Source organism: Aulonocara stuartgranti (assembly GCF_965226115.1).
Source record: "Aulonocara stuartgranti genome assembly, chromosome: 9".
Classification (NCBI taxonomy): Eukaryota; Metazoa; Chordata; class Actinopteri; order Cichliformes; family Cichlidae; genus Aulonocara; species Aulonocara stuartgranti.
In genome coordinates, this window is record NC_138960.1 from 17701824 (window position 1) to 17762771 (window position 60948).

The window sequence follows — 60948 nt, forward strand, 5'->3', positions numbered from 1 at the left end:
TCCGCGAACACAGAGCCTGCAGGCAATGAGAACAATGTGTTATGAAGAATATATTCAAATATGCGATGTTTGAAAAGGACTATCTGCCACCGCGTCACATACCACTGCTATTGGTGCCATAACTGACAACAGAGGAGCTTCGAGAAGTGAACTTTGGATCCAAGGTGATTGCACTGGAGCAAGAGATATTCTTCTTGTTTTGTGTGAATGTTCGACTCCAATCTGTAGAATACATGACTGTTTAACCAAAAATAGGCTGAAAATTGACACGTTTGTTTGCTTTCAAACTATCTGCTTTTTTAAAAGGCAGGGTAATACGACAAGATTTCACTTTGATTTTCCTGTCACATTCTTTAAAATCTCTGCCAAATCTCTTGTTAGGTCAAAGCAACCCAGCAACACTTTTAAGCCATTCATATTTATGCTTATCTAAAGGCTTAAATCTAGAACATTAGCACTAATTAGCAGTTATCTATCAGGTATGTAGCTAATATTTAACAAATGTTTTTTGGCTTTAAAGCAGTCAATCCTCAAAAAATCTGAAAGCCTTCCCAGAAAACAAGAAAACAAACCAAGTAGTGCGAAGTACTGTAGGAGTGGTCTACTAGTTTTATGTCAATTCTAGAGTTCAGCAGTTGGTGAGAGGCAAGTTCAACCCATTAGTCGGGGCATTAGTTTCAGAAAGATAGAGAATTCAACTGTAATTAGCTAGTTTATGATAAGCAGTAAACTATGTGGATTTAACAAGTTTAGCTTTGGATTTAAACCTGAGCTCTCCTCACACATGGATGTGAATGACATACTACATCCATATATCATATCTTTATTTAGATTACTTTAAGTTTTTATTTAAATGAGTTCTTATTTTGGTGGGAATTAAGAACAAAATTTGAAGACAAAGGTTCTAAAGCAACCACTGTTTACTCTGTTGTAACCAACTGAACTACTATAAAGTGCTTCTAAAGAAATCTTCGGGAACATTTAGTAATTTCACCTGAGTTCTCAGCCAGTCGCAGTTTTCCACAGCAAAGGTAAGTTCTCCACTGCCTGCGGACATTCTCTTTTATGGCGCAGTGGAAAACAAAGACAAAGAAACCTACACAGGAACAGTAAGGAAGTAGCTTATAGTATACATCCATGCATTTTATAGTGTTATTATTGTGTTATTATATATTTGTGTTATTATGATAAAAAATAATCAATCCTATTTAGAAATTCAAGGTGTTTATACATATGTCACCTTGCAGAGAGTTGAATATAGAAAAAAGGTAAACAAAGGGTAAGTAGAGGGGTCCCCATGCAAACAGAGCAAACCCCCAGGTAAGGCCGAGGATGATGACGAGGCCGGTGACACTGCGCAGATCAGTCATAACACTTCTTTTGGGAGACTGGTTGTGGGGGTTCTGCTTCTTGATACGTGAAAGCTGTCCCATAACAACGATGAAGGCCAGCAGGCACAGGATAAAGATCAGGAGGAAATAGGCCACCACACCCACATAGAAGGCTATGTTATTACTCAGCCAGCAGCTACAGAAATAAAACAAAGGAGAAATGACCAAGGGAACATTTTAGCTTCAAAACAGTGATAACTTGTTTTCTTTCTCTTCACTTAGGTTGCTTCAAAATTATTAGATGCTGTGGCGACACAACTAAAGCAGTGTGATTAATCAAAGGTTAAGTTCTTTGCTAAGGTGGCTGGACCGTCTAATTTGTTGATGTGTATGGCAAAATCCATTTACAGTAGTTGAACAGACCTTTCCCACAGGGATATTTTGACTCCTCACTTGGAAAAATCACTCTAAAATTCATAATGGCTCTGTTTCAATATGTGCATCAGAATCAATAATCCATGCCATAAAGCAGCCTCATGGAATGTGAGAATCCTGGCAGTTGCATAGTGTTTTTAAATCATCATCTCTGATCAGTGTTGGGAGAATCAAGTTAGGACATTTTTCCACAGTTGCCACTCCTGGGAAATACTTTGGTTTAGGAATGGTGACATTAGTTCAACTGGTTATTGCACAGTTTCATACTCAGAAGCTGAAAAATGGAAATGGCTGATTTCCTGACATTGCACTACACTCTTACGGTCCCACCAGAGCATCTCAGTGGGGATGAGGACTGGACTTTCACTGGGCCAGTTCAGCACCTTAATTCTTTCCTTTGCTACTGTTTTTGGGATCTTTGGGATTTTCATCAAGGTTTAGCTGTGGGACTGATGGACACATATTTGCCTTTAGAATACTAGTATGTATAGGTCCTATGGTTTAAAAACAAGCCTAAATCATCAGCCTTTAATCATTGTGCTTGACAGTTTGTATGCAGTGTTTATGCTGATAAACTGTTTTTTGCCAAAAATAGAGCTGTGCATTTTGTCCAAAGATCTCTGCCTTGGTCTCCTCTATCCAAAGGGAATTGTTCTAAAATTATTGTGTTTTTTCAGTTGTAATTTTGCAAATATAAGCCATGCTGCCATGTCCCTTTGAAGAGAACAGGTTTTCTCCTGGCAGCCCTTCCAAATAAGCTATATTTTCTCTGTCTTTTTCTAATTGTACTTTAATGAACCTAAACATTTAATATGTTACCGCTGACTTCTCTATGATTGCTGCTGATGTCTTTTCTGCTTGGCATTGTGTTAACACACACCTGAATGCTCCAGAGCAGCAAACTGCCAACACTTGCTGATGATTAGTTAATTCAGTGTATTTTATTAAGAGAACCAGGCTGCTGTTTACCCTCTTAATTCTAATGGAAGCAGTAATGGTATACTTAGTTTTTCACATGGTGCTTGTACATTTTGGCTTATTTCTGGTTAAATAATGCCACTGTGTAAAATCGTGTGGTATTTAAATAGATAACCTTTATTATATTTTTTCAAGAAATATGTTTAACCAACATTATGGGAATGCTGCTTACTCTCAAATGCCGTTTAGGAAAAGCACAGACTGCACTTTCCAAAATGTTATTAACCATTCAAAATATTTTACACTACAAGCCTTATTCATCTCATTTACTATTCACATACACGATCAGAATTCAGTATCTTGCCCAAGTAAGTGTTCTATCTACAGTACTTAGCCATAGCTTCTTGGTGAGTTTAATCAAGAAAATGGATCTAAAGCTTTGACATACAAAACAAAATATTAAAAAATAACTCACAAGTTATCTGAAGTGTCATTTGTGTGTTTTCCATAATTAATCAAACCATAGTTGTTTTTGTCCACGGATATCACAATAATTACAATGACAAGAGGAATACCTGCAAAAAACCCAAGGTTAATCAAAGGAAATTTATGAACATATTTAAAATATTGATATAATGAAAAATTAATAATTGATCATCTAGTAAAAGTTTGAAGATTCCTACCCCAACCCGTCAAAGTGAACTTCAGCATGTACTGGCTCAGGTAGGGTGTAAAAACTCGCACAATGCTGAGATACATATGCAGGGCCTCAAGCCCCGCCCATGTAAATGATGTCAGCAGGAAGTAGTGCAGGAAGAAGGCAGTACAAATACAGAGGCCTGTATTGTTGTGGCTCGCCAGCCAGCTGTCCAGCAGGAACACCAAGTTCAGGAAGAGCAGAGATAAACAGAGTTGGACCAAGATCTTGGCTGGTATATCCCTTAGCAATTTTCTACAAAGACAGAGTTTAATAAAGAACGTTAAGAAATTTATAAGACTAAACAGTAATGATTGATGTGCACCAAAATAGATCCTTACGGAAAAGAAAGATACGTCAGCAATGTGATAGCAAGAAAAATAGCAGAGATTCCACAGCCAATGTAGGTGATGAAAGTAAGAATTTGTGTGTTCTTCTGGTCAGGAAGTTCCTGTCTGGACAAATCCTGCATGGAGAAGTGGCATACACAACAAACAGAGAGTGAACACAAACTGAGGCAATTTGTTTCCGTTGCTGGTTGTTATAAATTATACATGAAACAGAAACAGGTGCACAAATTCACACTAACCAGCAGTACTGCAAAGGATGTAAGATGGCTGCAGCTGCAGATTGTATATTCAGGGGTGCTGTTGACCACAAAGCAGCCAACAGAGCTCCAGCCTCCTCCACCACCTGAAAAATAACATCAAGGGCAGGAATATTTACACCTGGGGCTTTCTGGCTCTTCACAGACACTGTTTGAAATGTGCAAACTCACTATTCAGCGTGAAATCCCAAAATGCACATTTGGCTGTGTAGTTTTCCTACAAACCAAAAACAATTTGTTATTACAGTTTATCTTTTTGTGAGCCTATATTGTTTATAATTGCAGTGATATAATGTTATGATCATAAGTGAACAATACAAAACTACTAACGTGCTGCACATGACACTCACATGAACCGGGTTTCTGTTTCGGATGGTGAACTTAATGTTTTCACTCAGGTTGCTAATTGACAGATTAGCCACACTTGAGCCTAGAACTGCGCTGACAAGAGTTTTGTTATCTAATGATGCATCCTGCAAAAATGAAGAAATATACAGAGGTCAGTTACAGGAGAATGAGATTCGCTTTAAATTTAACCCCTTTCATATAGATCATAATCAATTAGATAAATCAAAACAGAAAATAAATAAATACATTCTGATATGACAGTGAGAAAGCACCTTAAAGAATGAATTTTTTGCATAGAAAGTAAACTGGACGCTCTTGGCCTGCTTCTGCTCTTCAGGTCTGATACCAGATGTGAGGGAGGCAGGCAAGTATACAGACGCCAAAGCAGGCTCTGAACTTTTCATGGTCCTTTTTGGGCCACTGAACTGAAAACACGCAATAAATAAATAATTAAGTGGTAGGTTTGGGTTTAGGTGTGGTTGAGCCCTTAAATATGTTTATTTAAAAAAAGGCTCTCATGTGAGGACCAATGTCTCTTGATGAGCAGATGACTACCTGGACATGATCAGTGTTAAAAACATCAAAAAGGATTGTTGTGAAGTTGCTCCCATTCACTGTTTTCACAGCAACAACTAAGGAACTGGTTGACAGAATTCCATCGCCACCAGTGACAGCCAGTTTAACACCCAGATCATCCACCAAGTGAATCAGCCTGTCGCCAAGAAATACAACACAAACATCAGGGGGAAAAAATCACATTTGCATGTGTATATGTTATTTTCTTTGTTTGTTTTAAGACAGACGTGTGTGTTGAACCTGTTTGCAGATTTAGAGAGTGCCTCAGGGTTACTGTCCATCAAGTTACTGACAACTTTGATTACCACTGATGGTGAAACAGAGGGACTGCCCAGATGCTTCTCCAGCGTCTCAACCAACACTGACACCTTAAAATTCCCAAATGAGACATTAAAATAAACAAACACAGTCGTTATCCATTTAAATGTTAGTTGCACAACAGAGCAGCAGAGTGACATTTACTTGAGAGGCGTTGAGCAGAGATATAGCCTGTGTTTGATTCAACAGGTAGACTGCTTCATCAGTTGTTTGTACATCAGTTGTGGAAGTTCCTGTGTTCTCTACAGGAACAAATCATCAAATCAGTAGATCTATTTTTTTGTTCTGTAGCTTAAAACTCGATAGTAATAACTTTTTAAAAAGGTTAAACTGCAGTATCTACATACCAGCCACTGTGGTGGTTGTAGTAGTTTTGGTGAGCGGTGTTGTATAAGTCAAAGGAACCTCAGCAGTTGTGCCATTTAAATCTTGTGGACCATGACCTGTTATAGTAGTTGCAGTGGTTGCGGGTGAGATAATAACAACAGATGCATTTTCTGTTGTTGTTGTCGTTGTTGTCGTTGTTGTCGTTAAACCGGCCTCTGGTCTGTCATCTGTTTGGACGGTGCTAGCAGCTGTGGTGGACATGGTTTCATTTTTGCTTATTGTTGTGACATGAGTCAAACTCACTGTGGTGAAATTTGCAGTCTGGTTCTTCAGTGGAGCTGAAGTAGGTTTAGTACTGTGAGACACTGCAGCATTTGTGCTTTTCTCTGTGGTTCCAATAATTGCAGTTGTTTTATTTTGAGATAGAATAGTCGGAGTAATGATCACTGGTGTTGTGTAATTGTTAGAGGCTGTAGTTGTGCTCTTTATCATTGTGTAGTTGGGAGATATTGTTGTTGTACTAACTGTTGTGTTACTGGTTGTCGCCACACCATTGTGTAAAGTTGTGCCAGCTGTTGTTACATTGTACATTGCTGTGTAATTGTTGTCAGCTGTGGTTGCAGCATACACAAGGGTGTAATTACTACCAGATCCAGTTGCATTATAAACTATTGTGTAGTTGTTGTTAGTTGCAGTTACATTAAAATTGTTGCCAGATGTAATTGCATTATACACTACTGTGTAATTGATGACAGCTGTGGATGCATTATACATTGCTGTATAATTATTACCAGGTGTAGTTGCTGTGGAACTATTCATAGTTGTAGCTGTACTAAAGTTGCTGGACACTAATGTGGAATTACTGCCAGGTGTAGTTGCATAATTAAGTGTTGTGTAATTTTGGTTAGTTGTATTTTCATTCAAATTGGTCCCAGATGTAGTGGCATTATGAACTACTGTGTCATTGTTGTTCACTGTGGTTGCATCGTAAACCTTTGTGTAACTGTGCCCACCTGTAGTTGTATAATTATTGCTACCTGAAGTTGTATTTTGTGGGATTATGTAATTGTTACCAGCTGTGGTTGTGCCATCGACTGTTGTATAATTGTTTCTCTCTATAGTAGCACTGTGAACTGTTGTAGAATTATTGTTGGCTGTGGTTGCATTGTAGCTGTTGCCAGGTTGTCTGTCATTGTTTCTGGCCGTAGTTGCATTGTACGCTGTTGTAAAATTATTGCTGGACATAGCTGTATTGTAAAATGTTGTAGAATTATTGCTGGCTGTAGTTGTGTTGTAATTGTTTTCTGACATAGCTGAATTGTAGGTTGTTGCGTAAATGTTGCTGGCTGTAGAATTATTGTTGGCTGTAGTTGTATTATAACTGTTGCTAGTTTGTCTGTCATTATTGCCAGAAGTAAATGAATTGTACAGTGATGTATTGTTCAAAGTTGTTAGAAATGGGCTCACTGTTGTGTAATTGTTGTTTGCAGTTGTTGTATTGTAAATATTGCCAGTTTCTATGTAACTGTTACCAGCCGTGGTTTCACTGTACATTGTTGTGTAATTGCTACCATCTATAGTTGTATTATACACTGTACTGTCATTTTTGCTTGTTGTAGTTTGAGTGTATACTGTTGGATAACTGTCGGCAGCTATAGTTGTATTGTATGTTGTGTAATTGTCATCAGTTGTTGTTGCACTGTTGACTGTTGTATAATTGTTTCTGACTGTAGCTGCATTGTGTGCTGTTGTAAGATTATTGCTTGACATATCTGTATTGTACAATGTTGTAGAATTATTGATGGCTGTAGTTGTGTTGTAATTGTTGTCTGACATAGTTGCATTGTACGCTGTTGTATAATTGTTGTTGGACACAGCTGTATTATACACTGTTGTAGAAGAAATGTTGGTTGTAGTTGTGTTGTAATTGTTGTCAGTTTCTCTGTCATTGTTGCCAGATGTAATTGAATTGTACACTGTTGTACTGTTCGGAGTTGTTAAAAATGGGCTCACTGTTGTGTAATTGTTGCTGGCTGTTGTTGTATTGTAAATATTGCCAGTTTCTATGTAACTGTTACCAGCTGTGGTTTCACTGTACACTGTTGTGTAATTTCTACCAGCTACAGTTGCATTATACACTATACTGTCATTTTTGCTTGATGTAGTTTGAGTGTATGCTGTTGGATGACTGTCGGCAGCTATAGTTGTATTGTATGTTGTGTAAGTGTCACCAGTTGTTGTTGCGCTGTTGACTGTCGTATAATTGTTTCTGGCTGTAGTTGCATTGTATGCTGTTGTAAAATTATTGCTCAACATAGCTGTATTGTACAGTGTTGTAGAATTATTGTTGGCTGTAGTTGTATTGTAACTGTTGCCAGTTTGTCTGTCATTATTGCCAGAAGTAATTGAATTGTACAGTGACAGTGTTGTTGCGCTGTTGACTGTTGTATAATTGTTTCTGACTGTAATTGCATTATTGTCAGAAGTAACTGAATTGTACACTGTTGTACTGTTCAGAGTTGTTAGAAATGGGCTCACTGTTGTAGAATTATTGATGGCTGTAGTTGTGTTATAATTGTTGTCCGACATAGCTGAATTGTAAGTTGTTGCGTAAATGTTGCTGGCAGTAGTTGCATTGTGTGCTGTTGTATAATTATTGCTATCTGTAGTTGGTGGTATTTTGTAATTGTTACCAGCTGTGGTTGTGCCATCGACTGTTGTATAATTGTTTCTCTCTGTAGTTGCACTGTGAACTGTTGTAGAATTATTGTTGGCTGTGGCTGTGTTGTAACTGTTTCCAGGTTGTCTGTCATTGGTGCCAGATGTAAATGAATTGTACACTGTTGTATTGTTTAGAGTTGTTAGAAATGGGCTCACTGTTGTGTTATTGTTGTTTGCTGTAGTTGTATTGTATGCTGTTGTTGAATTTTTGGCACTTGTATTTGCACTGAGCACTGTTGTGTAATTGTCTGTAGTGTAATTGTTGCTGGCTGTAGTTGTATTGTAAATATTACCAGTTTCTATGTAACTGTTACCAGCTGTGGTTTCACTGTACACTGTTGTGTAATTTCTACCATCTATAGTTGCATTATACACTGTAGTGTCATTTTTGCTTGTTGTAGTTTGAGTGTATGCTGTTGGGTGACTGTCGGCAGCTATAGTTGTATTGTATGTTGTGTAATTGTCATCAGTTGTTGTTGCACTGTTGACTGTTGTATAATTGTTTCTGGCTGTAGTTGCATTGTATGCTGTTGTAAAATTATTGCTCAACATAGCTGTATTGTACAGTGTTGTAGAATTATTGTTGGCTGTAGTTGTATTGTAACTGTTGCCAGTTTGTCTGTCATTATTGCCAGAAGTAATTGAATTGTACAGTGACAGTGTTGTTGCGCTGTTGACTGTTGTATAATTGTTTCTGACTGTAATTGCATTATTGTCAGAAGTAACTGAATTGTACACTGTTGTACTGTTCAGAGTTGTTAGAAATGGGCTCACTGTTGTAGAATTATTGATGGCTGTAGTTGTGTTATAATTGTTGTCCGACATAGCTGAATTGTAAGTTGTTGCGTAAATGTTGCTGGCTGTAGTTGCATTGTGTGCTGTTGTATAATTATTGCTATCTGTAGTTGGTGGTATTTTGTAATTGTTACCAGCTGTGGTTGTGCCATTGACTGTTGTATAATTGTTTCTCTCTGTAGTTGCACTGTGAACTGTTGTAGAATTATTGTTGGCTGTGGCTGTGTTGTAACTGTTTCCAGGTTGTCTGTCATTGGTGCCAGATGTAAATGAATTGTACACTGTTGTATTGTTTAGAGTTGTTAGAAATGGGTTCATTGTTGTGTTATTGTTGTTTGCTGTAGTTCCATTGTATGCTGTTGTAAAATTATTGCTCAACATAGCTGTATTGTACAGTGTTGTAGAATTATTGTTGGCTGTAGTTGTATTGTAACTGTTGCCAGTTTGTCTGTCATTATTGCCAGAAGTAATTGAATTGTACAGTGACGTATTGCTCAAAGTTGTTAGAAATGGGCTCACTGTTGTGTTATTGTTGTTTGCTGTAGTTGTATTGTATGCTGTTGTTGAATTTTTGGCACTTGTATTTGCACTGAGCACTGTTGTGTAATTGTCTGTAGTGTAATTGTTGCTGGCTGTAGTTGTATTGTAAATATTACCAGTTTCTATGTAACTGTTACCAGCTGTGGTTTCACTGTACACTGTTGTGTAATCGCTACCAGCTACAGTTGCATTATACACTGTACTGTCATTTTTGCTTGTTGTAGTTTGAGTGTATGCTGTTGGATAACTGTCGGCAGCTATAGTTGTATTGTATGTTGTGTAATTGTCACCAGTTGTTGTTGCGCTGTTGACTGTTGTATAATTGTTTCTGACTGTAATTGCATTATTGTCAGAAGTAACTGAATTGTACACTGTTGTACTGTTTAGAGTTGTTAGAAATGGGCTCACTGTTGGGTAATTGTTGTTTGTTGTAGTTGTATTGTATGCTGTTGTTGAATTTTTGGCACTTGTATTTGCACTGTGCACTGTGTAACTGTTATCAGCTGTGGTTTCACTGTACACTGTTGTGTAATTGCTACCAGCTATAGTTGCATTATACGCTGTACTGCCATTTTTGCTTGTTGTAGTTTGATTGTATGCTGTTGAATAACTATCGCCAGCTGTAGTTGTATTGTATGTTGTGTGACTGTCACCTGTTAGGGTTGCGCTGTTGACTGTTGTATAATTGTTTCTGGCCGTAGTTGCATTGTACGCTGTTGTAAAATTATTGTTGGACATAGCTGTATTGTACAATGTTGTAGAATTATTGCTGGCTGTGGTTGTGTTGTAATTGTTGTCTGACATAGCTGAATTGTAGGTTGTTGCGTAAATGTTGCTGGCTGTAGTTGCGTTGTAACTGTTGCCAGTTTCTCTGTCACTGGTGCCAGATGTAATTGAATTGTATGGTGTTCTATTGTTCAGAGATGTTAAAAATGGGCTCACTGTTGTGTAATTATTGTTTACTGTAGTTGTATTGTTTGCTTTTGTTACATTTTCTCTGTAACTGTAACCAGCTGTAGTTTCACTGTACACTGTTGTAGAATTATTTTTAGCTGTAGTTGTATTGTAATTATTACCTGATACAACTGAATTGTAGGCTGTTGTGTTAATGTTGCTGGTTTCAGTTTTATTGTAAGCAACTGCATTTGAAATGTACATTGTAGTACTGCTAACTGAACTTTCTGAACTATTATATACTGCCTTGTTTTTGCTTTCTGTGGTTACATTATACACATTGTTTAGAGTCCCTGTTGTGTCATTACTGTCAGATGCTGTTACATTGCTAACAAATGTGTGTTTGCCAGTGGGAGTAAATGCTCCAGTTGTGGTTACATTGTACACTGTTGTGCCACTGGGAGATGGTGTAACCGTTGCAAGACCTGGAGATGTTACATTGTCAGTGGGAAATGGTGTAACTGCAACTACATTGTTCTTTGTTGTATAATCTTTGGCATATGCTGTGGCTGTAGTTACATTGTATATTGTTGTAAGATCTGGAGATGTTGCTGTTGTAGTTGCTTTGTGTACAGTTTGATTAGGAGATGGTGTAGATGCATTTGTTATTTTAGAGAGTGTAGTACTCTTAAGCACTGAATCAGGCATAACAGTTGTGGTGTTGTGTACTGCTATGAAAGTGCTGGTTATGGTGTTGGTTAGTTGGGTTTCATTAGGTAAAGTATTTTGCACTGTTGTTTTATTAAACACAGTTGAAGGAACTATTTGTGAGCTATTCTGAAGAATAGGTTGTGCTAATGGGGACTTTGCACTGGCAGTTGTTTGAAAAAATGTTGTGTTTTCTTTTTTTTGCACTGTATTTTCAATTGTTGCATAAACATCTCCACTTGTATTGGTCAACGATTTGGTGGTATCAGTCAAAGATTGCATAGCTGCAGTAATGCCGTTGGCCAGAGTTGAAAGTTCTGTTGTGGTTGGAACAGCTGAAGTGTCTGAAGGGCAGCTGTCAGTCAGAAGAACAGCAAGTGTCTCACTTGCTTCACTGTGGAAAAAAAATATGATAAATAGGTTAGAAATTATATCCTATTAGAGTCTACTGGACATAAAACATATCTCCTCTAACAGATTGTATACAATTTTGGGAAAAATGAACAACTTTCACAATATAGTAAGTGACATCAACATATGTATAAAAACACTTTCTTACACAGAGCTCTTCTGTCTTAAACAAAAAATAAATAAATAAAAAATAATAAAAAATAATAGTAGATAGGAAAGTAATCTAATATTGAAGGAGAGTAATAAAAATAATTCAGCAAAACTTGTAAATGAAGAATGACAAAATAAAAAACTCATGTAAAAGTGTAAATGATGTTGAAACAAAAAATGTAGTACTTCCTATTATTATCATAAACATACAATGGTTTGGTTATGTTGTATTTGTTATGTCATGTTGAAGAAACAGAGTACATCCCCAATAACCTTGCACTTTTTTGTGTATTTACAGAAAATATGAAAAAAAAACACTCTTAAATTTCCTACTTACAGTTAATGTACATGACTATGAAGCCATGTGGGCATAATTTTCAAAGGCTGCATTTTATATAAGCCTATATTTTATACTCTTGTTACCATGCAAGTCGTGTAGGATCAGGTTGACAAACATCTGAGCTCCGCAGGTCACTGGCAACCCAGGTCAGGTTGGATTCCAACAGTCTCTGGACAGGCAAATCAGGAGCACCACACACCACTGACAAAGCACAGAGTACCATGAGTAACAGTGACAAATTATTATATCATGTAAAGCAGTTGGTAGGAAAATAACAAAATAAGCATGCAAACTAACTCAGGCGAGTAAGGGAACTTTCAGCTGTAAATAAATTGTTGCTCGCAATGATCTGTTGCAAAAGTTTTTTTAAGGAGCAAACATTGATGGGTCCAGACATCTCCAATATCACCATACAGCTGTACAACCTAGAGACCAAAAGACAACAGGGCAAAGAGGAAAAAGTTGGATTGACATTACACTCTGTCAGTGGAATTTCTTTTTTCTTTCTACCATTAGCATACGTGCAGGTAAAATGCAAAAACAAAAACCCAAAACAAAACATGATTACCTCTGGTTTGTCCCATGACATTCTATATGAGCACCCTGAGTAATGAAAGTCAAAACATGATTCACATTATAGAAGTATGATCAATAATTATAGACCTACACAAGAAATCATTATACAAGTTTACAGTAAGGTTTACCTGATATTGCTTTGTAATATTATAATTACTGCACCTGGTAAGAAAGAATTTTTAATATGTGTAAATTATTAACAGATTTTGTTAAAAGCAATCACATTTAACATCCTGGAGACCTTTAAATGACAATTCTTATTCTCTCTATTGTAAAAACAGACAGACAAACCCAGAACCATGTTCCCAGGTAGGCCTTAGTTACACAGGCCCAAAGACCAACGCCATGGCAACAACCGGTTGTCAAAATGTGTATTTCCCAAATGGTTGGTGAGTGGCTTCTTGAGGTGACTGACAGTCACTAGGACTGTCAACCGCTGGTTGGGCAATATAGATTTTTCCCTAACAACCAGAGGTTTGCAGGGGGTCTCTAAGCCTGCATGACTGAGGCAGAAAACCAGGACAGTTTAGTTTAACAGCAGAACTTTTTACTGCTCACTGTTGCTTTGTCTGCTGTTGTGACCAACATACTGATACTAACAAATGCATAGTAAATATCTTTTTTTTTTTTTTTTTTTTTTTTTTTTAAATGACATCAGAAACAGCAGTATGCGACATTACGTGATGGCAGAGCTTCAGTTCATCCTTTGTCATTTTTTTTTTTTTAAATAAATAGGACAGGGGGAATGAATGAGAGAAAGAGGGGGAGAGAAAGAAAGAAAACCAAAGGGGAGAAGAGACGGTGAGAAGGGGGGGGAGAGAGAGAAAAAAAAAAAAAGAACTCCTGGGTCACCTGTATGGAGAAAAAAAAACAAACAAACAAAGAAAACAAACAGAGGAGACAGCAAACAACAAAGAGCAACATAATAATAGAGAAAACAAAGCACCATCACAATAAACTAGCTAGCCATAGATATCAATATTTACTAAGTAATAAACGATATTGTGCAGCACGCAAGATAGACAGCGCACAGTGTGCTTTGAGGCAGCAGCCAAGAAAGCTTTAGTCCGCGTCTGTGAATACCCATGTGTGCATACCTGTGTGGATCAGCATGCTTGCATTCCAAAGGTTTCTCCATGTAATGATCTGCTAGGGAGTGTGGGGGGGCCACAGCCCCGTCCTCCAGGGTGTGAAGCGGGTATGGAGGAGATCAAAACTCCAGACATCCAGAGGCCCCCAGAACACAAGAGACCATGGAAGACCAACAGAGGGGCAGCCGCGCCACTGTTCCAGTAAGAGCTGAGGAGAGTCCCAGATGAGGGCTCGCCCAGCAGCCGCGGAGCAGAAGTCAGGGGGAGTTGCAGTGACGCGCCCGTGAGCTCCGCCGGCAGCCAGCTGCGCCTGAGTGACCGAGCCCCAGGCCGAGAGGCCGGGGGCACCCCACCTCCGAAGTGGCCCGAGCGAGCCCCAGGCTCCAGGCCCCGATAAGCGGCCGCCAAGGAGTGAGCCGGTGTGTACCTGGACGCCCATCCCCGGACACAAAGAACCACCAACGCACCGATGTCTGAGGGGGTCCGCCACTGGCAGGGGAAGTGGTGGTAGGGGGAGATAGGCCTCCAAACCTTGGAGGGCCTGAGGTGTCCCCAGAGAGGTGGCGTCTGATACCCAACCTGACATATAGACACAGACATACAGGCACACACAGACACAAACATCCATTCCCACCCTCATGCTCTCATATGCACTCACTCCACACTCAACCAACGTGGAGACAGACATAAAGAGACGCTGTACACACAATCACACTCCCCAAGCGTACTCTACAAACCGGGTCTAGGTACCCTTGCCCCTGGAGGGGGGAATTGCACCCAGACCCAGGTGGTGTTACCCTTTTCCCTGCGGTGGGGAGAGGCAGACCACCCCGACTCCGCAGCAGCAGGGAGGCCCCACACCCCAGACCGCAGTCGGACGGCCAACTCCTCCTACTAGCCCTCCTGCTCCAGCAGGCCGCAGAGAATGGGGGTGGGAGAAGACTCCAAACCTCCCTCCACCCGCTCATTGTAGTGTTGATGCATATGTGTTCTAAGGTGCAATTAAAACCCAGGAGGGCATGGAGCTACCTGCCAAGGAGCAGCAGGTAAGCGCATAGTCCCTCCTGCTAGCCCTCAATGACTAAGTGTATTTAAAATTGAGAGGTGGGCAACGACGTCAGGGGTGAGGTATACACCCTGATGGTAAATTGGACTCCGTGATTATGCCCACCCCCAAGATCCTATATGTATGTGTAATGAGAGTGTGAATAATGTGAATGTCTAAGTTGTGGGATAAAATTGAGGCAGAGGCAGCCAGAAGGGGACGGGGGGGGGGGGGGGGGGGTAGCCTCCTCTGCACCCTGGTGACATACCCCTACTCCAAGGCCCTGCATGTGTGGGTGGTTGTGGAGGAGCGGGAAGAGGGAGGCAGCTGGAGATGGGGAGGGAAGGAAGGGAGGGGCAGGTAACCCCTCCCTGGGGCCAGCTCCCCCGCTGACCCCAGTAGGCACTCCCACCCTCCGCGACCCGCCAGGGAAGGGGGGCCCAGGCCCATCAGACCGGGGCCCAGTGCAGTAGCGCCCTCCGGCTCCACAGAGCCCTGGACAGTCCACCCAACCCCACCACAGAGAAAACTGCACCCACCCCACCATCCACACATCTTCCAGACTACATAAGACGGTAAACGCCCAGGCTGAGATCTTCCTCCACCTCTCCTGTATCTCCCCCTCCTGCAGAGAGTTCCTGAAGAGAAGAAAGCTCCTGCAAGATGTGACCATCCCCCCCACCAGATGAAGAGCCCCCCAGGCGGCTCGACGCACCGGCGGCACCCTGCTCCAGGGCCGGGCCCCCATGCACTCACCCGCCCACAACCCCGGCAACACACCAACCAGGACCCAAGCCCCCGAGGCCCGGCCCGGGCCCCAGCCCAGAGACGGAGCGCCCCCAGAACCTCACGCCCATCCCGGACCCACCCAGGGGCAGTCAGGTTGCCAGGTCAGTAACCCACGTCCGTCAGCACAGACCCTCCCCTAGCCCCGCTGCACGCAGCCGCGAGGAAACAGTCACCTGAGAGCCAACAGAGCCCCCAACCGGACGTGACCGCTACCCCGGTTTGAGCCCCCCAAGGAAGATGCCTCCGGGGAACCCCCCGACGCCCTAAGCCTGTCCCTACCCCCTCACCAATCACAACAGTGAAGGCGGGACCAAACTATGACCCCCCACCCCCACTAGGTGATGGAGCTGATAAAAGGGGCCCAGAGCAATTGATCTAATGTGGTGGCAGAGGCTGTGTCAAGACTAATGTAATCTAATAGATAATTTCTATATTGGTTAGAATTAAGATTATTTTTATTTTTCCAGTTCATGAGGACTGTTTTCTTGGCTATGCATAGGGCAGTGAAGATCATATGCATAGTAAATATCAACACAATCTACACTTACTGTATGTAATGTAATTGGATCAAGACTTACTGTTGCTTTGTGGGACATGTGAGGAGTGCAGCAGGACTTAGTAACTGTCAAATAGGGTTACAAAGTTACAAAGTTGCATTATATATATATATAGTAATTATATATTAATGAAGCATACTATAAGCATACAGTGTGGTACATACCAAGCTTTTTAGGTACTGAATGTTAACAGCTTCACTAGTAACATTGATTCTAAAAGCATAAAATTGGCCTGAGAAAGCGATAAAGAAAAGGGATGGTTAGCATGTGGGTGAAGTTTCTGAGACGCCATAAAAATACTTATTAACTGAGAAGTTCTCTTCTCAGATAGCTTGCTTCATAGAAGCAACGTTCTGTTTTCCAAAAGCCTAAATATTTTCTTTAAATTTGAATAACAATGGTGCATTCACTCATCACATATTGCAGCAGCAGCCTGGATTCTAAAAATGTCAATGCAATATTGTGATTATTTTTCTTACGTGTAGAATTACAGAAAGCTGTGCAATCACAGAAGCGAGGCATTTCCCCTGAGGATCAGACAAACATGGTTACAGCAGCAAAACCCTTGATAAACAGGGGTGAATATAAAAAGCATCTGTGTTTGTGATACTCACTGCTACAAGAGTCTGTCTTCAATTTAGGAGCCGGGTTGGAGTTGGGCTCTAAGAGGAAGCTGTAGATTAAACATGTATAAGTTACAGGGTGTACAGACACACATCCAGTGGACATAAAAAAAAGTGTGTTGCTCACCATGTTAGTGGGGAGGATTTATTTAACTGACATATATCGTCAAGAGAAGACGTGGAATTGCATCTCACAAAACCGCCACTAGAGGGCTCTGCATCCTTACACAGATTTCGACCTGATGTGGAGAAAATCCAAAGAGAGTATTGGATCTGTCAATGTCTGATTTTGCACTTATTTTGGTTATTTAATATACTTTTTTCAAGAAAGAGCTGAAAATATCACACACGTACACAATGCAAATTTTCTATGACAGGCACAGATATTATCAGAAATCCTATTTACTGATATACCTGTTAGGTTCATCTGCTTGTTAACAACAAGATCTAAACAGCCAATAGCACGGCAGAAACCCAACAAAGTAAAGCACGTAGCCATGATCAAGACAACCTGCTGGAGTTCAATCTGAGCATCAGAATGGGGAAGAAAGTTTATTTAGGCCTCTGTGATGGGGCTAGATGGCTAGTGTGAGTATTTGAGAAATGACTAATCTAATGGGATTTTCACTCACAGATCATTTCAATTTGAAAAAAAAAAAAAAGAAAACATCCATTGAGCCAGACTATTTCAAGCTGATAAGAAGGCAAGACCAATCGCAATGTCTTGGAACAGGAGATTCACATAGTTGCTGAGTGATGTTGTATGATGGCATCATGCCAATTTGGATCAAAATCTCTGAAGAATGTTTGCAGCACCTTGTTGAATCTGTGCCACAAAGAATTAAGGCTGTTCTGAGCCAAAAAGGGCTCCGACCAAGTGCTAGGTGTACCTATCAAAGTGGACACTGAGTGTAAAAATCTAAAGCAATCTCCAACTCCAAGCTGATGTTCAGCCCATTCCATTGCATTATATCAGAAACTAGTCAGTTCAGAGTTGTTATGAGGAACTCTAATCCAATCTTCTAATCCATCTCCTGTGGTTATAACAATTCTGTTAATCTTGATAAATATCGGTAAGTAAAGTTGAACAGGTATGCCTGAATAGATATGAAAACACAGAGATGAAGATAAATGTATATTTGGTGGGTGAGTGAACAGTGTGAGTCAAAAAGTCCAGTGACGATTAGTGGATTCTGAGAGGTCTGTCAGCCTACTCCTGTTTGCTGTAATATCACTGGTTAAGTTGACTGATTACAACAGGTCTAATATTTCCATGTGTACACTTAATTCAAAAATGAATGCAGGTTGCATGTTTGTAAAAAAAAACTTAGTTAGAAACTTGGAAAAAAATAGTTATATTATTGGGTGTGATTCTTAGGATGGTTCACATGATTCCATTTAATGAGTTAAATATTTGTTTTGATATGATTAATCATCTAGCTGATGATTCACAGCTAGAAGGTCCTGGACTTTAAGCCTTGAAACTGGAGCCTTTCTGTGTGGAATTTGCATGTGCAAATAGTTTAAATGGTGATTCTAAACTGGTCGTAGGTCTGAATGTGAGTGTGAATGTCTGTCACATGGCTAACATGTGACAGACATTCACACTCCACAGTGTACCACACCTCTCAACTTGTTAGGTGGGAAGCACTCCTTTACCATAATTCACTTTTCATTAGCTAGGTCTATTGCTGTATTTTCAGCCTCAAGTATTATCAAGCATAAATTTTACTTAAGTCACACAAGTATTAACAAGAGATCATCTCTTTAACGGGGAGAGAAAATTAGAGCACATATCTCAATGTGTCACCCCTTTGATTTGATACTATTTATTGATTTTCAGTAATGAACTTATACATATTAACTTAAGTCACCACCTGGATTTACCTAAGTAAATAGTGTAAGAGCATTTATTTTAAAATTTGTATTTTTTTAAACTTTTTCTTTTTTTTTTTTTGCTTGGCCGTATATTTTTAACTGGTTGTTCTCTTTGGCATGATACAACTTTGTAAGAAGACACTGGGCAAAGCATCTAAGATGAGCTTTTTATAATCCATCTTCAGGACACTGCGGTTTTCAACACAACAAAGCCACATCAGCAACATTATCAGGAGCTTTGTGCAAGTACTGAATAAGTGCAATCCGATACCCTGGGTACTGTGGTCCTCTTTTCCTTTTAAATCCACACTTTTCCTTGACACCATTGTGTTTTCTATCAAGAAGATAGGAAGTCATATTTTGAACTATTTTACTGCAGTTGGGAACAGGGAAGGAAGCAGCACACAAGAAAGAGCAGTTGCCAAAGTAAAACGGGAAGATGGACAAAGAAGACCGGGAAACTAATTCACAGACAAAACAGAGTGAAGCAAATGCAAGGAAACAAGTGCTCACCCACTCTCTCCATCTCTCCTATGATTCTCGCTTGCATTGGTGCTCCAGCTTGCTGCAGTGCAGCGTCTCCAGCTTGTTGAAGTTCACACACTGAGACAGCGTGGTTGAGCAGCAGCACCACATTGCAGGCAGTTTGGCTGGAAACAAAAGAGTTTCATGTGAGCGCGCACGATCTGCTGCACATGTAACAGCTGTACAAAGCAGCTCCTCATATCCTTTTTACCTTACATTCCTTTTTGCACTACAGGACACTTCAACTACCTGCAAAGAGAAAAAGGAGAGTTAAAGCCATGAGCCAGGCTTACAGGAGAAATTTGATTCTGTAAAGTATATAAGGTGTTGTCGTTTTCTGTACTGACCTGAAGTTGTCTGTCACCCTGACAGAAATTCAAAGAGCCTGTTTTTCTTTTTGCTGCATCAACACTGTCATTGTGACAACCCAATGCTTTTGACACCTGAGTGATAGATGGAGAGAGGGAAGCAGACAGATAGAGATGTTTGAGGGAGGTGATGGGAGTTTGACGTATAAAGTTTAAGGAAAGTAGCACGTTTTGTTAGTTTCTGCAGTCTTAGACGTCAGGATGAGAGCTATAAAGACCACTCAGGTTTAACTGTAAAAGCACTTTGTTCTTTTATATACATATTATGAAACCATAATGTATTTCAGTCAAATTATAGTTTTTAAATATAGGAATTTAAGCCATTAGAACAATTTGACACAAAGTTTCCATGATGTATAACGAAATATCCCATGGAAACTGTTTTTTGTTTTTTGATTGATCAGATTACAAGTGCCACAGTTATGTATAGTGGCTTCAGTAGGATACAATTTGGATATTGACTCATATGTTTACTGACGCATTCTAGATATGTTAAGCACATGGTCAAACTAAGGATACTGAATCATTTATAGTAGCTTTGTGTATTGGGACTCCTCTGGCTTGAAAGGACTATTTGTCAGCTCAGCCGTGGTAAACAGTGTGTTACTTCCTGGACAAAAACGTATGGGAAAAGAAAGACACAGCTCACTGCTATTCCCGGGATGTTGTTTTGTTCCAAGTGGGACACAACTCATACTCTCCTGGGCAACAAAACTTCAGAGCTGAGACTTTTATCTCTGAGCTGTCAGTGCATCAACACAGCACTATTAGACAGCCTTGCATGAGAATTCACTGAACAACCTTTGCTTACATGCTATTTCCTTGCAATGGACCTTAAAAATATGACTAGATTTGTGTCAAAATGATCAAGCATTAAAAGTGAACCAAAGACTTAATATAGCAGGATTGATTTATGATCCATGTTGAGAATTGTAATGGTTATGTACAAATTTATTCTTCAGTAATATATATTAATAACCATAACAATAATTTAAAAGGAAAGAAATGGTCAAAGGAAGCTGGGACTATGATACCGTATAGTATAATCTCAAGACAAAGCTGGAAGTGGACAGGAAGGGTTAAAGAATCATAACTGGACATTTTATATATTTAAATCAGGTAAGGTTGTTGCTTTTATGGGTAGAAACATAGTGGACAATATCTTGATCACATAACTTTGTTGTTTGGTAATGAGTTTCTTTCTGCAACACAAAGCTGAAGGAGAGGAGAAAAATGGTACAAAGCAAAAAGGGTTATTGGGAGGAAATGACTAGTCGAAATAACTGTGAATATATCTACAGTGTCTAATAATTTGCATATCTATTACTGCTGTTTCCATTACATTTTATTTGTTTTATCATTAGCTTTACTATGCAAAGACAGCTACCAGAGACAGCTAATAATCATGGTCTTTATGTAGAAAGGTCTATCTGACATAGGCTGAGAACTGCATATCAAGTGTCAGTAAGAATATTATGTAGGAAGTGTTCATTTAAGTTAGGAATGATGGGAAAGGAGAAGAGAAGACACTGAAGAAAGCAAAAAAAAGATTAAAGAACCACATTTATAACACAGAGGCAGCAGAATTTGTAAAAGGTCAAAGTAGTAATAAAGCACCAAATATTTGGCGTAAAAAAAATCTAAATTATTTTCAGGTGATTCACAGGGTTGGAATGCGCTGCTCCCACAAACTTACATTGTGCTTACAAGACTTGTTTGTAAAGCATGTGTCAATGACCGGGTGGTAACTGAAAGAAATATGAGAAACGTAACGAGATGGACAAGGGAAATTTGTCATTCTCACCAAATTTTGGACCTCTTCTTCAGTCTTGTTGCCCTCTACACTTATGGGCATCCAATAGTAAGCACCTGCAGAAAGCAATACATCTGTGAGGCCATGCAAATGCAAAAAGGAAATCGGAAAGGACAAGAAGTGAATATTTGCTTACTGTTATTGGAACAGAGTTGACGGACATCACAATGAACTAATCTGGTGGATCCTGAAAGAAAATGTCAACTTTACAAATTGTTTCTTCTCATTACTAACACAAACTGTAAACAGAATCTCCAGTTAAATAAAATGTCGAGTGACTGCATGTTAGCAAAGGCTAACCTGATGTGAATAATCCTCCAGGTGTGCTTTGGCTGGCTGCCGGAGTTGTGACTGAAGGTATGTGGGTGCTTGTTGAGATCTGAATAGCTGAACTGGTGTTCATGGGCAGGATTGAGTTCAGAGGCGAAGCTGTAGTGTCTGTGCGGAGAATGTGATTAGTAGTGACAGGCAAAACTGGTGCTGGGGCTGAAAGACTATTTGTTGAGAATTTGATGGAGGAAACTGAAATACAACAAATATTCAGGTGCCAACTTTTAATTTTTGTCCAGTAGAATACCCTCCATTCCATTATTTGGTCCCATTATCTAGTTGTTTGTGGCGGTTTAGCTTTTTGGGTGTTTTTAGACAGTATCTGTCATTTTTTTTAGGTTTTCTTGATAGCTTTGATACAGTTTTCATATCAGGAATGCATTTTCCCACCCACATTTGCACATGTTGATGCATTTGCTATCTAAATGTTACACCTCTGTAAACAGAACTACAGATCTCTGACTTACCTGGATACTCTCCATCATTGCATTAGCATTGATGGAGAGTAAGGCCGGTCACACGCTGTCAGTAGTAGTAGTGAAATTATGCGTCAACTGAGAGCAAATCTAAACACATGTTCTCAGTCTTGCATCAAGACAAGTGCATGTCATGGAACTGCTAATTACACACAAGCACATACTGTAATTATATGTGTGACTTCACTGTAGCAAAGAGTAGTTGGTGCTGCGTTCTATGTTTTATATATTTTACTGGAGTGGTTTGTGAAGAAGGATAGCAGCAAAAGTGAAAGGAAAGGTTTACAAGACAGTAGTGAGACCTCCTATGTTGTAGGGTTTGGAGACAGTGGTATAGCCGGAAAAACAGGAGACAGAGCTGGAGGTGGAGGCTGATGATTGGTTATGGCGACCCCTAAATAGAACAGCCGAATATAGAATAAGAAGATGAAGATAGTTTCGTGTGTCTGATATGACTTTTTTCAGTTTTAGCAGTCATACTGAGTAAACTGTGGAGTAAATCCTTCACATTTCTTTTTTGTCTCTGAATTCCAACATTTTTGTAGTTCTGGTATTCTTACCAAAGACAGCAAGGTTTTGGTAAAAGTTTAAAAGCTTTAGGTGTCTTAAAGACTTCACATGTTTTGATATATGCAAAAAAGTTTCAAGAATTGTTTTGGTGTCTTTTGCACATATGGGTCTGTGTTGGGAGAACTGTTTCCAGAAGTACATTAAGAGTTGAGAGAATGATGTTATTAGTGTGAGAACGGCATGAAAGTGATGACTCCAAAGAAGAACCTGCTTTTGATTTTCCCTCCCCTCTAAAGAACTATCACATGATGGTAAACTACCACATGCACTAATCTCTTGATTAGAGCAGGCGAGGAATTACAAGTCCCTCATCATCAGTGGCATATCAGTGGAGAGAGTGGACAGTTTCTGATACCTGAGTGTCTACATCACTCAGCACCTGTCATGGTCCTGCCACACGTTAAGAAAGACTGCCAGCTTCTCTTCTTCTTCAGAGGACTCAGGGACTTCCATCTGCCACTGAGGGTGCTCAAGAACTTTTACTCTTGCACCATCGAGGGCGTCCTGACGGGAAACATCTGCACCTGCTTTGGGAACAGCACCAAGCAGGAGATACGAGAGCTGCGAAGAGTGGTGCGCTCAGCCAAATGCATCATTCGATCAGAGCTTCCTGACCTGCTGTCCATCTACACCAAGCGGTGCAAGACCAAAGCCAGGAAGATTATGATGGAGCTCTCCCATCGCTTCTGCTCCCTTAAGGCCAAAAAAGAGAGAATGAGGAGGAGCTTCTTCCCCCAGGCTATTCTGGGACCTGAACCAGGCCTAGGACTAGACTCTCTCACACATATCACATCACCACACGCACTCTGGTTTTTCTTCTTGCACACTTCCTATAATTTATAACTTATAATTTCTTTTGACTAATAATCTCTTACGTAAACTGTTTTTTTCTCACATGTTTACTGTAAATTTCTAAGTTAAAGCTGTAAATTTTGTAGTAACCTGTAAATTTGTATATCTTACTGTAAACCTACTGTCATTTAATGGTCGGGCACTGCACAGCTACAAGCATTCCACCTCGTCATACTGTGTATGGTTGTGTGTGTGACAAATTGAATTTGATGACCCATCTGACTTCATTCCACCAATAATGCTTTTCTAGAATTTCAAAGACAGATTGGTGCTGCAGCAGCTATCGTTCAGCCTTCTCTGAAGGGTAGCTGGCCTCTTCCTTAGAGATAGAGATAGGGTGAGGAGTTCAGCCATCCATGAGGGGCTCAGAATATAGCTGCATTCTCCACATTGAAAGTACCCAGTTGTGGTGGTTCAGGCCTCTGACAATGATGCTGCATGGGTGAGGTGTTCTGAGCTTGTTCCACCGGGAGGACACCCCGGGGCAGACCCGGTGGAACATGCTGGGGGAGGTGGCTGGGGAGAGGGAGGTCTGGGTGCCTGATGTGATCACTCTCAGATTCTGCTCTGACATCCAGATAGTGAGGAATCTAGTGTAATAAATCTGGTGCACTCAGCCTTTTATTAACTGATGTGGCTAGTGCAGGGTCGGCACCAGAGAATATAAATTGGATGGCCAACCAAGTTTGACAGTTGGTTCTTGAGCCAAATTCAAATCACACGATGACAAATCAGATGACAGAGATGAGAGACATTAACTCTAGGTGCAGAAGACTGCCAATGACCTCACTACACATTTGGCCAGTTGACTGTGAGCTCACAACATCCTTAACATATTTCCATTTGTTTTCCAAGGGGTCATGCTTTAAAAGTAGCTGCACAAGCTATGAACTCTTTTTTAGTTTCAAAGAGACATGAGGGGTGCTTCCCATAGTCTGATCTGCATAGGCCCATCCACTCAGTGAGTGGCCTCCTCTCTGATGCCGGTTACAATGATTGCTGCAGAAGCACTACACTACTGGACTGCAAAAACTTAGCAGTTATATGGCTGATTATGTGGGTTTTTCCCAAATTGTATGACTTAATGTAACTTGTAGTTAAAGTATATTAGTAGAATTCAGCTGAGGGAGCACAGTAACTTGATTGGATAGCCCTGGACCTCCAAGGCCCGCCCACAGTGTCAAGTAGTAGTAGCAGTAGTAATAATGCTACAATGTGATGTGGGGCATTTTTTCTTGACAAACATTTGGCCCCTACCAACTGAATGTTGTTCAAATGCCACAGCCTACTTGAGTATAATGACTGACCAGGTCTATCTCTTTGTATTCATCCTATTAGGACCACAGCTCAAATGATCTCAAACTGTTTTGTTTTTTTTAAACATGACAGTGAGTTCACTGTACTCAAATGGCTTCTGTGGTTACTATTTCTCAAACCAGTAGAGTGCCTTGATTTGCTGATTGATTCTTATCATAGATGTGCCACCAACAAATACACAGCAATTGTTATGCTATCATGTCAATATGGACTAAAATCTCTGAGGAATGTTTTCAGCACCTTGCTGAAAGTATGACACAAAGAGTTCAGGCAGTTCTGAAGGCAAATACACTAGCAAGGTGAACCTAATAATGTGGCTGGTGGGTGTATGTAGTAGTATAATAATTTGACCATATCTAACAGCAAATGATTAGCCCAGAAATCAAATTTCAGCCATCTTCTATGATTTCATGTTATTATGACAAACCTGTAATTTATACAAAAGACAGAAATCTTAACTCAAAATCCCACAAAATATCCTTTGATTTCTGTTGTTTTTTCTGATTTGCCTCCAATGTAACAAGACAAACTCACAAATCATTATTACTAGCTAAAATAATGGACCAAAATGAAATATCTTTATACAGATAGTGAAAAAAATATGCAAAGTAGTCATCAACAAGAAGTTTCTGTGGGTTGTTATTAGAGCATATTTTAGTACGTGTCTCAGGGTGATGCTTACCAGATGAAGGCAGCAGGGACCGGCCAGCTCCCAGTGTAGTTGCTGTAAATGTGAAGGAATTCTTTACATTTTTCTCTTTTGCATTGTAAAAGCAAGGTAGATTTCCTCTAGTCTCTTTCTTTGTTGTTTCTGCGCTATTGTGATACAGTTTTTGTTAAGGTACTCCTATCTCTTACACTGCAATAGCATTTCTGAAAAGCATATTTACACAAAAATAGGCCATCTGGTTATGTAAAAATAAAATAAAATAATATTTTTTTATGTTTTTAGGTGAGAATCCACATTTACACAGTCTTAAATGAACAATAGAAATATCCTCTAATGGACAAACACATATTTAGTCTTTTATATTCATACATTTAGAGAAATAAACACAGCATGCATACTGGTGTCTAAGTCACACTAGTCACATGGATACACACCATTAGTAATGCTTCTGTAAGCACGAGCCCCACGTTTCAACCGTTTGTGGTCTACAAGACATAAAAACATGCAACACTCAACATTCAACATGCTTGGAGAACATGCACTGCAGTGGTATGGAAACAAGTGACAGGCATAAAGATAACAAAGACAAGTTTTGCATGCAATGTTATTGTTTTAAGCAAATGATATTGGAGAGCCATTCCTGTAGTTTTTGTTTTTGTTGAAAGTTAATTGTCTAAATGTTTGCTCTGCTTTTTTATGATTAAAAATTACTTTGAAAATGTAAAACAATGGAAAAGAAACCTTCCAATTTTCAATAATCACTTTTAGTTTTTGTATTTTTCTCAACTCTTTAAGGAAGACTTGAAAATTAATTTCTGGTGTAAAATCTCTCGTGTGACACCATTTTTCTAAATGAAAAAACTGAAAGCAAAGCTGTAACAACTTCTCTAATGAGGCAGGATCAGATAAATGCTTAATAACATGCTGTTTGGCTAACATTAAGGTCGTTTCTGTGACAGAAAAGACAGCCCTGCATTTTATTATGAACGCAGCCACTGTTAGTTTGGCAGTCCATTCATGATTAATATTAATACATCTACTCTAGAACAGTTGCGATCCGTGACAGGTTATTCTTTCATATCTGGCTCACCACACATAAGGCTGGGGTCTATTTGCCTTGCACTGGGACTAGTCACTCCCCAGTATTTGGCATTCCAGCCAATCACAGTGCCGTCCTCGCAGGGCCCATGAGCACCCAAGTCTGCCCACATGCGGAACAAGTACAGCTCCACATTTCCGAGATTAGGTCCTGGGGGTGGATCTCTGGGACGACAGCCCATCCATAGAGAGCCGTAGGAGGGGATGGCCTGAGCGATGACAGTCCTCTCTGCTATAATGTCCCCATCAACCTGGAACAATTAAAAAAGTTAGATGTTTCTATGTCTGTCTTTATTGTTTTTCCTCTTCTAGTTTTTGCTCACATTTGAAGGCAGGCAAACTAAAAAAAAAAAAAAAGACTAGATCAAATTTAGTCACATAACCATAACTAGACCGATTTTATCGATCTTTTTTCATTTATCCGATTCAGGGTCATGGGGGGGGGGCGTTGCCTATCCCAGCTGTCACTGGGCGAGAGGCAGAGTACACCCTGTTGAGGTTGCCAAAGTGTTGCCAGGCTAACAGAGAGACAGACAACCATTCATGCTCACATTCATGCCTATGGTCAATTTACTATCCTCATTAACCTAACCACATGCATATTCTGATGGACTACAAGTCTATCCATTCAAGAGACCTAAAGATCCTAAAGATGAAACTGAAGCACACTGAGGACTTCCACACTAGTGGCCAGCAAGCCACACAGTAGGTAACATGTAAGGCAAAGCAGCACTGAGTTGCACTTTAAACTTAGACCAAGTAGATTGTCCACTAATATACATGGCTGGCTTGCCAAGTCAAGTCTTTATTTGGAAAAGAAATGCTATCAGAACTAGAAATGATGGCCAAAATGTAAATTTATAAGATCAAGTTGTAATAAAGTAATGTTATCCTTTAAATTGCTCTGACAAAGTTTAAAAAGAATTTTATATTTCACAGGCTTAACCTGCTATTTATGGTTTTATAAAACTATCACAGTGTATCTACAAAACAAAAGTACTGAGACAGCAAGGGATTGCAGTCATTAGCATTACCTGGCCTGCCTAAAATAACCAAGCTAATACATATTTCCCTTAGCAGTTCTTTGGAAACTATTTTCATACAACTGTGAGGGCTAAACATAGACTCAGCAACTCAACTTCTTGCAAAACTGTAACTGTGTTTGTCTAAACAGTACCTGCCATTTTTGTTTTGTATTTTATTTCAAATTCCACTCATTATGTGCAGTGTCTTTGCAAGTTTCAGTTATGTAACAGTTTTTCTCTTTTTTTACAAACACTGTTTGTTTTGGGTTTGTGCTAACATGGGAAAATTGTTGTTTTGACTTTTGTGCTGCTTCTTATTGTAACTACTAAATAAATTACACACATATACATACAAATACATCAATTTGTAATAATATTGGGTGTTTTTACAATCTTGCATTGTTACTTTTTATGCAAGTAAAATATCTGAATGCTTTGTCAAACACTTTTCAGTGTTACCTTCAGACTAAAAGTGTTGCCCTTTATATCCCTCCTTAGACACACTCTGTGCCAATGCGTTGGGGACAGCTGGAGAGGAAATCGGTGTCGCACTCCTAGTAGCCATCCATATAGTGCTCTTTCATCTCCCTCCAGGCCTAACTCGGGCCTAGGTGCGAAGGCTGAGCGGTAAGAGAAGGCCACCCAAGCACCAGGGAGGACCACACGAATGTCCACACATATGGTCATCTCATAAAGGAGGGGCACAGCTGTCCTGTCCTGCAGGGTCCAGTGGTCTTTGCAACCATTTAATACTGCTTTAGTGTCTCCCAGGAAATTGCCAAGTGCTGCAAATGGGTAAAAGAAATCCAGACAAAAAGTTTTAATTGCACTTCGACACAGTGGAGACAGATAAAATCTCAGTGGTGGCTTAGAGCCAAATAAAATAGCACACTTAATTTGAAGTTAAGTCAGCAATATGTTGTCAAAGGAGCTTGCAAAGAAAAGCGTCTGGACTTCTTTAAGTTACTTGAAGACGTTTCACCTCTCATCCGAGAAGCTTCTTCAGTTCTAAGGTCAAATGGTGGAGAGTCCCAGATATAAACCTAGTGGGAGTAACCCCCCACAGAGGGACAAAAGGACCCCCTGTGGGGGGTTGTCCCTCTGTGGGACAACTTTTCTTTGCTTTTCTTTGCAAGCTCCTTTGACTACGATGACCTGGATGACTGAGAACCTTCACAGACATATCAGCAATATGTTATGGTGTAAAATATTCCATTAAATAAAACTCAGTATTTCCTTCTTTTTTTTTGTCTTTATGTGAGTAAGTCATTACCTGTAGGAGCAGCTCCCAGCAACACAAGCAAGATGGTGAGAAGAAAATAAGGTTTCCATCTCCACCTCCCCTCTAAGCAAAGGTCAAACATCCTCCTGGAAATATGAGGCAACACACTCCGCAGTCAGCTATTCATCCGTTTCTCTCTTTTCATTTTGTTTTGCAAATTTCTACATGTCAATCATGTTATTCAAAGTAAATTTTCAAACTTTTTTTAAACAAGAACAACTTGCGTGCCAGCTTCCTCTTACTGTACTTATGTAATACACCTCGTCTGTGTCTCTCTAAATGTAGATTCGTGTCAGTTTTTGTTTCAGTTGTGGGATTGCATTCAACTTCTCCTTTCCTCTCCTCGTAAACTGACACGATCTTGTATTATATGTGCCTTTGTGTGCACTGAAAGGTTGACAATGGGGCAAGGGTGGACACATAGAGATTGGGTTACACCTTACTACATTCATGCCTTTAAAAGAACCCAGTAGGTTATATTTGTGTGAGTCATTTTGTGGCTAAATTTCAGTTCATGCTTGTAAAATTTAGAAAGAGCACGATATTATATATATATATATATATATATATATATATACATATATATATATATATAGACAGAAAACAATAACTAAAAGAATGTTAAATCAATTTTTTACTATCACCCCTAAACTTCATTGACTCAACATTGGATTCTGACATTAATTCTTGGTCATTTTTACACCTCGGTTAATATTAAAACAATACTGAGATGATGATCAACTAAAGATCAAAAGGACATGAAGTGGAATTTCAAATGATGTTAAAAAAATTACTTAAAATACTTTAGCATAATATAATTTATTTATCTAATGTTATGGTAAATAATGTAATGATGTTGATTAAAACATTTTGACTGTTGCATTAAACACTGGGTTTTAACATATAAATGACAACAGACAACTTGACATCATTTAAAAAAAAGATTTAATTTATTGAATCACATTAGTTTAAAATACTTTTCGGTGAATTCACTCGTGCAGTGAATGATGTCCTGCCCCGGTCTGGACTGTAATTGTGAACTGCCTGTAGATAAAGGAGAACTTTCAGACTGTCACTTCCTCCATTTGTTGAGTCGCCCAATCTACACCAGAAAACAAAACCAAAAACTGAATAAAGCAAATGAAAAAAATAAGGAATGAGCATACTTTCTTCAGATTTGATGTTTTCTACTCAAGATGTCGCTATCTTTCTCTAATTCATCTTAGCTAACATAATTTGATCATCTAAGTAATCAGTTACATTAGCAAGCTAATTTCAACTGATGACCTTTTTGACAGTCAAACATCTAGAATATGTATCACTGTGAGTGTTCAGCAATATTTTTATATAAATATAACTGATTAAGAACAGATTTGGTAAAATTGAAATATTAGAAAATAAGTGAATGCTTACCTGATGTATTCTCTGTGGTTCAGTGATATCGAACCATAAATCCATGATTTTTAAAAATCATATCCCGGTCTACTATAAATCAGTGACTACTGAACAAATGGGGTGGACCACTGTAAAAGAGGGGTGCGATGGAATTGTCCAAGTAATAATAGCTTTAATTTCCCACTCAACTATAAATCAGTGGCCTTTCAATATAATTTCCTAGTGAACTATAAATCCACCTTTATTAAGTGGGTTAGTATTTTTGCATTGATTCAACATTTATTTAGCATTGAGATTTCAATCTTGACCATAATGATGATTCAGATGAAGAATCAAAATTAATTCAATCTAATCTTGCTATCAGGGATGTAGTACACAAAAAACGGACAAACTGCAAAATGATCTAATATTAGTGATGTGTGTCTCCTCACATAAAAAATAGGCATATTCTTTGTATTCATAATAAAGAAAAAAAGAATCATTTTTGAATCTTTAATAAAATGCAAAATAGAAGTATTTTCCTCCAAACATAATATAAAATCAAATCATTCTGAGGTACATGCAGTGTAGACTAGACAAGAGAACATTTAAGTGAAGAATAACTGATAGAAAATGACTGAGCAAATTTGCAAAACAAACTATCATCTCACATAATTCTGCTTTTTCAAGTCACGCAGGTTTTATTCTCAAATCTTTCCAACGCCTGTAGTTTTTAAATGTGCCATCTGCCTCATCAGCACTTAATGCTCAATGATAATTGCTCAGTATGCTCAAAAAGTACAAATCTTTACCTGTACATGAAAAGCTTTATGTAGTAATCGAGAATTTAAGTAATACAACTGCATCCCAGCCTTTCAGAGATACAAAAGAAGGGTTTACATTCATTACCGGCCATTATTAATTCATTAATTCATTTATTATATACATTTTTTATTTTTGTATTTTTTTGTTTCACACATGGTACAGCAGGAATTCATTTCCTATACACAACCTCCCTTTCAATTAAAGTAACACTGTTTCCGAGCATGAAACAGAGTTACTTTAATTGAAAATGTTAATTACTTGACAATTACTTGATCTACTTGACAGTAGATTTATTTGAGTGGAATAACAAATAACATTGGAAAACCTGCCCCATCATTTATCCAAAGTCAGGTAGCGATGTCGTTGTTACCCATTATTTATCTGAAAATATACACTGTCATCATTTCTTTTAGGCTGTTTCATCCAGTCACCTAACTATTACTACAAATTACTGCCTAATGATTGCTAAAGCAAAGGGAGACATATTTTCTTTGTTGGTGACGAGACACTTTTCTTTTCCTTCTTTAGACAATAGTAAATATTGTTAGTGATTTTGCACTTTCTTTTAGTGTAGCCACTCTTTTTATTATTGCAACCGTCATAACAAATGTTCTTTTATATTAACAGTTATTATCTTCCTTAAAACTAACCCAAACATTTGTGCTTGATGTGCATTTTGAAAACCCATTGACGTTATGGGCATGTTAGATAAAAAACAACTAAATGGATCTTGTTGTTGTTTTAAATTGTTGATATATATTAGACAAAAGCAACTATGAGTGAGTTATTCCTTTAAAATTTCATACTCGGCCTCAGTGACTAAAGACAAGCAGCTACATGTTTCCAGTAAAACTTCTGTAATCAATTCACAAAAGTCATTACGCTTTACTGTGTTTCATTATAACACAGAATCTGATAAAATAAAAGTTAATCTACAGGGTTTGCTGCATGAAATATGCAGAATGTCAACTGGAGTGTCTGAATAAATTATACATGTAGATGGAGCACAAATAAAATCATCATCACTTTTTTTGTTCTGAAGAATGGCAACAGCACTATTCCTTGCTTAACCCCTGCTTTTTCCCACATTCTGGCTTTCCTTGAAATCGAAACATGACACATTCTTCTCGTCTTTCATTTAAGAATTTACAGCGCTGTTTTTCATATTGTGTGCATCCTTCACAAGCGTTACACAGGGTATTTTACATTATATTTTAGATTCATTAAATACGTTTTTTGAACTTTAAATGGCTTACCTGATGCTTCTCAAAAGCATCTGTAGAGTCTTTTTATGCTTGTGCGCAATTATATATGTATCCTAGGGTCCTATGGAGACTTGTCCTCTTCATTCTGCTCTGCGCATGTCTCTTCCTTATCCCCATAGTCTCATTCATCCATCTTTCATAAGTCCAAAAATTGCCACAGTTACCGTCTATTTCACAACTTGTTGTTTCTCTTTCCTTTCTGTCCTCAGTTTCTCTTTGCTGTTCCAGTAGCAACCTGTTTCTTACACAGGAGCATCATCTCTGGCATCAGATGGCATAGTTTGCAGGTGTGTTTGTGTTTCAGTATGTGCGTGTGCTAAGGTGCATTCAGGAAATCAGAAATTCTGAAATGCAAGGTTTGCCTCTGGGACGTAATAGACACAATTTTGACACACCCCCACAGAGGAGGGGGAGGGAAGTTCTATCTATCTTTCTGTCTATTTCTTTGTCTCTGCGTGACTCTTGGGTAACAGCTGGGAATACAGGATATGGGGTCAGACAGTTCCTGCAAAGAGTATTATCCTTTATCTGGTATGTGTTTGTGTGCATGCATACATGTTTCTATTTGCCAATGCAAGTGTGTGAGGTGAGCAAAAAATTGAAACAGTCAAAAATTGTATGCTGGGCAGGTTGGCAAACCGGTCAAACATCTCTCTCTCTCTCTCTCACACACACACACACACACACACACACACACACACACACACACACACACAATGATGGCAGGGCTTTGAATTTGAGCACTGGCATCTGGCGTCAGCCGTAAAATGAATCCAAACAAGACAAGAGCAGCCTCGGGGCGACACCGTTCTTCAAATCTCAGTGTGTTCTTTCCTGGTCTGCAGTGTGAGGAGGAACCTGCTGTAACACAGCTACCCGTTGACCACAGGAGGGCAATGAAGATATCCACAACTTTATTTTCCACAGTGGATCAAGTGTCAGCTTTTGTTCATTTTTACTGACCGGTAACGAAACAGTATCGGATCAGTGAAGCAGAGCATAACTGCAAAGTGCTGCTGCTCGTCTTCAGTGACGCGGCATTTTTAGGCGAGCTACTTGCAAACGTGAGTGTGAGCACAGACTTCAGGCTTGAGTAAATCTGAATTCCACCAGCAAGCTCTTCTGTTTTCATCTTCTGCTACACTTAATCAATTCCATTTCTTTACCTCTTCAAAGACAACACATGCTCATACCTGGAAGATCACCTGAGCTGCTCAATAATGAGCACGCTTCTGGGCAATGTTTTAGCAAATTTTCAAACTCCAACTCCGCTGCTTTTCTAGGTAGTTGCTGTCATTTGTATTCAGCCAAGGTAATCAATGTTATATCATGGTAAAAATGTACCTTTTATTGTTGGATGCAAACAACCATAAAATAAAACTGTTTGAGAATGAATTTGATGATTAAAAAGAAGGATGCAAGCCAGCAGAAGATAATTCATCATAAAAACTATTTGGGATTTTTGCCTTAACAATTTCATTGTAAATATACTGAACAAACTATTAGAAGCTCCTGACTGCAATAGAGGCATGGATGCACAGAGAAGTCACAAGATGACTTTAATACTGAAGAAAACAAGAACGTTTAATTATTCTCTAGTAATATCAGTGTCTAAGCTGATTTTTTTGTCTTTATTCCGTGTTAATGAAAGTATTTGGAAGTGTAAGTCATATGGAAAGATGCAAATATGTGTTTTGTGTCTGTGTCATGGAATTTGACTGGTCTTGTATACAAGCTTGCGCACCAGTCGAACATAAACTTTGCATCATGTTTCTCTCCCACGCTCCGGAGAAACTTTGCATGTTGTTCTGCTGAATGTTAGCAGCCCGTTCCTGTAAATTTGCAATCTTAGTGCAAAATTCAATTGTAGTGTCAGCACCATCTGATCTGAATTTGATGTGACACGTTTCACCTTCCACCCACAACATAGCAACTCCACCTTTATGCAAGTGATGAATATCATTGATCATGTGAGGCATCAGAGAGTTCAGTCAACGTCCAAAAACAACATATTTATGCTAAAAATGTTCATAATACTAAGTCAAAAGTCATCTCCTGCCTTGAGGTTAAATTACCTACATCATTCTCTATGTTGGAGGATATATAATGATAATATCATATTCCCGTGTTTGTCTCCAGTAGCAGGCTACAGTCAGCAGTGAGACACACCCATGCTTTGGTCATGAAGCAGAAATATCAAATTGACTTAATTAACTTATATTCTTGAATTGAATTGAGTCCTTATCCTTGCTTCTAGGTTAGTACTTTTTGATTTTACAGGTATTGTTGCAGAGTCAAACTATGCTGATAGCTCCAGCTGGCAAGCTTTTTGTGTGAGAGTCAATAAACGTATGCAAGTTCAGTAAATATGATAGATGCAAACTTCATTTAATCCACATGTTTGACTCTGATCTTTGGCTGTAAAGTTTTGTAATTCTGTCTTGCAAAGTTGCAGCCCTATCATTTTAACTAATCTGCCAACTTTGTGATGGAAGCCCCTACAGTTTGTGTCTCCAGGCCCATTTTGCACACTAACACATACCCTCACAAGGTGAAGACAATACCAGCCAGTCTACTGCAACAGGCACTGAAGGCACGGAAGATGTTTTATGGCTGATAGCTCGACAACAAAGCTTTGCCCGGAGGCTGGAAGATAAAATTAGAGCAGGGTATACGGTGTCTGAACTGTTCGAGTCTTAGTGAAAGAGTGTGGTGGAAAATCAAATAAACAATGTTAGAAACCTAGTTAACTACAGGACTAATGAATGCTGAAGTTTAATCCTCAGCTCCGCTGTTTTAACAGTGAATTTAACAGCATCACAGGACGGCTCTGTCCAGCATTTTGGTGTGACTGAAAAACCTGAAGTCTTTTAACTGATGTCTCAATAATTTTATATTATAAAACATTTACAGACACCTTGCACTGCTGATTTACTCTACATAGGTGCTACCTGCAGCCCATTATTTTATACCTAACACAAAACTCCACAGCTCCTACACTGGCCTACTTTACTTGTGAAACTAAGCAGCAACAGCAGCAGTAAACTGCATTTGGACTGTCAGCACAAGTGAGCGTAGGAGGTGTTGGCGACCTAATAGAGCCCAGTGTGTTTCTACCCTGAGGGCTCAGTCTTAAAGTTAAATCAACATGCTGTGAGTTTTGTTTTATTTCAGCAGCTTTTAAACACTATACAGTTTATTATTTTTTATTTCAGTATTAGGGCGGCATCAAAGACACACCGTTTTCTAAGAAAAAGCAGTTCACATTTTTCTGGTATTTCAACCGAGCAAGCAGCACATCAGCACGCTTTCAGCATTGATTATTTTTAGAAGGAACACCATCCAGCTCTGTGTGTAAGTGGGACGTTTTACAAAAGATGACGCAGGCATCACAGCTAATGATCCCTCCAGCTTGCGCTCTTGCGAAGGCCAATTGGCAGTGTTCACAGGTGGGAAGCTGGGTTTCGTTGTTTTACTGATGGCTGTGGCACCTGCACAGAGCCTTAACAATACTTTCATTCAAGCAATTATCAGAGAAGATCACGCTTTAACAATAGCAGGTACTCCTACACCCAGAAGTTCAGCTACATCTGTGACTTAAGGAGTAAAACACAAAGAGGCCGTTTCCCTTCAGGAAGGTGGGTTAACAGGATAGAATAATGCTTTGATCCAAACTTGTCAGAAAACACCAGATGAGCATTAGTTTAAGTGCTGACTAAATTCTTCATCCCCAAGGGATCGAGCACATGAAGTAAGTAAAGTTTGTTTCGAGGATTTATTCAGTTCTATTTCATTTAATTTATTCAGCAACAACAGCCACCTCAAGGGGCTTTATATAGTATGGTAACGACGGTACAATAGAGCAAGATTACAGGAAGCTTGAGGATTTTGTCTGTGCACATTTGATAGCTGGCTGACTAATGCTTTCTGACATTTTCTGACAATAGATGCTTCTTGATGACTACTTAATGTCATTGCCGGTGTCTCAATTGCATAATTGTAATAAAAAGAGAGCAAAATGATTGGTATTGGATTTGACCTTTCAAGATATACACTTTTACACTCTGAGCCGCCACTTGATGACAGCTTTACAAAAAAAAAGTCAGTATTATGAACTTTTATCTATTCATTTGTCATCAGTTTTAAAGCCCTATTAAAATTCCTTTTGCCCAAATGTAAAATTTTTGACCCATTTACTGTAGACCTATTATGCTTTGTCTTTTAATAAACAATATATGCATACTACACATACTACTAATATACATTCATGTGAAAAGAAAAGGTTTGCAGTCTTGTGAAAAACCTTGTGATTCAATAGGAAGCATAGGAATTTAGAGGGTAATGTGCAGCCAGGGGCTGGTAATCAAATATACTTCAATGACTGATCATCATGTGGAACAATGTTCTTTGAGCAGATAACACCAAAGCAAAGCTTTTTAGTCATAATTCACACTGCCACATTTGGCAACTGGAAAAAAAGACTTAACAAGTATGACTTGTTCAGAAATGTTGGCAAAAGAAAGTCTCTTCTCTCTACAAAGAACATAACAGCATCTGAACAAATCACAAGATTTCTGGAACTACTGTATGGCTTTTGAGACAGACACGACCAAAAAAGAGATGATAAGCCACAATTCACACTTCCATGTTTTGAGAAAGCCAAACACAACATATCAGCACAAACACCTCTTACCAACTGTCAAGCACAGTAGTGGAGTGGTGATGGTTTGGGTTTGTTTTGCAGTCACTCAGTCAACCATGAACTGTCTATACCAAAGTATTCTACTACTTCCACTTCAGGCTTGAGGACAATGGTCCCAAACACAGCAGTAAATCTACAACAACAGAATCATCCAGACTTTAAACTGATTGTAAAGCTGTGTTGGGACCATAAGAGAGCTGTGCTTAAACAAATACCTGCAAGCTTCAATGAACTGAAGCAACATTGTAAAGAAAAGTGGGCCACAATTCCTCCATAACAATGTCAGAGACTGATAAAGTCATACAAAAAACAATTGATTGATGACTGCATATTAAAACCCTTTTTTCACATGACTATATATGTTATACTGTTACAATGGTTGATGCTTAAGTTAAACAAGGCCAAACTCTAAAATAATGAGGTCAGTGTACAAGTGATCCTGATGTGCCACAAGCTCTGTCTTCAGCTGCTCTAAATAGTGTTTCAGACTTTCATTTAAACTCCTTGATCTGTATCATGTCAGTAATCTTGGAGATCCTTCATATGGTTACCCCAGTAACCACTGTTGGGTGTAATGTATTACAAAGTAATGTGATACTGTAATCACATTACGTCTTTCAATAACACACTAATGCAGCGTGTTACTGTATCACTAACCTGCAGTACCAACAGAGGGAGATGTTTTATTTCAAGCCAACATTAAAATAATCACAGGAAAACGCTTAAAGAGACATTGCATTCAGTTCATCATAAACACATTTACATGTAAACACATTTTAGACACCTAGCTTAATTGTTTGTGACATAGAACAACGCTGGATTGTACTGCTTTAAATATATTATCTTCCTCTTCTGGTACTGCAACTTCTGCATGATTGTCCATTTCATGCTTTGAAGGGGCAAAGCGTGAAATGGACATAGTGGACCAGTGTGTCTATTACATGCTTTGTCATGATATAGGGTTGGTCAAGTATTGAAGTAACATACTGCATTACTTTTAATACATAATTTCTCTTGAGTAATGACCACGACATTGTGGGCTTACAGCTCCACACGGGCAGCCAGTCAAAAGAACGTTGACTTAAATGGAAGGGGATCATACCCAAAATGGCGTGTTGTAGATAAGGGTTGTACAGAGAGGCTGCATTAAAACCCAGAATAAGATAAAATTATTTTGAAAAAGTAGATCATGTGAAGCTACACCAGCAGGAATAGAATTAGAAATTTTGAGCTGAAAATGAACAAATTAGAGTTAAAAAAAAAAGAAGAAGAAAAAACTCCCATACAAGGGGACTTTTGTTAAATGCTAATATTTCCACAAGATGATATATTACAAATCACAATGCTAAGATCTTGATTTTTTTATTTTGTCTTTATTTTTCCAGCAATAAAGTAGAAATACTCGAGTCATACAGATGATTGCCTCATGTCACTGTAGTTGTGCAACTTGATATGGTGAACAGACAGCAGTAGCCAAACAAAGTGACTGAATCTAAAGCAAGTTTTGGTGAAAAGTGTGGCACTTCCTCTGTGATTACATCACAACCTGGATTAAATTTAATGTCTCATTAGCTTTTTAGGAAATACCTCATTCACATGCCACACAGCACTAGCAACAAGCAGGTAACATGTGCACTAGAAACCTGTCTTCCTCTCTTCTCATCCCATGCTCAGACGGTGGTGATCTGGTCGACAACTCTGGTGCTGTCATTCATTTCAACACACTCCACCTCCTGTCTCTGTCCTTCCCCTCCAGGTCCATGGCCCCGGCTCTTGGAGGGGGGCAGGAAGGTGAGGAGTGTGGGCAGGAAAGCCAACGTGTGCAGGGCCGAGCAAGCGGCCGTCAGGGTGAGGCAGCGAAATAGTGTGCGTGTGAGGTTGGAGCGTATGGAGCCAACGGGTACCAGGGCAGCACCGTAACAGATGAGCGTCTGTAAAGAGGGAACACCGTGTCTCTCCAGTGCCACTCTCACCCAGCGAGTCCTGCTTTCACCCCGACCTGCAGCAAAGCCACAGAGGAGGGGGCCGCTGCAGTCTGCTGAGTGCCCCAAAGCTGAAATCAAACATAGCACAGACATGCAATCCAGCTCTACACCCCATAAGGTCATGAAGCCCAGGACGCCAAACTGGACAGAGAGCAGTGTGAGGCCCAGCCACACAGACACCAGGGGCTCCACAACAGCCAGAGAGGAGAGACCCAACAGGAAAAGCACCGCCAGCAGTGAGTGTCTAAGTGGGGAGCTGACTGCTGCAGCATAGCGGTCCAGGTAGACGAAAGAAGGGTTGAAGATTAAGAAGCGGACTCGTGAGGTCAGTGACAGGCGTCGCAGCGTGTCCAGCAGCACTGACATCTCTTCGCGCTTGTTCTCCGTTGTTTTGGCAACCAAGAAGATGCGAGAAGCTGCCACATCAGGCTCTTCGCCCTGGCCGCGCTCTGCAAATATAATGTCATCTGCAAAGTGAGCAAACTGCGGCTCACGGAGAAAGGCGTGGCGCAGTGTGCGGGTGAAATTTTCCCGCGGCTGGCTGGTGGACTGGTTGCGATCTGACAGGTAGTTCAGGTAAGCTTCCAGCCAGCTTATTCTCTGGAAGCCTTTGGCATATTCCAGCAGATCCCGCTGCACTGAGGCATTCCAGTAAGGGGCACTTTCATAAATGTAGAATCCAATCACAGGAGAGTATGAGCTGAAGTAACGCTGCTGGGCTCGGGTGTACAATACTGTTGCGGTGTCCATTGCAACCAGTGCGCTAGGGTCAGAACCCTGGGTCACCTGTTGACGACACAAACATTTTTATTACATGCCACAAATAAAGACTTTATAATTCTGTAAAAGAGAAATCACCAGGTGTCTCACCTGTAGGAATCCCATCAATCCAAAAGAGATGTAAACCAGATACAGCAGAACCACAAAGGGTTTAACATAAGTGTTAGTGATCCAGTCTCCATAGCAACGTCGCACACAGCCCAACAAAAGGTGGGAGTCCTGAGGATGAGGGTCCGTGCTTGCTGTGGAATGTGGGTGAGGGTGTGGGTGTGGGTGAGTGGAGTTAGCAACATGAGCATGTCCACGAACAGCGGGGTTGTTAGTTGTATGCGGGTGAGGGTGTGTGTGCGTGTGAGTAAGGTCAGGGTTTGGTGTGTGAGTGTGACCAATCCCTTGTGGAGGATTCGTCACTTGGGTCTCCTCCTGGTAACGAGTGTACATTAAACACCTGTACCAAGCCGGTTTAGAGTCCAGACGGTCTGGTTTGGGGACTCGCCGGCAGAAGCAGCCATGTCTGTACCCGGTCTCCAGGTAGCCTGTAAACACCAGACAGGAACTGTAGAAGGACAACATGTAAACATAGCTGATGGTAACGGCCAGAGCAGCAGTGCGGCAGAAGAGCCGGACGGCTTCCATGTTGGTGAGCGGGGAGGCGGCCAGGCCCAAGGTCATCAGGTGGATCATGGTGGAGCCAGAGAAACGCAACATAACATCCTCGAAGACGCTTGCAACACGCTCTTTCACATGCTGGTCCTCACGGGTTCGTCTCCACGATGACAGCATCTCGAAGGAGCCGAAGAGCCCATGACCTGAGGACAAATAGAACAGCAATGAGAATGAATCTTGTATTAGACCAACAAATTTAAAAGAGATTGTAACCGTATCACACTTATTTAGCCAAAAAAAATTACTTTAGCAGAACTTTGTTATTTCTGCTCTATTTGGCTTGTTTCTTATATAGAAACTAGAGAGTAAAACTTTAAATACTGTCAATGACTAAAAACAGTAGTCAGGTATAAACATACAGAAAAAGAAAAGAGATGAGTAAAGAAATATTCAGTGAATCACAGGAAACTGGTAGCTGGTTCCAAAGCTGGCCAGGAAGCTGAAGGCTATGCCTCACTTTTTCTACATTTAAATACCCCAAGAACCACAAGTAAGCCTCCAATCTGATTAGACTGAGACAATTGCAGATAAAAAGCAAATCTGAAAATTAAGAATAAATAATATGTTTTGGTTTTTTTGGGTTTTTTATCTAAATTACACAAATTAGATTCTAATTATTTATTTTAAATAAATTAACTATTTTAGTTTAATTATTTATTTTATTCATTTGCTGCAAATGATGTCTCTTGACTTATCTGAAGAACCTTCACAGTTCACCAGAAGATACTTAGCTCTCTGTTTTCCAAACTCCAACCTCTTTGTTTTTAATTCATGGTTCCCTTAGCAGAAAACCAAGGTAATTTATTGGGATGCAAGACATCACCTGTATTAAAGACAAATGTTTTCTTGTAACTAGGCTTAAAATTAAAGCTCCTCTCTTCTTTACAAGGGGTCAAAACTATATAAGAATCTCCCAGGGATTTGTGTCTCCTCCCAATCTCAAACTGGGGATCTTTCAGCCTTGTTGCTTCAGTTTATTCATTTCATCAAATCCCAGTGTTGCACAAGGTAGTGCAATAGTGCTTCTGAATATTCCCTCTTTGTATGAGGTCACACCAAAATCCCATTTGAAGTGGAGATACATGAAATGACAGATGTAAGACACTGTGAAAATGCCATTTTCTTTTGATTGTAACATGCCCAACGTGAGAAATACCAGAAGCGCCATTGCTCCTGCAGTAGCAACAATAAAGAGACCAATAGTCTTAAAACAACAGCACAATTTTCACATGATAAGTGAAAGGAATGAATCATTGTCGATTCAATAAAGCAAATTAGTGCCCATTTCCATGAATTTGTGCTTGTCCAGTCTCACGTGCTGCGCATACACATTGATTTAGGTGCAGCAGATGGTTTTTAAGGGTTTTTTTCCTTCTGTGGTTGCCATAGCATCCGTGAGTCACCAGTAACACATGTACACCCCACCGCTACCACCATCACCCCCCTCTCCAGTGACCTCAGCATGGCGAAACACTTAACACCTAAGCAGAGGCGCATTGTACCGACACTTGAGGCGTGGGCGTGGAGTACAGAGAAAGTCTGCAGATCTGCGACTTGTGAGAGGGAATTAGACAGAGGATGACGGAGAAAAGAGGTGCAGAGGTTAATGTTGCAGAGACAAGATGAGAGCAAAAAAGAGAGGCTGGAGACAGCACTTGTGCAAGGATATTTACCAGCAGGAGACAGGCACACAAGCAGACACACTCACATATATAGAAGCACTTAGAGGAACATAGAAGGATGTTTCTTTTTCCTGAAACTATGTCTGCCCTTGATACGACTACTGTGTTGCAAAATGTTTTTTTTTTTCAGATATTGAAAAGTCTTTGTCAGTTTGTTAACTATGGCAAAAATGGAGCAAACAGGCAGAAGAAAATAAAAAATCTTAACAAGCGATCTTAACAAGTGAAGTATTGCTGCTGATGATCCTTGGGGGATATAATGTATGTATGTAGAGTTGTGTTTGGAAGTTTACTTACACTCATCATAGTCACGAATGTCATGTTGATTTTCAAATCCTAAGAATTAAAACATGAGAATTGGTTGCATAATTTTGGGTTGGTGTTGGATTTTCTCTAATCCACGCAGGGTAAAAAGTATACATACAGGCTCAGATATATGCATGCACGTTTTAATCTTTAAATAAGTGTTACTGCAGATTCTTCAGTGTCTTTTAACCTTGTTTTAGCCAAAGCTTATTAACTTCTCATTAGTGATTATGATTTACCACAACTGGTAGTTTCTCTTTGTCAGCATGATGAATGATTTGACCAATAGTCAAAACAATAGGGAAGTCCAAGGATCTCAGTGAAGATCTAAGAAGGAGAACTGTAGATCTGCATAAATTGCCATGGTCCCTTTGAGACATGGAGGAACAACTGAAGATTTCAAAATAATCAGCTCCAGCAATTGTAGGTAACAACAAGTTAGTTGGATTTATCAACACTTTACCAAGATCTAGAAGAAGATGTAAATTGTTACACCCAGATGAGAGGAAACTGGTTGTTGTTCAGGAACAATCAGGAACCACCAAGACTCAAGCCTGCCATGGCTGCTGGACATCCGTGTCACTGACCACAGTGAAGCACGTTGTCACGCTCCTGGGACGGTGACCCAATGTTTTCTGTTTTGTATTATTTATCCTTGATTTCATGATTTGTCTTTGCTAGTCTCTCGGTTTTGGTTTCTGTCTCAAGTATTCCTAGCTCCTTAGTTCTTTAGTCTTTTCTATGGTAAGTGGTATGTCATCCAGATATGGGTCAGGGCTGGCGCAGATGCCACTGTTTATGTGATAGCATGCCACATCTGGCCAATTGTGGTTTGGTTTATGTGGCCCAGGCTCATAGAAAACAGGTCTTCCCCGGATCCGGCATCAAGCTGGCACTTCTGACTGACTGGTGTCATGGCAGGGTGTATGTCAACCAGATGTGGGCCAGGTCTGTAAATGATGGCACTATTTATGTTCCTATTCTCCTATTTTAGTTAGAAGATCCAAATGCTATGTTAAAATACTATACTGCTATGGTAGCCAATGTTTCAAATGCAGGCTTGACAGGTTTGTGAGTGTACACATTTTGATCCCTGGCTCCTCCAGTCTGAATGAATGTAGTTAGGAAGCACTCAGTTTAGAGAAAGTGTGTGATTGAGTGAATGTGGCATGTTGTATAGAGCACTTCAAGTAATCCGGGAGAGTAGAAAAGTGCTATATAAGAATCAGTCCATTCACTGTCTGAACAGAGTTTCATCATGTTACTTTTGCACTGTTATGTTCCGGCACACGTTGTTATTACATGGCTTGATTAAGGTACACATTAGGCTGACATCTGGGGCCAGAGCTGAAACTGTTCTGGGCCAGCACAGGGCCAGCAGTGTGTCTGCAACTGGCCCGTGGCTGCACATGGCTCACATACCGCAAAAAATGATGGCCCTTTGGCCAGATCAGGTTTGCAGAGAACCACCAGTGTGTCTGCAACTGGCCTTGTGCTGCCCCATGTGTGGATTACATCTGGCAAACCTGATCTGGGCCACCAAAGGGTTGTCTTTTTTTGCGGTATGTGGGCCATGTGTAAGCACATTGTGTGGGCCAGATCCGGGCCATACCAATTTTGGCATGTGGGTAGGTTCTGGTTCTGTGTATTTTAGTCCTGTCTTTCCCTGCTTGTTGTCACGTTGTACCCTCTAGAGTCTGTGTTTCCTTGCTTCTAGTTTTATGTTTTGTTTCCTGCATTTGGTGTTCATGTTTTTCCAGCAAATAAAGCTGCATTTGGGTCCTTCCTCCTGGCTGCCACAAAGTGAACCATGACACAACTTTTACATCACCATGGACTAAGAGGTTACCAAAAAGGAAGAAGCCCTTGCTCCAAAATGTAAACCTTCAACCTCAACTAAAATTTTCAGCCGCCTATATGGACAAGCCAAATGTTTTATAGTCAAATGAGACATACAGTGGAGCACCCCTGATAATTTTCATGATTTTCTTTCATAAATCATTGGTTGTTTGGATTAGCAATTTCATTTAAATATATCATATAGCAGATAAACACAATGATATTTGAGAAGTGAAATGAAATTTATAGGATTTACAGAAAGTGTGCAATAGTTACTTAAACTAAATTAGGCAGGTGCATAAATTTGGGCACCCCAACAGAAAAATGACATCAACATTTAGTAGATCCTCCTTTTCAGAAGTAACAGCCTCCAAACACTTCCTATAGCTTCCAATGAGAGTCTGGATTCTGGTTGAAGGTGTTTTGGACCTTTCGTCTTTACAAAACATCTCCAGTTCAGTCAGGTTTGATGGTTTCCAAGCATGGACAGTCCGCTTTAAGTTACATCATAGATTTTCAATAATATTCAAGTCTGGGGACTGAGATGGCCATTCCAGAACATTGTACTTGTTCCTCTGCATGAAGGCCTAAGTAGATTTTGAGCAGTGTTTAGGGTCATTGTCTTGTTGAAATATCCAGCCCAACTTCAACTTTGTGACTGATTCTTGAGCATTGTTCTCAAGAATCTGCTGATACTGACTGGAATCCATGCAACCCTCAACTTTAACAAGATCAATTTTAGTTTCATCAGTCCACAGCACCTTATTCCAAAATTAAGCTTGCTTGTCCAAATGTGCTTTAGCATACCTCAAACAACTCTGTTTGTGGCATGTGCACGGAAATGGCTTCTTCTGCATTACTCTCCCATTCAGCATCTCCTTGTGCAAAGTGCGCTTAATAGTTGAATGATGCACAGCGACACCATCTGCAGTAAGATGATGTTGCAGGTCTTTGGAGCTGGTCTGTGGGTTGACTATGATTGTTCTCACCATCCTTTCCCTCTGCTTATCTAAGATTTTCCTTGATCTGTCTTAACTAGAACTGTGCCTGTGGTCTTCCATTTCCTCAATATGTTCCTCACAGTGGAAACTGACAGCTGAAATCTCTGAGATCACTTTTTCTATACTTCCCCAAAACCATGATGTTAAACAATCTTTGTTTTCAGGTGTTTGAGAGTTGTTTTGAGGCTCCCATGTAGCCACTCTTGAGAGAAGACGCAAAGAGGAGAAAAACTTGCAAATGGCCACCCTAAATACCCTTTGTCATGACTGGATTCACCTGTGTATGTAGGTCAAGGGTCAATGAGCTTACCAAACAAATTTTATGTTCCAAAAATTGGTGCTAAAGGTATTCTAATCAATAAAACCACAAGGGTGCCCAAATTTATACACCTGCCTAATTTTTTTCAAGTTGCTATACATCAATACAACCGTTATAGCCCAAACTTTAATAATATGTATGCATTAAGTGCATAATAACTACACAAATTGCAAAAAAGTGCAATAAACTACCAAAAAATTTAAAATCATTTTTGGGTTTTATATATATATATATATATATATATATATATATATATATATATATATATATATATATATATATATATATATTTCTAGTTAGAGAATTTTAAGAGGTTTATCCCTCAAAACTGTAAACACAAAAAAGGTGCACAAAATATTTTCCAACAACAGGAAATTTATTTTGAGTGTCTTCATAGTTTTATTTTTGAGATACACCAATTTTTATATACTGCAGGAAAAACGGAAAAGAAAATTATAATGCAAATTTGCAAAAAAACCAGCATTTGCATCAAAATAAACTATTTCCAGCAGTGCAATTTGAGTTCTAAGCATCCCAGAAACGATACAGAAAGTCATAAAGTCAAACATGACTTTTGAAAACACCAGTGTAGGCTTATAAAGCCCCGAAGGTTAAAAAAAAAAAAAAAAAAAAAGAATCACTTCCGGTTCCAAGCAGGTAATGGCGGACATGCAATAGTTCGCGCTGACGTCTGTTCCAACGTAGGAAGTGTTATGAACAGCTGATCAGATCGGCAAAGCGAGTTTCTGGAATATTATGTTTTTGTTGCTGCAAGTGCTTTTTATGCAGTTTTTGCAAAGCTATATGTGGAAGGAAACCGTGACCTAGGACAAGCTGATGGCATAACATGTAAGTACAACTCTTCCGGTTTCTTATGCAAAAAAATTACTGCGCAAGCTTACGTGGTTGCAGAGCTACAGGGATTTAAAAATAGTTACGCAAAACGGAGCATGCCCGCTCCGACTGGTTTTAAAGGGGAAAATGAAATTGCTGATCCAACCAACCAATGATTTATGAAGGGAAATCATGAAAATTATCAGGGGTGCCCAAACGTTTGCATACCACCGTAAATTAAGCTATTTGGCCACAATGAAAACAGGAATTCGGAATTATTCGGCGGCATAAAGGTGAGGCTTATAAACCTAAGAGCACTGCTAGCTATTAAGCATGGTGATGGGAGCATCATGTTCTGGGGCTGTTTTGCTGGCAGTGATACTGGTACATTGTAGAATGTGGATGGAATAATGAAGCAGGAGGACTACCTGCAAATTGTTCATATCAACAGCTATATGGTTGAACCTTTGACACAACTGGATGTTCCAACTGGACAATGACCCCAAACACATATCTAAACTGGCTTTGAAATTGATAAATCAAGCTAATGGTAAGCTTCTAAAATTGCCTCCCCCAAAGACAGTTTTTAATAACTGTCTAAATAAATATGTGAAAAAACAACTTACAATACTGTAAAACAAATAAAGGTAAACAGATTATCTCATGAGGTGCTTATATGACATTTTCTTAAAAACTAAATGATCCATTAATTTGATTTTTACATATCAATTAATGTGGAATGACTGAATGTGGGGATGACTGTTTTAGTTAAATTACAAAATAAAAATAAATTTGGGGAATTTAAGAGCAGCTTGGTTTTACGAGTTTTCCTGTGAAACAGCAATAATTTCTTTATGACTTTATTAGTCTCCGACATCATTGTGGAGTAATTTATGCCCACTTTTCTCTGCAACAATGCTTCAGTTTATTCGCTCTGGCAGCTCTCTTAAGGTTCTGCCACAGCTTTTCATTAAGGTTGAGGTCTGGATGTTGAATGGACTACTGCAACACCTTGATTCTTTTGTTTTTCAACTATTCTGCTTGGGATCATTGCCCTGGTGCAGGGGTGGCAAACTCCAGACCTCAAGAGCCGGTGTCCTGCAGGTTTTAGATGTGTCCGTGATCCATCACAGCTGATTTAAATAGCTAAATTACCTCCTCAACATTTCTTGAAGTTCTCCAGAGGCCTGGTAATGAACTAATCGTTTGATTCAGGTGTGTTGACCCAGGGTGATATCTAATACCTGCAGGACACCGGCTCTCAAGGCCTGGACTTTGCCACCCCTGCCCTGGTGCCTGACCAAGTTTGCTCTTGCACTGATGACCTCACATTTGACTCTAGAATTCTCTGGAAAACAGATGAGTTCATGGTCAACTGCAAAACCAGGTCAAATCACCATACTGTGCTTGACAATTGATATGAAGTATTTGTCCTACTTGTACTGTACTGCTTTTTCCCTGCATTTTTGTCTGTAAAATAAACAAAACTTTCAACATAGCTGCAGTTATAGTATGTACAGTAGGCCAATATTGGTCTCTTGTACTCGGTGAAGGCAGGAATGGTGGAGCCAAAGTACAGACTTACGGAGATAAAAAGGTACACTCAACACTGACTTATTGCTAAACACAACAAAATAACAAAACAGACTGGCAGACAGAACACACAGTATGAAACGAGAGAAATAGCAACACAGACCAAGGAAAACGCAGGGTTTAAATACACAGAGGGAGCAATCAGGGAATGGGAGACAGGAGGGAAACACAGCTGGGACAAATCAAGCCTAATGAGGCAAGGGAAGCAAAACTAAAAACACTGACATGTGACACGGACTTTCAAAGTAAAACAGGAAACATAACACAGAGACTGTATTATGAGAGCTGTATCCAGTTGACAAGGGGATACAGCTGACAGGGGAAACAGAGCAACTATTGAACACAGACAGAAACCAGAAGACTAAAAACTCTAACATTGAACCCAAAATATTACAAATGATAAATAATGACAAAATCGAAGTTCAGTAATCATGAAAAACTTCAGCCTCCCAAGTACCCTAACAAGTGGTCAACAAATATATCAGTCAAACTCTTCTATAAAATGCCTGAAATTTTCCTAGAGCTCTAGGAAACATTTTTGTGCATCTGACCAACTGTTCAAACATGAAAAATCCTTAGTTGGCAGGTTTATGAAACAGAAGAAAGCCTGAAATTAAGTCATGAGAAAAGTACAACTGTGATATTTTCTATAAAAAAATGACTAAAATGGTCCATCAGTTATCAGTCCCCCCCCCCCAAACTGGGGTCCAAATTAATTCACATGGTGATTGGGTCACCAGGAAAATTTGGATTACTGTATTTACTTTCTGCGTTTCTGTTAAAAAATCTCAGTTTTAAACAAGCAGGAAGCTTGCACTTGTCACACTGATGTACTGTGCACTGCACCATTTCTGTTAGGCAGAACTCCCCAAAGCTCCACAACGGAGGTGAAAAGTGCAAAGTTAGCAACACCCACAGAGCCACAGCAGTGACAGTAATGGCAGGCTGAAGCAGACCAGAATGATCCTTTACCGTTAACAATTTACCCTCGTTGCTACACAATCACACACCTGGTGAGTTAATGGCCCAAAGTCATTATCCCATCAATGTGCAACTTTTTAAATTCGCGAGCACAATGTGAAACATCTCTTGTGATTGATTTTAAAAGAGAAAGACACAAATCTCTGTCATTTTTAAGATATTACAAAAATACAGCATTCTTCCTTAATCCAAATCCTATCTTCCCCTGTAACAAAGCTTTCTCTCTCGCCTCACGCTGTCCTCCCACCTTTTTCTGTCTGCCCACTTGCATTCTGAGAAGATCCTTCTCCCTGCCTGCCTGTCTTCCTTCTAACTACAGTTTAACTTCATTTTCTGCTAAGAGAATCCTTATCTCAGCCTGCATTTGGAGTGATATTTCATATTTTATCCTCTCTGCCTGTTTCCCTGTACTTTCTGTTCACTCTGCAGTTGTTCTAAGCCTGACAGCAGCCTTTCCTCGCCCACTTTCTCTTTGTTCCTTCTCTATATCTTATCCCTGCCCAACCAAATAAACAAATTTACTTAATTAATTTAGTGCCAAATGCAACACAAATGAATGCTTAAACACTGATACAACTTTATTGGCCCTTTCCACATGCAAGGTGCTGCATAATTAGGAATGCAGAGACAATCCAATTACGCAGCTGAAATAGTCACTGATCAGTAGCAGAGGTTTGTTAAACTGCTGATTGATTTTTTTCACTTTAGGAAATACACAGTAGGATAAATACTACTGTGCAACCCCATTTACAACAATGTTATGAATGCATGTGGAAAAGTCATCACCAAATCAAAAATACGCTTGTATGTCTTTAATATTTCCAGTTAAACAAAATGTTAATTTTGTTTAATATTAGTTGTTGTTTTTAGCAATACCCCAAAGAAGTATTTATCCTTAAATTATATATATATATATATATATATATATATATATATATATATATATATATAATTACATTGATACCCAAGTTTTATACTACCTGTAAATCAGCATTTTCACTGGCTTCCAAAATCAATTGCATGTTGGGGCTGCCCCCTTAATCAACCTTAAGCTCTTTGGACACTTACAGAGGGTTATAAATTGCACTGAAAGGTTTTTCCTTCCATCACTAGAATGTGATTATTACATTAAGCAGTATTGTTGCACAAACAGTTTTAAAAGTGTCTTCATTTCAGCTGTACTAAATTTGATGCGACATAAACAAAGCACAGCAATGCCTCTTCACAGAATATAAACTTAAATTGTACCAGGTTTAATTACAAAGATGTGATCACCGACTGTTATCCAAAGTGAAGTTGTATTTAAAGGAAAAGCTGGGCATTTTTACCACTGGCTACCTATCCAGGGTGTGCCCCGCCTTTCGCCCTGTGACAGCTGGGATAGGCTCCCGCCCCCCCACGACCCTGAAAAAGGATAAGTGGAAGCGAATGGATGGCTACCATTTTATTCCTTGAAACTAGTCCTAAGTGCAGGGTAGATCTTACTGAGAAACAAAGGACAACTGTGCACTTGTGCAAGGACTTCTCAAGAACACGGCAGGCTCACCCTAAAGCAAACCATATTTTATGATCCTTCTACACACTAATTGATACCATAATTTAGACAACAGACATCTTGTAATAAACAAGACTTGAAATGCTAAAGCATTAATCAGAAAAGTGTTCACTGTGATCGCATATCAAGTGAACAGTAGGGTAGTTTTCCTGTAGACTTCTATGCAACCAGACTTGTTTCTGCAAAAAGAGGGGGCACCTCCTGCTGGCCATTAAAAAAACTGCAGGCTTAAGGCATGGGCTTCAGTTTGAAGATCTGGAAGATAGTCTGTGTACAATGTTATATACAACGTGAGTAAAGTGTTATTACATATGTGTGTATGTATCTGTGTGTGGCTCTGTCAGAACCGGGGTTAGGGAGTAGCAGAGGTGGGACCAAGTCATTGTTTTGCAAGTCTCAAGTAAGTCTCAAGTCTTTATCCTCAAGTCTCAAGTCAAGTCTCAAGTAATGTCAGGCAAGTCAGAGTCGAGTCTCAAGTCACTGGTGTAAAAGTCCGAGTCAAGTCACAAGTCTGAAATTTTGAATTTCAAGTCCTTTCGAGTCTTTAAAAAAAAAAAAACGAAAAAATAATGTTGCAGTTATGCTAAATGTAAATGTTAGACCATGTAATTTTAAAATCTGTGTTTTTCTCAACACATGACAAAATAGTGAACTTAGAAAATATACACAAATTGTGAAATTGCACCTCTTTAAAATGCAGCTCAATTAAACCTAGCTCCAATAATAATTTTCACCGACAGTTCTGAGATAAGCTGCATGTTATTCTTGGATGCGCTTGTAGGACCAGCTTTAAAATCGCATGACAAAAATATCATACACATTAAAAAAACTGTATCACCAACGTAGCCTGGACAACATTTGCTAGTTAGATGAAGTCAGCTATCTCATCCTAGCATATTTATATGCATATTTATAATTATACGGTTCTTGGAGTGAGCACATACACTCATGAAGTTTAGTAACTTCAGGTCACTGCAACAAGCCCAGGTACAGTTTACCGACGGATGGGTGCAGGACCTTGAAATGCACCGTGTAGAAAGTAAAGACCATCGTACATATCATAAGTTTACCAGTCTCACAAATCGTCGTCATAAATACACATTCGTTAACCGTTTATTAATAGGACCTTTGAGCTCAACGGTAATTAATTAGTAGTGGAAATAATTTCTGGTAGCATCACAGAAATGTAGCAGTGACAATAATACTGTATGCTGTAATCGTACTGGGCAATTAGTGATACAAAAAACCTGTTTTATCCTGTGAATAAAAGTATATGTTTTTGTCAATGTACCATAATAACAGAAGCGAAACGCAATATTGTGTCAGGACAATTCACTATTTATGCACAATAAACAAAGGAGCATAGCGCGACAATTTCTGTTCAGCGCCAGACTTGCTTGTAACCTATATCACTAATTATGTTATGAAAATGACGTATTAACTACTAAAAAACACTGACCTTTGTGTAAATGCTTGGAGCAGACTAACCTGTGAGCTGGAGTGTTCTGGGACGTTATATTTGACCTTTGAATGGCTGCAATCCAGGCCACCCGTCGCCTCTTTGTTACTTCGGAAACATGGCTTGAACAATTTCTCTTCAACGACGTAATCCGATAACAACCGATCTCTTTACCCGTCGGCTTCCCATGGCTGTCATGCGACCGGCTATTGCAGTTAATAATACAACGGCTTCTTGACATTTTTGTGTTTCTTTTTATAGCTGTGTGACTGATTTTAATTGAAAGCCTGCGTGCGCTAGTACCGCTTGCCACGAGTTCCCAGAATCCTTTGCGGTTCTACCCGTGAATGACGTCACATTTTCAATCTCTATATAATATGCATGTTAAATTTTATATTTGGGGTAAAATATCAAGTCTTTTCAAGTAAACCGGTTCAAGTCCAATTCAAGTCCCAAGTCATTGGTGTAAAAGTCCAAGTCAAGTCACAAGTCTTAGAACATTTTTTCAAGTCAAGTCTAAAGTCATAAAATTAATGACTCGAGTCTGACTCGAGTCCAAGTCATGTGACTCGAGTCCACACCTCTGGGGAGTAGCAGTCTGTCATGACTGGTTTGGGTGAGTAGAAAAGAAGAGAGCGGAGGAAAAGACACACAAAAGACACACTCTGTAAGACAGCCAGAGTTTATTAACAACTAATGATTGAAAGCAAAGTGGTGAATAAAGACATATATGGTGAGTTAAGTTAATGTTGTTAAAGTCAGAGGTCTTGTTGGCATGTAAAATAACTTCCTGTCCCATCTCACAACTCATTCAAGACTCTGCTTCAGCTGCAACTTAAAACTTTTTTGAACCTTTAGTTTTAGTTTTTGCCACTCGTCAAAAAACATGTTGTTGTTACCATCATCCTCTCTATCAGTAAGTCAAGTTCATGCCCCACCACTTGTCAGTCATTTTGAAGACCTGTCTACTCTGAAATGGCATTCAGCCTTAGGCAGACATCTGAAAAATCTATTACAACAGGTACTGAAAAAGCAGGCTGCGAGGTACAGGCAAGCAAACTGCGAAGGAAAAGCAATGCCAATGTTCTGTGCGGCTCCCACCTGCCATGGATTAGCATCGGTTACTCTTTGAAAACGTCCTATACATACAGGTCAGTTCCAGATAAATGGGAAAATTATTTCATAAACACCCAAAAGGTAAAATATACTTTGTGATATTATTTGTTATTTCTACAGCAAATATATCAGAGTTAAACCTACCAAGCATGACGAAAGGGATCCCCAAGTACGTGGAGTTGTAGGTGGCCCCAGTCAGGTTGAGTATCCCAGCAGCAGTAAGGCCTGATAGAGTGATGGACAGCAGAGCTAGCAGTCCCAGCCAGGGTTTGGACCTCACACAGTCCCTCATGGAGCAGCAAAGGACGACAAGCACCCCACACACTCCCAGGCTGGCCAACAGGGGGCGACGTGCCAGCACTGAGGAGAACTGGAAGTCTGTCCTCAGAGAAGATGAAGTAGAAGGGTAGAAGCCCAACTTTGGGTGCAACTCTGCAAAGTGCTGCAACTCAGCACAGAAGGCCTTTTCCCACTGGCTGGCCACCCGGTCCATCAGGCCGCCTGGGGCTTGGAGGTAGTAGGTGAGCTGCAGCGCCCTGGCAGATCGGACACCTTCTCCCCTCACTCCCATTCCCTGAGCTCGCATCGCCCCCCCAGGACCCCAGCCCTGCACACCACCCATCTGGTGGCCAATGTACGCTTGCCGCCCATCTGCCAGCTGTGTGATGGGGTACCTCAGGACGGGCATGGAGCGATTGGAGTTGCGAGCTGACTGGATCTCCTCCATGGCGCGGATGATGTCATCGATGATGCAGACATTCTTGTCATCAAGAAGGCAAAGGTTGGAGAAGGAGTAGTTGAAACTGTTGAAGCCTGTTGCTGGCACAGTTACCTGCATCTGGTAGATCCGTCTGTGGAGCTGCGAGCAGAGAAAACAAAGAGAGAAAGAGCTTTATTTGCTCAGCTTAACGGTGGCTTTCCTGGATAAACTGTGGGAACAGTGAAAAGTTTCACTACGCAGCACACAAACTGAGTGTCAGCCACTCATTCACCTACTTTGTGTTCCTGTTTGTGCGACTACTAGGGAGAGAAATTTGGGGAAGTGTGTGTGTTTGTGTGTGTGTATGTGTTTATATATTACTCAACAGAGAAATAATAGTTGTCTCAGAGTACTCCTCCATTTCTATGGCGAGAGGACAACTGTGCCAGCATCCACGGTGCTGGTTACTAAGCAACAGGCCTGATGCCAGTCTCTGCCATGGTGAACACGAGAAAAGCTTTCTCCTACCTCAGATTGCTGCATTGGCTTAAGAAAGGGAGTGTGATTCTGCAGGAATGTCTCCTGAAAATTATTATAATTTTGGTTTAAAAGTTACTGTCCTGCAGCAACCTGTCCTAAGATTTATTGTAAAATAAACTTTTACTGCAAATTCTTCCACTCTGTCATCATTATTGTCGACAGCTTCATGGCAGAGACTTAAAATTCCTGCTGTAGGTGCCTCAAGCACGTACACTAACTTCAGATGCCTGCTCTTTAATAGTTGAACACTACAAGTGAACGTTAACTTCACTTCCACTTGCATGCAGTTATCTTTATCAAGAGTAAACCTACCATGCTCTATCAACACAGAGTCGATTGTTTTCTTTTGATTATTCAAGAAGGGTTTTTAGTAATCATCCTCAATATAAAATTCATGAAACAGCTACTGTGTACGTAGGTGTATGAAGTGTGTTTATGCATTATGTCTCCAAGAAAATTTCTCTGTGGGATAATAAAGTCTTATCATGGTTGTTATGTTAAAGAAACTAAAGTGACCCTGTTTTAAAAGGTGGATATTATTTCAGATTTATATTCTCTGTGGATCACTAACTAGCTGGTGGTGAGAGTTAAAGAAAAAATATTCATAAAACAAGACTATAAACAATAATTAATTCTTGTAGATGGCTGGGAATCTTTTATTGTGTTAAAAAATCCAACATCAACATATACGAAGATATTTGATGGGGATAACTTTCCAGCAACATATTTTATGGACTAGTTAGAAACTTTGCAAAACCATCTGTGATGCTACTATATATGATAGGTGTGAGACTGTGTGTTTTGTGCCAACCTATAAAGGGGGTATCTGCTTTTTGCTGTGTGAAAACTGACATATCCTGCAGCCCTCCTGTAAACTTAAAGCCCCAGTCACACAGAACTAGAGACTGGGTGTCAGAAACCAGGTAACCACTGGTCGCTAGGAGAAAGAATGAGTATCCCTAACCTGTTGCAAGTGGTTGTTGTAGGTTGGTAGCAATCCCTTTGAAATTTACTGTTAAAGACCCAATCACGAAGATTTAGAGACCAGTATTCTGAGACCACTTGATGAGTGGTTGCAGGAGGCTGCATGCTATTGTTATGTGACATTGGTACACAAAAAAGGTAAATGCTACTGCATTGAAAATCTCTTTGTGAGTGCTTTGGTTGCTAGCAGAAAGCAGCAGTCACCTAGTTTGCATGGAAGACATCGACTTTTCTGCAAACACTTGCCAATCACTCTCTAAGTAGTTGTGAAACTGTAAAAAGTGTGACCCAAACTGGAAATGGAGACCATTCAACCTCAAAATAAAAGTTGAGCAAGTAAAGCCAGTGCAGCACAACTTTTTCTGCCCGTGGCCATCTCCCTGTACAACTCCTCCATCTAATACACTATAAACACTGCAATAGTTACATCCTTTTTGCACACACTCTTTTCTACTCTGTAATATTCCTGTCAATATTCTTGATATTCATTTATATTCACCTCTGTTAATCCTTGATATTTATCATTGAGTGATTGTATATATATATTAGTGCTATTTCTTAAATTTGTAAATCTGTAACATATTGGATTGTTTTAATAGTTTAGTCTATTACCCTTGGCGTATTGGAGCAACTGTAACCCACATAATTTCCTTAGGGTATGCTATCCTTAATAAAGTATGCTGATTCTGATTACTTTCTCCAAACATTACTACCACTTTATGGTAAGTTAGCAAGTGCTTGCAGTCTTCCATGGAAACTACAGGCAATTCCAGTAATCTGCTAGGGACTAAATCAATCACAAGGAGGTCACGGCGCAGAACCCTCTTTGCAACTGATTTCACTCACTGACATCCAGTAACCACTCGCCAACCAGTCACTGTTTTCCCATAGCGACCAGAGGTTTCCAGGGGATTTCTGACCAGTCTCTAAGAAACTGGATAAACAGTAAAGAAAATGGATACATTGGTTGGGCTCTAAAACCACACTAGAGCCATGTTAGGAGAACTGTAGAGCAGAGATTTGTTCTAAATAATAACATTTGACTTAAACAGAAAATGCCTCGAGAGAAATTCTAATTTTTACTCGATAAATAGAGACTTTAACCTGCTGGTGGAAAAAGATTAAAAAAGAAAAACACAATTAACACAGCGCTGTGTATCCTCTGGGAACCGAGTCTATATCCATAATAATATACTTCCAGTAAACAGTTGTTAAGACATTTCTTGACCATGGTGTTGGCTCACATGTGTGCCCCTGCAGTGAAATGATGCTGTATATTTGCTTTGTCTTTTCAAAAACAACATGCAGTATCACATAACAGTAAAGTACGGGTTGTTTGAACACTGAACATTTTCCCACAAAGGATGAAAACCACCTCAAAAAAGAGCGAGCTGTAGTGAATCAGTTTATTTACCAACTACAGATTAAATACTTCAGTAGATGCAGTCAATGGGTGTGACTCAGAAATCTTACTCTTACTGCAAGTGGAAATCCCGTCTAGTTCTTTCTCTCGCTCTTGCTGATATCGCTCTCTCCACCGACGCATGCTTTAACTTACTACATGCAACAAGTTCAGACCCAGAGGGATGCAAAAAAAGCTTCTGGGAAAATGCAAGAACTCATATGCTGAGGGCAAGCCAAGAGCAAGCAAAGACACAGGAAAAGGAAAATTACAGAGTCTTGAACCTCACGGATGATATGCAACACTGTAAGATTACGTAACAGTGGATTTACCCTTTTACAGCACTCTCTTTTATGCACCAACCTGTTTCTCACTCGCTGCCCGTTGGCAGCAAAAGATGCACAGCTCTGAGCTCTCTAACTGTGGCAGTCCTCTGTGGACCAACGCTGAATTCTGCATGTATGTAAAGTAGGCCACAATAACATTCTTTGATAAACACATACACAGAAAAGCATGCGTGGATGGAGCTCTCACAAACTCAATCTCCTCAGCAGAGCTCGGCGTGTCCAGCATATGAGTCAGCAAGCTCTGATAGCAGCCTAATAACTTCATGAAATCATTAAACTAATTGCTCTAGGGGTGTCAGGCTGATACTCATAACACCATTTAGGTGTACCAACATAGAGACCTCTAAGCTCCAGTTAACGTGTGATTAGGATACCCTGCTTAATAACCTCAAAAGGCTGTCAGGGTGATTTGAAATAAGACTCCAGTTAATGAATATCAGTCACGGAGAGTGAGGAGTGAGGCAGCCTACAGATACTGACCTTCACCTCTTTGTGTTTCTGAATGAGAGCTTGTTTTTAAAGCTGTAGATGCACCTCGTTTTCTGATGTATACACCATGATTTAAAGGGCACAGTAGCTAACTTGTCAAATGCTGTACTTTTCAAGTGCTGTGTGTTTTCGCTTGGCATTTCGCCACAGGTTCCTCGCGGAGTGGGTGGGTAGGCCTATATGTGCTCTCGAACTCTAAAAATGACCATTCAAAGGTTATAGGTCGGCTCACATTCCGTCCATTTCAATCTTGGCACCTACTAGTTGAAGCCTATTTCTTCAGCAGACACCTGTGTACGTGTTTATTTGCTTCGTTGTCATATTTGTGTTTTTATCATTTCTTTATTAATCGTGAAAATACTTTAAAGATACTTTTACATTTATTTTATTTTATTTTATATATCAGACTGCTTGTCAGCTGAAATTCACAATTACTAAAGAAATGAGTTGAGAGTCTGTGCCATGTGTGCACGTGCGTACCTTTAGTATGGCGTCCAGATGAACCGGATCCATCACGCTCCCCTTTCGGGTGGTGATGATCACGCGCCCATAGCGGCCCGGAGTCTGCAGGTCAGAGTAGAGCGCGTGCTTGGAGCGGTTCACTGGGAACAGACTGTCCACGAGGTTGCCCTCAATCTTGGCCAGGCTGTGCTTGGGCGCGAGCAGGCTCTCCACGTCCTCTTCCACGCGGTACCGGCTAAAGCTGGAACCCAGCAAGATGGAGAGGAGCACGGGCGCGGAGGCGAAGAAGACCGGGTGGCTCGCCACGAACCGACCCAGCGCGTGGAACGAGGTCCTCAGGCCCGCGTGCAACACCTGGCGCAGCATCCTAGCGCGCGGCCGCGGCTCGAGCCTCTCCCACCGACCGGAAAGCCCCGGAGCACTGCCGAGCATCAGGGGCTGCCGGACGCATCGGTGGGCTCCGTGGGTTTTTGTCCGGGGTAGAGGAGGTGATGCCCGGTGGTGGGAGGATTTGTCCCCCGGAGCAGGAGGTCACCAGCCGGGAGAATCCAACCCTCCTCCGGTCACAGGGGCGCCCCTTGGCCGGGGTTCTCTCATCCGCTGGAATAACGCAAAGGACAGAAGGCTGCAAAATGAGCTAGCATTTATCTGCTTTGCGTTCAGAAATTATATCGCCAGCTCTACTTTAAATTTAATAGTCAGTACCCCGCTGCGTTCCGCGCCTTCTGCAAACTGCAGGGCTCTGTGCGCAAGAGAAAAATCGCAGAGCCCAAGTGATCTCATAATTAGACTTGTTAAGCGTCTCCCCTCAAAACTGTCTAGTAGTTCTGTTCGCAGCGCGCGCTGAACACACGTTGTAGTTGCACTATACCAAAGCAAGGCTGTACATACCCAAAGAGGAGAGCGGGGGTACCGACCCGGTGATGACGGAGATCATCTAAGACGCACTCAGACCGAGATATTATCCTGCCGGCTGTCCATGCGTCCAGCTCCACCCTGCATCACCAAGTCAGCACACAGCCGGATGGGTGGTCGAGGTGGGTGGGTGTGTGGGTAGGTGAGAGTCGCAAGATGGGATAAGGTGAGGCGTTGTGCATGCAGTGGGGATGCCGGTATAGCTGCGTGTGAAATCAGCCTAATTTGGGCTTTTTTTCTCTGCGGCAGAAGGCTGTCATCCACCCTCTCCTCTCCGCGTTGCTCCGGTGGTATAGCGGAGCTTCCGTTCATCTGCCACTAATTACCGGCTTTCAAACTGGGGACCGTCTCTCTCTCTTTTTCTCTTTCTCTTTGCTTTCCCCCCTCTTTTGCACCGCCCTCACGACCCGCTCCAAGCCCCCTTTTTCGGCCCCGCCTCTCACCGTTCCGCGCCGCTACGATGCAGAGAAACGACGATGTGAGTGGAGAAGGATTTCTAGGAATTCAACATGTTACAAGTGTTTACACAGGTTCTGTGATGTCTTTATATCAGAAAAAGAAGAATTAGAGTTGCTCGGTGCATACTAATATTATGGTACTGCTGTGATTGTTCCCTCAGTTTTGGGATGTTTTCAAGCTTGAATGATTTTTTTATAAGAGAAACGTGCAGCTGTTACAACATATTTGTGTTTTTACTGCAGGGTTAAATAGAACTTCTTTTTTTTTTTTTTGCGCAGACACAAAGTATCTCTTAGGTTTGCTGTTGTGTAGCTCGTTACCATGGAAACGGAACAATTACTGTGTTGTTTTTTTATATGCTTTCGTTCCTATGGCAATGGTGATGCCACCCATCCCCCCAAACATACACTCACACACACTCACACACACACGGTCACACACCTGCTGACTCCCAATCTGCTTATGGCGTGGTGGAGGTGTCTGATACAGTGGCATTAAAGCCATAAGAGTGAGGGAGAAAGCATGAGAGAGAGCAAGGAGCAGAGGAGGAAATAATGAGTGCAGACAGACAGAGATCACTCTCTTCTTGTCTGTCTGTGTGTCTTTGTATTTAAAGCCCTGAAATCAAATAGTCAGGCAGGCTCTGCTCTGTCTTTGTGGGACCACTAATGGCTCCCTGTTCTCCCCAGATATCATACATCAAGGCTGTTCGGATTTAACACAGACTCAAAAGACAACACAAAAAAATGAAAAGAAACAAACAACAACAAAAATGCTCTTTACTCACCATGTTTGGATTAAATGAAAAGAAACAGTGCACCGCTTTAAACTAAAGAAAGAAAAAACGTTTGCAGCAAAAGGTTTTGTGCAGTGTGCAAAAGCCAAAGGATTGCTGTTAAACTGTCACTTTGTCTTATTGCATTTTTAAACCTAGTTTGATGTTCAAGTGAAAAAAACAACAAATTTTAGTCAGAAATGTAACATTCTGAGAACCCATAGACCGCTGCCTCTTGGAATAACAGTCAGAACAGTTTTTAAGGCCATCCAGTGTAGTGAAGATATCTGGTTCAAGATGCCAGCCATTGTCCGACTATGAGTGATTTCTTTTGCTCTCCACGTGGACCGCATACAACCTAAGCCTGCTCAAATGTGAGCGGTCAGTAACACTTACAAACTGGAAGGGCAGAAAAGTGAAAGCAGAAACATTTACATTTCATAATCTCTTATAATATGTAGATATCAATTTATGGAGATTGGAAATTTCTATGTTATTTGAGCACTAATAGAAGTCTAGGTTTGCCATCTGTTACACCTGTGATAGATAATTATCTTTTAGTGCCAGTCAGTGCAAACATGTATCTCTGTTA

At 40.1% G+C, this 60948-nt stretch overlaps 3 protein-coding genes across 5 annotated transcripts in view; all 3 read right to left on the reverse strand.

Moving 5' to 3' along the window:
* Positions 1 to 4864, reverse strand: part of LOC309714199 (adhesion G-protein coupled receptor G2-like) — a 7073-nt gene extending 2209 nt beyond the window's left edge. Inside the window, exons 1-11 of the mRNA XM_082546459.1 lie at positions 4609 to 4864; positions 4339 to 4461; positions 4160 to 4205; positions 3971 to 4074; positions 3723 to 3847; positions 3368 to 3636; positions 3160 to 3259; positions 1241 to 1527; positions 995 to 1096; positions 103 to 222; positions 1 to 16 (exon numbers count right to left, since the gene is read on the reverse strand). The exon at positions 1 to 16 is cut by the window's left edge and continues 2209 nt beyond it. Of these exons, the coding sequence (XP_082402585.1) occupies positions 1 to 16; positions 103 to 222; positions 995 to 1096; positions 1241 to 1527; positions 3160 to 3259; positions 3368 to 3636; positions 3723 to 3847; positions 3971 to 4074; positions 4160 to 4205; positions 4339 to 4461; positions 4609 to 4740 (1424 nt within the window). The 5' untranslated portion in view covers positions 4741 to 4864. The remainder of the gene's footprint in view (positions 17 to 102; positions 223 to 994; positions 1097 to 1240; positions 1528 to 3159; positions 3260 to 3367; positions 3637 to 3722; positions 3848 to 3970; positions 4075 to 4159; positions 4206 to 4338; positions 4462 to 4608) is intronic.
* Positions 4865 to 16191: 11327 nt separating this feature from the next.
* On the reverse strand, positions 16192 to 32754 carry LOC309714559 (uncharacterized protein; the record flags this gene model as incomplete). The annotated part of the gene is made up of 17 exons (XM_082547103.1): positions 32457 to 32754; positions 28993 to 29087; positions 28179 to 28504; positions 26687 to 26945; positions 26031 to 26081; positions 25609 to 25650; positions 21682 to 21819; positions 21518 to 21568; positions 21373 to 21437; positions 19548 to 19643; positions 19412 to 19449; positions 19189 to 19325; positions 16925 to 17036; positions 16789 to 16847; positions 16654 to 16701; positions 16339 to 16406; positions 16192 to 16239 (listed from the first exon to the last, which is right to left on the reverse strand). Exons 1-17 carry the CDS (start codon positions 32474 to 32476, stop codon positions 16192 to 16194), a joined length of 1653 nt encoding a protein of 550 aa, XP_082403229.1. The 5' UTR covers positions 32477 to 32754.
* A 5780-nt stretch (positions 32755 to 38534) lies between these two features.
* On the reverse strand, positions 38535 to 60633 carry ptchd1 (patched domain containing 1). 3 transcript variants are annotated; one of them, XM_082546437.1, is made up of 5 exons: positions 59099 to 60633; positions 58226 to 58807; positions 53428 to 54142; positions 40023 to 40741; positions 38535 to 39938 (listed from the first exon to the last, which is right to left on the reverse strand). In XM_082546437.1, exons 2-5 carry the CDS (start codon positions 58637 to 58639, stop codon positions 38838 to 38840), a joined length of 2949 nt encoding a protein of 982 aa, XP_082402563.1. In that variant the 5' UTR covers positions 58640 to 58807; positions 59099 to 60633; the 3' UTR covers positions 38535 to 38837. The 3 variants fall into 3 exon arrangements, with proteins under 3 accessions (XP_082402563.1, XP_082402565.1, XP_082402564.1); XM_082546439.1 differs by lacking the exon at positions 58226 to 58807; XM_082546438.1 differs by lacking the exon at positions 59099 to 60633 and having other exon boundaries at positions 58226 to 58617.
* Positions 60634 to 60948: the final 315 nt, after the last annotated feature.

Coding starts and splice junctions, on each gene's coding strand:
- ptchd1 (XM_082546437.1), bottom strand. CDS start 58,639: ATGCTCGGCAGTGCTCCGGGGCTTTCCGGTCGGTGGGAGAGGCTCGAG. Junction 54,143..58,225: donor ATCTGGACGCCATACTAAAG/GTACGCACGTGC, acceptor CTCTGCTCGCAG/CTCCACAGACGGATCTACCA. Junction 39,939..40,022: donor GATTGATGGGATTCCTACAG/GTGAGACACCTG, acceptor TGTCGTCAACAG/GTGACCCAGGGTTCTGACCC.